This window comes from Oncorhynchus masou, chromosome 19 (assembly GCF_036934945.1).
Source record: "Oncorhynchus masou masou isolate Uvic2021 chromosome 19, UVic_Omas_1.1, whole genome shotgun sequence".
Classification (NCBI taxonomy): Eukaryota; Metazoa; Chordata; class Actinopteri; order Salmoniformes; family Salmonidae; genus Oncorhynchus; species Oncorhynchus masou.
The window spans coordinates 9445438-9517526 of NC_088230.1; the positions used below are offsets into that span (position 1 = coordinate 9445438).

At 42.6% G+C, this 72089-nt stretch overlaps 1 protein-coding gene across 3 annotated transcripts; it reads left to right on the forward strand.

The window, feature by feature from the left end:
- The first annotated feature begins 12958 nt into the window (after window positions 1–12958).
- LOC135505772 (leucine-rich repeat transmembrane protein FLRT2-like) lies at window positions 12959–46142 on the forward strand. 3 transcript variants are annotated; one of them, XM_064924896.1, is made up of 2 exons: window positions 12959–13238; window positions 40181–46142. In XM_064924896.1, exon 2 carries the CDS (start codon window positions 40692–40694, stop codon window positions 42705–42707), a length of 2016 nt encoding a protein of 671 aa, XP_064780968.1. In that variant the 5' UTR covers window positions 12959–13238; window positions 40181–40691; the 3' UTR covers window positions 42708–46142. The 3 variants fall into 3 exon arrangements, with proteins under 3 accessions (XP_064780968.1, XP_064780969.1, XP_064780970.1); XM_064924897.1 differs by lacking the exon at window positions 12959–13238 and adding an exon at window positions 37454–37503; XM_064924898.1 differs by lacking the exon at window positions 12959–13238 and adding an exon at window positions 37951–37987.
- Window positions 46143–72089: the final 25947 nt, after the last annotated feature.

Consider the following 72089-nt stretch of genomic DNA (forward strand, 5'->3'; position numbering starts at 1 on the left):
CCTGAGCCGCCAGAGTCTCCCATCTGTCCTGAGCCGCCGGACCCGCCAGTCTGTCCTGAGCCACCGGAGCCGCCAGTCTGTCCTGAGCCGCCGGAGCCGCCAGTCTGTCCTGAGCCGCTGGAGCCGCCAGTCTGTCCTGAGCCGCCGGAGCCGCCAGTCTGTCCAGAGCCGCCAGTCAGCCAGGAGCCACCAGAGCTGTCAGCCAACTAGAAGCCGCCAGAACCGCCAGCCAGCCAGGAGCCGCCCTTCGGTCCGGAGCCGCCCCTCAGTCCTGAGCCACCCCTCAGTCCTCAGGGTCGCCTCTCAAAGGATGCTACTAAGGTGGAGTGGGGGCCACGTCCAGCGCCAGAGCCGCCACCGCAGACAGATCCCCATCCAGACCCTCCCCTATAGGTTCAGGTTGGGGATCTGTCACGCCCTGACCATAGTTTGCTTTGTATGTTTCTATGTTTTGTTTGGTCAGGGTGTGATCTGAGTGGGCATTCTATGCTGGATGTCGAGTTTGTCTGTTTCTGTGTTTGGCCTGATATGGTTCTCAATCAGAGGCTGGTGTTAGTCGTTGTCTCTGATTGGGAACCATATTTAGGTAGCCTGTTTTGTCATTGTGGGTTGTGGGTGATTGTCTATGTTAGTTGCTTGTGTCAGCACAGTTCTTATTATAGCTTCACGGTCGTTATTCGTTGGTATAGTTTGTTCAAGTGTTCTCTGTTCATTAAATTCACGATGAGCACATACCACGATGCATTTTGGTCCGCCGATCATTCCTACTACTCCTCCTAAGACGAGGAGGATGACGATCGTGACACATACTCAATTAGTATTTGGTAGCAATGCCTTTAAATTGTTTAAGTTGGTTCAAATGTTTTGGGTAGCATTCCACAACATTCCCACAATAAGTTGGATTTTGGCCCATTCCTCCTGACCGAGCTGGTGTTTCTGAGTCAGGTTTGTAGGCCACCCTGCTCACACACACTTTTTCAGTTGTGCCCATAAATCTTCCATGGGATTGAGGTCAAGGCTTTGTGATGGCCACTCCAATACCTTGACTTTGGAAGTATGCTTGAGGTCATTGTACATTTGGAAGACTCATTTGCAATCAAGCTTTAACTTCCTGACTGATGTCTTGAGATGTTTCTTCAATACATCCACATAAAAATGTTCCTCCCTTGAGACGCAATCTAGTTTGTGAAGTGCACCAATCCCTCCTGCAGCAAAGCAACCCCACAACATGATGCTGCCACTCCTGTGCTTCAGGGTTGGGATGGTGTTCTTCGGCTTGCAAGCATCCCCCTTTTTCCTCCAAATATAACAATGGTCATTATGGCCAAACAGTTCTATTTTTGTTTCATCAGATCAGAGAACATTTCTCCAAAAAGTATGATATTTGGCCCCTTGTGCAGTTGCAAACCATAGTCTTGCTTTTTATGGCAGTTTAAGAGCAGTGGCTTCTTCCTTGCTGAGCAGCCTTTCAAGTTATGTCGATATAGGACTCGTTTTGCTGTGGATGTGGATACATTTGGACCTGTTTCCTCCAGCATCTTCACAAGGTCCTTTGCTGTTGTTCTGTGATTGATTTGCAATTTTTGCACCAAAGTACGTTCATCTCTAGGAGACAGAACGCGTCTCCTTCCTGAGCGGTATGACTGCTGCATGGTCCAATGGTGTTTATACTTGGGTACTATTGTTTGTACTGATGAAAGTGGTACTTTCAGGGATTTGGAAATTGCTCCCAGGAATGAACCAGATTGTGGAGATCTACAAGGTCTTGGCTGATTTGATTTCCCATGATGTCAAGCAAAAAGGCACTAGGTTTGAAAGTAGGTCTTGAAATACATCCACAGGTATACCTCCAATAGAATAAGATGATGTCAATTAGCCTATCAGAAGCTTCTAAAGCCATGGCATAGTTTTCTGGATTTTTCCAAGCTGTTTCAGGCTGAGATCCCGCTAACGGGGCGGCAGTGTAGCCTAGTGGTTAGAGCATTGGACTAGTAACCGAAAGGTTGCAAGTTCAAATCCCCGAGCTGACAAGATACAAAATCTGCCGTTCTGCCACTGAACAGGCAGTTAACCCACTGTTCCTAGGCCGTCATTGAAAATAAGAATTTGTTCTTAACTGACTTGCCTAGGAAAATAAAGGTAAAAAAAAAAATGGGATTGATATGACAACAGCCAGTGAAAGTGCAGGATGCCAAATTTAAAAACAACAGAAATCCCATAATTGAAATTCCTCAAACATAGAAGTATTTCACACCATTTTAAAGACACACTTCTTGTTAATCCCACCACAGTGTCCGATTTCAAATAGGCTTTACGGCAAAAGCACTACAAACGATTATGTTAGGTCAGAGCCAAGTCACAGAAAAACACAGCCATTTCTCCAGCCAAAGAGAGGAGTCACAAAAATCAGAAATAAAGATAAAATTAATCACTAACCTTTGATGACCATCATCAGAAGAAACTTATAGGACTTCATGTTACACAATACATATGTTATGTTCGATAAAGTTCATATTTATATCAAAACATCTCAGTATACATTGGCGCGTTATGTTCAGTAGTTCCAAAAACATGCAGTGATTTTGCAGAGAGTCACATCAATTTTATGGAAATACTCTATTATTATACATATTATAAATGTTGATGAAAATACAAGTGTTTTGCATGGAACTTTAGATACACTTCTCCTAAATGCATCCGCTGTGTCAGATTTCAAAAAAGCTTTACGGAAAAAGCAAACCATGCTATAATCTGAGTACGGCGCTCAGAGACCAAAAAAGCCATAAAGATATCCGCCACATTAGCCAGAAAGGGCATTATAAATATTCACTTACCTTTGATGATCTTCATCAAAATGCACTCCCAGGAATCCCAGTTCCACAATAAATGTTTATTTTGTTCGATAATGATAATTTTGTAAACAAATCCGAAGTCATGAAGCGCGTTCACTAGGAGCAGACGAAATGGTAAACAGTTCCGTTGCAGTCCGTAGAAACATGGAAAAACTATGTATATAATCAATCTTTAGGATGTTTTTAACATAAATAATGTTCAATAATGTTCAAACCGAATTCATTTTTCTGTAGAAAAGCTATGGAACGTGTGCTACCTCACGTGAATGAGCGTCACGAGCTCAAAGCATTCTGCCAGACCTCTGACTCATTCCCCTCTCATTCGCCCCCACTTTACAGTAGAAGCATCAAACTAGGTTCTAAAGACTGTTGACATCTAGTGGAAGCCTTAGGAACATGACCAATATCCCACTGTATCTTCAATAGGGAATGAGTTGAAAAACAACCAACCTCAGGTTTTTGCCTGCCATATTTGTTATGTTATACTCAGACATCATTCAAACCGTTTTAGATCTAAATATACTAATAATATGCATATATTAGCAACTGGACTGAGTATCAGGCAGTTTACTCTGGGCACCTAATTCAACACAGCTACTCAATACTGCCCCCAGCCATAAGAAGTTAAAGGCACAGTTAATTTAGCATATGTAAACTTCTGACCCACTGGAATTATAAGTGAAATAATCTGTCTGTATGTCACGACTTCCACCGAAGGTGGCTCCTCTCCCTGTTCGGCGGTGCTCGTCGTCGCCAGTCTACTAGCTGCCACTGATCCTTTTTCCTTTTCTTTTGGTTTTGTCTGTTTTGTGATTCACCTGGTTTATTAGGGGGTGTATTTAAATCTCGCCATTTCCTCTGGGTTTTGTGCGGGATTATTTAGGTTGCATTTTCTTGGGTTTTGTTTAACTTCTTGACGCTACCCATCCCTGTCGCAGGATCATTTTCGTCAGCAACCGCTGAATAGTATAGCGCCACAGTCAAATAATATTACTAAAAAATATTCATATTCATGAAATCACAAGTGTAATATTGCAAAACACAGTTTAGCCTTTTGTTAATCCACCTGTCGTCTCAGATTTTGAAATTATGCTTTACAGCGAAAGCAATCCACGAGTTTGTGTAAGTTTATCGATAGCCAGCATAGCATTATGTACACTTAGCATCAAGAAGCTTGGTCACAAAAATCAGAAAAGCAATCAAATTAACCGTTTACCTTTGATGATCTTCAGATGTTTTCACTCACGAGACTCCAAGTTACACAACAAATGTTCCTTTTGTTCCATAAAGATTATTTTATACCCAAAATACCTCTGTTTGTTTGTCGCGTTATGTTCAGAAATCCACAGGAAAGAGCGGTCACGACAACGCAGGCGGAAATTCCAAATATTCTCCATAGTGTCCACAGAAACATGTCAAACGTTTTTTTTATAGTCATTTCTCAGGTTGTTTTTAAAATATATGTTTGATAATATATCAACCGAGTGTTTTTTATTGCCAACTTTGAATCGGTAGTCAACTTCGTTCTTAAGTTATCAGAGGTTACAGGGAGACAGATAAACATATTGTTTCTACGTTTAGCAGATATCTTCTGTGTATAAAGTGACATGCAGGGCAAACAAAAAAAGCATCTAACATCACACTCAGCTGTTCTGCGAGTGTGAGGCAGTCTGTAAATAACAAGTGTTTTCAAGTGCAACTTTACTAATGATGGTTTTGGGAAAAAGCTCAGAGATTTAACAATGTTCCTACAAAGGGTCTAACGGTGAGCTTAGCCTTAAGATGCCAGTTGTGTTTACCAGAACCCAGTTGTGTTTACATAGGATTAGCCAGAGTGGTGTCAGGTAGCTGAAAAATATGCCTGTCTCTGTCTGTTTCTAGTGTTTATGGACACAGAATTAAGGAAATGGGTGAAAGAGAGAGCGATGCAGAGTGAGAGAGAGAGAGATGTGAGAATTAGAGGGAGCATGCTTAAGTTCACACAGGTCACGAGGTCGATAACATTTTCGGCAATCTCAAAACTTTCACTTCTCCATCGCAACGCAATCACCTCTCTACCAATGCTCTTCAGCAGCTGTTTGCAAGGTGCCCAATTTCAACAAGTGAGGTTGTAGATACTATGTAAGTTATAAAGTGGGTGCATGCCTCATGAAGGTGTGGCTACGGAAAATATTTGACAAATGCAAGTAAATCACCCAGGGTGCTTCTGAACAGGAACAGGAACAGTGGGGACAACCTCTGTATCACTGTCAGCTAGCATTCAACTCAGTGTGAGAGAGAGAGAGAGAGAGAGAGAGAGAGAGAGAGAGAGAGAGAGAATGGGAGGGAGTGAGAAAGAGAGATAGGTGAGAAGGAGAGAGAGACTAGGTGGAGGGAGAGAGAGAGGGAAATAGAAACAGATTGGTGTGAGGGAGAGAGAGAGATGGGGTGAACAGGGGAAAACAGAAAGAGAGAGAGGAATAGAGGTAGACAGAGAGGGAGACAGAAGGGGGGAGGTACAGATGGGTGGCTAGCCAGAGGTGATGGTTATTCATATCTCAGGCCTCCATCTTTTCATATTTCTAATTTTTCCTTCTCTCTCTCTCACTTTGTCTCTCTCTGGTCTGCAGACTACAGGCAATCTCAAAAGTTTATGTATTAAATCTATTCCAGCCACTCACATATCATTTAAGATTTCCCATAGTAATGACGTGTAGAGTAGCCCTCAGATTAAATTGCAAATACACGTTTATTGAACTGGTTACTGTCAGGGCAGGGCTGTTGTATATTGTCTATTATCAGGACCTTCCTGTAAGCTCATCTCCGTCGTATGCTTTGTTATTGTTTCAACTGCTGATTGCCACTTTAAAAGGGACGCATTCAGTCATATCCTCCATATATATATTTGACTCCCTGCTGATTGGAAGAAAAAGGTAAAAGATTGAGCTCAGGGAACGAGAGCCAAGTCAGCATTTACTCACTCACTCAAGAAATCATGGAACTCATTTAATCAAAGTGTAAGATCGAATTCTGGAATGAGCACGACTGCAACTCCTTTTAGGTTATTTTCTGCTGCATCCCAAAACAAGAAATGAATATGTTCCACTTTGATAATACCTTGCATTGATTATGCACATGCTCCTCCAGTAAGTTTATTTTTTCAAATAGATGGATTTTTTCTGTTATATGTCTGGTTTTTCTAGGAGGGGGGGTAAAAGAGCAGCGCTGCGCTGTCACATCCCTTTTGTGAGACGCACACGCACACACATGAACACACACACACACTCCCACCCTGCCACAGACACGCACAGACACGCATGCACACACACATAACCTCCGGCTGCCCCGGGTGCATCTATGAATATTTTAGTGAGTCAAATGGATATCATATCTGACTGAGTGGACCTGGTACAGGCAGTAACACCACAGGTGGGGCATAAGCAAGAACCAGTACACAATGGCCAGGCCTTGCTGCAGGGTTCAAACAGTATTTGAGTCCTTAAATACTATTTGAACCCAGGAATGCTGTCCATATTAACATAACACAATGGCTATGTATCAGATTATTCTCTGGCCTCGCTCACACGGAGGAACACATCTAGAACAGGATTGGCCCTAAAGCCTTTACAGTACAGGCAGTTTCACACAAACCATGCATTAAAGATTGTACTTTTTGCAATAGAGAAATGCATAAGGAGGGAATGTGATACTTTATTTGACAATAGTTTTCTTAATTTTAGGCAAACGGGAAAACTACACTTTGTAAACTGTAGACCATACCTTAAACTTGAGGTCGTACAAAAGTGCAGCGTCAATTATTTGGATATGAGAGGTCCATTATTCTTGGCGGAGGACGCTGAATCTGTTCATGGTTCTTAACTACAGTGACACAACAGAGTTGACAATGCAGCACTACTCGTACTTCTAAGACATCCTCATCTCCCTTCTCATGAAAATTAGCATCTTTTCTCAGAGAATTCACCACGTTTCATCACACTGGCTCGCTCACACACACAAAGACACTGCAACGCAAAAACTAATATGAGTGACATTCCAGACGCATACAGTATATGCCTTGCGGCCCTGCTGAATTTCCAGGGAGCATGTACTGTCTGTCTGCCGTTAGTGTAATAACTCGTAAAAACCTCTCACCACTGCTGGTAAAGACATTTCTAAAGTAAATGTGGCTCTGGTTGACACCGCAATGTGTGTGTAGTAGGACCGTTGTCAACATGGCACCGCCTGTCAACGTACTGTAGTCATCCTCAGTGTCGCCACGGCACCGCGGTGTATTCTAATCTCTTCTGCAGCTTCGACACAGCAATGAAAACGGTGTGACGCGGAGAACGACGTGTCAGTGTGCTACTGTTGAACATGATGAGGCCTGATGAGGAAATGTCTGGACCCAGTTTTAGAATGCTAGTTTGTGTGTGTATACTCTGTGCATAGCCACAGGAAGTAGGGGTGCTGAGGGTGCTGCAGCAACTCTTTAAAAAGAATCAAATTTTTTATTTATTTATTTATATATATATATATATATAAAGTAGTACACTGGGCCTTTACAACTCCTGCTGCAGACCGATATAGCCGGGAAAACCATTTTCTATCACAAAAGTAGCACACTGTGCCTTTCCTACCCCTGTATTCAGGGCTGGTCCGGGCCATTCTGAGACAAAAAAATAACTAGAATAAAACTAGAATAGTTCCAGTAAGTAAAATTATGTTGAAAACATGTCTAAAATATGTATTTCCTAGACGTGTAAGTTGGGTTCAATTTAGGTTCTGAGTAAAAAGTGAAAAGACGTTTTTTTCCGGACGTTGAAACCAGGTTCATTTTCGGTTCTGAATGAAAGACCAGCCCAAAAACCAACATCCGTGGACGTGGAAATGGAAATGGAGGCTGGTCTGGACTGCACCAAGAAAAGACGTCCAAAAGACATGCACCGTCGGTCCGTGCATGTTTACTTGGGTGTAGCCTATAATGGAATTTTATGAATGCACATCTGTGTTAAGGCTGTTGCTTTGGCTTTATTAGCCCTAATCCCTGTAATCAATTTGGCTATTTAAGATTTAAATACCAGCTAACCAACTTTATCACAAGTTATCCAGAGCCTATTTGAAATGTGTTTACACACTGGGAAATGCATGATAATTATTTTATTTTTTTGGTATGATCAGCTCATCAAAAATATACAGACACAAACGTGAAATCACTGATCATGACAATTTATCCCATGATGTGAAACTCCAGGACTGCAGTTGTGAGTAGCCTGATTTTGCTTTCCATATTGTCCATTTTACATTGGCCTGTCCTGTTTTTAGCATATATTGTTTGTTAACAGGTCAGCACATTTTGCACTTGATTGTGTGCCATTTATATTAGGCTTTTTGACCAGAGAAACCTGCGTGATGAAAAAGTGTCTGACCGTCTCATTGCATTGTCATCCATTTCTCCAGGCTGTAGGCTGCAGAAAAAGTGACATACTCTTTCTTCCATATACTATATCTGCAACATGATTTATGATAGATCATTTTTTTGACGGAAGGTTGGTGGAGTGTGGCAGCGATGCGTCTCTCCCACAGCTTGTCCACTGGGAATGGACAAGCGAAAATATTTTGCGCCCTTGCCTTTTACAATGAGGGCACTGCTTATCATCGGGGCGGCATCAGAGAAATTTTCATAGTTTTTCAGCAGAATTCTGGGAGATTTTCTGTGTGGTTGGAGATGCGTCTTGGTCAGTTTAGCTCCGAAAAATGGCACCATGATCAATCTACCACCGTAGAGGCGGTCACCTAATCCTGCCTAATAATATATATAATATATCCCATTTAGCAGACGCTTTGTCCAAAGCGACTTACAAGTCGGCTGGGGCCACTACTTTTACATATGGGTGGTCCCAGCGGGAATCGAACCCACGACGCTTGGCGTTGCAAGCGCCATGCTCTACCGACTGAGCCACACAGGACCCATTCTGATGCCTGTGTTAGCAGACCAATATATGCCTCTGCAGCACGGGAAATATTTATCTGCTTCACAAAAGTAGTTCACTGGGCCTTTACTACTCCTGTATTAGGGGATACAGACGTCTGCAGTGCGGGAAGAAATCCCCACCCCCCCCATTCCCATTACCCCCAACCCCAAAGATCTTCCCGCGGCTATGTATGTGTGTTGCGTGTGTGTATTCAGACTAAGGTGGGGGGTAGTGTTAAATTGATGAGGGATAGGGCTTAGGCATGGGTGTTGTGTGCTGACTAGAGAATCAGGAGGGTTTTCTTTTTCAGTAGCGTGCCACAAACAAGTTTACGACGTATCCATTCCATATGGTTCGTCCAGGAAACAGCCTTTATTAATACCGTTAAGAGCACGTCAAAGAGTGACTTATGGGCCAATGGGAGCGAATGTGAAGGTACATTGTCCAGGCAGATCGCTCAAGGATTGCTTCAAAATTGGACGTCTGCCTATCTCCTGAGCCGCGAGGGGCAACAGTCGGCGCTATTACCATCAAGTAGCCTTGGGTTTTGCTGGGGCTTTGTGGATAGGTGTGGTGGATGAGCATAATTCCTTGAATCTGAATCAGAAGGTTGTGTGTTTCATTCCAGTGGTAGACACTCCTTTTTTTAAATATATATTATTTTAACCCTATCCCAAACCTTCACGCTTACCTTAAACAGTCAGAATGAGTGCCTAAACGTCATGTTTTAAACCTATCCAAACCCTTTACCCTTAACCTTCAAATTTGACATTTGGAGAAACGTCTAATTCTGCAGTGAGACTGTGAGAGGTTGTTGACATTGTTGGTGATGTTTAACAACTAAAAGAGGGAGTAAAAAAAAGATGGAAAGAAAAACATTCTCAGGGGGCCCCGTTGGCTTTCGTACGAAGACCATATGCCTCCTCGGCCTGTCAGGAGAGAATCGAGATGGCGGTGGGCCCCTTTGGGGTTCCTACGAAGACCCAATGCCTCCTCAGCATAGCAGGGAGACGGTGGCCATGTTAGCGGCCATGTGTCCAGTTGTTGTCTTTTAATTGGCATTTCCACAAGTAATAAAGATTTTAATTTGCTCTTGCTTTTAAAGTGCTTTCATGCTGTCTCCAAAATGATGTAATTTGCCAGGCGTCCTGGGCAGGGTAGCAGCGACCTCAACCCTGCTTGCATTGGTGGAGAGGTGCGCACACACACACATGCACATGCGCACACACACTCTCTCTTTACTTAAAGGTTTTGAGCTCCCGGCGAGAGGCCACTGTCGGGGATTTCCAGAAATATGTTTTCACTTAAGACTCAAAACACCATAAAGAGAGGTAGAAGTTTGCACAATAAACGTACACTTTCATTTCATTTTGAGCCCTTCCACTGCGGTTTCAGCTGGTGGCTTATGTTTGTAATGTATAAGAGAGCTGGGGGGCAGTGTATAAAACAAACGTTTGATAATTTGAGGTTATGGAATTTCCTTTGATGTGTGCAGTGGGGTTTGTTTCTAGTTGTTGGACAGAGATAGGGAATGTGTTTGTTTACCCAACATCAAACCTTTGCTGCTTCCTATAAACCAAGACAAAACACTTTTGTTTTCATCCCAGTTTAATAATTATAATTTAAAACACCTTTAGTGTAAGCAATTTAAACGGGAATCAGGCCCACAACATGTTTACGACTTCACACCATAGCAACCTGCCATATCTAATCTTAGTTAGTTTGAAAGCTCCCTCTCTCTCACCCTTCTAATCAAGATTCAGGAAGGAGATAGGTCTCCAATTACTTATATGCTAATGACCTGAGAGTAAATATACAGGGATGTTATTATTTAGGGGGGGGGGGGGGGCATTTTAGTTATTTAGTTATTTTCCTGTTTATGTAGTGCGGATGCCTAGGGGACATGACCAGAGCCAAGTGTTAGTAAGCTGGGCGTGTCGGGACTTGTAACACTGACCTGACTCATTTGGCTGAGACAGATCAGGTGATTCACCAGAGGATTAAACTCAACCTCAAGTTCAACCTGTCAGGCTGTGACAAGGAATTAACATAGAGTACAAACTACATTAGATCAACACATAGCTAGGTACTGAAAATGGACTCAAAACTAAGTTGACACTCAAACAAAGGTTTTTAGCATCAAAACTATATTCTGAGAAACATACAGTTCAAATATGGCAGCAATTAGACAAAACATGGATTGAAAAGTAAGAAGAAACTTTAAGTGAAAAAAAATAAAAAGCTTTTCATGACTTGTTTTAATCTTTTTTATGCCTGGCACTGTTTTTAAATGTTAGACCTCCCCTGTGCCTATCGGAATTCCAGGAGCAGCAGCATCGCCAAAGAACACAAAAACAAGCTGTTCGCTATCACCGCATTCCCATGGGATTGGACCCACCAGGGTGTGCCCATCCCGCACAAACATACACATACACACTGCACGCCACACACACATACACACACACTTCCATCCTGTAATGAGGTGGGAGTTTACAGTCCCAAAAGGCCTCAGAAAGGAGGCTATCTGTGTGAGCGATTAGCCAGTCCCGCTCTTGAATCAGCCACAAGAGAAAAAGGGATGTGGGGCCTGCAGTGTTCATTCACACACTTCCTGTGAAGTTCCCAGAGGCTCTGAAGCAACGCTGATCTGGCAGTTCGAAGCTGAAACAGCAACAGCAGGCAGGGAGAGTAAACAAAGCCCTGAAAAAGAAACAAATAAATGCTCCAAACCCCTGTTATCAGCCCAGTAAGTTATGATTGTTTTGGAACTGATATGGGATGATGAGTTAGTTCATTTAAGTTTTTTCAGAAACCAGTTTGTTCCTTTCCTAATTGGCAAGTTTTGTATGGATTTAGCCTGAAGAAAATATGACTAACACCAACAATCTCACACCTCTGTCCTCTCTCCTCAGGTGGAACGGAGGAACATAAAATAACTATAGAAATCATCTAGTTAGACAGGATAGGCCCCAGTTCCAACAAAGCAGGCACCTGTCATTTCCCCCCTCGAGCATTAGACAGTAAAACACACACCTCGGCTGCTGTCTCTGTTCAAAGCACAGAGCCTGTGCAGTTTCTGAGCGAGGGGTAAATCGACAGTGGGTTTGAGTGCTAAATGCGCTTGCTAAATGCGCTCTGTCCTCATGTTCATAGCCTACAGCTCTCAATCCACCTGGGCGCTCCTCTAGCCCTGCGGCATGTCTGACTCCTGACCCTTCTAAGGAACTGTACGTTATGGATGGCCCTCCCTTCAGTGAAATATATTTTTACCCAACCCTCCCTGCACACGCAAAAAAAGCCAATAACATGTCTACCATTTACACTCTCTTCTTGTACAGACCAGAGCCTTAGGTATGCACTTTTAGAAGCTGTTCTTCTTCATGTCAGCGTAGCAATTTTGATTGTGCACAGGGCTGTGGGCTAGTAGGTTGTGGGTTTCGACGACCGCCTCGGACAAGAGCAGAGGGGAGAGATCTTCTTTGTAGGAGAAAAAATATACGATTCATGCAATTCGATGTAATTTCACATGAGCAGGTTGACGACTATTGGGATGAATCTTGTCCTGGAGGCAGAACTGAGCGATTTCAGCATTGTAAAAATTACCTGAGCATGCACTTTGTATTGTATGACTATAGGCATTCTTTCATTTTATGGAGCACCAGATTCTTCGCAACCAGCAGATAATCAGGGATGAGGGGCATAATTGAGCAATTTAGAAATGTAATCGATTACAAATTACATGACCCTCTACTAGACTAGATTAAAAAATACTAAACCCTTCCCCTGACTGAAATTGGAAAAACATGGCCCTCCCCCATTTTTCTCCAGGTCCCAGTTCCAGAAATCTCAAATAGTCCCTGACTCCTCTTTTTTTTCTCAGTGAATCTCTTGGAACTCCCCCCCATCATTCCCCTGATAACTCCCCCAGGTGCCCTCTGGTGCCCTCTGACCTCTCCATCGCATCTGCCTCTCCGTGAGCCTGCTCTCACATTCCTCCAAGACACCCCAGCCCTGAAACACGAGACCACGGTGAGCTCATCGCCACTCTCAGGAGTTAAACAACATAACAAAAAAAGACAACCATTGTTGGACGGGTTCGAACTGGTTGTGTGTGTCGGTGCTTGAAGGTTCAGGCTGCTCAGGGGTTAAGTTACATACACTCCTCACACAAGAGGAGGAAGCAAAACGACTGCCGGCGTCCTGCTCTGTCTCTCTCTCTTTCAGCTCTTTCTCTCCTCTCTGACTGGTGCCCGTAGTTTCCTCCCGACACACGCCTGCCGCTTGCTACATGCTGCCCGACAGTCACTGCGCTCTTTTAAGATAACGAGCCCTCACTACCCTGCCGTCCGGGAGCTGTCCTGGGATGCATGTGTAACTCTGGGAGGTCGCCGCTCTCTCACTGACCCTGATTTGACCACCAGCTGCCTCAAAAACGGTAAGAGCCCCTCTTCTAATGAGTGTCTGACAACATGTGAGAGAAAGTGAGAGAGAGAGAGAGAGAGCGTGAGAGACTAACAACACCCCACAGCACTTAAAGCAAAGCTCCAAACTCAAACTCCCTGGATCTTTGTGATTCAGGCTGAGATAGCTGGGAGAGCAGAGAAGACACACTTAATCGGTGCAATCATAATTAAACCAATCAGTGCGTCTGCATAAAGAGGGAGAGTTTGAGCGAAGGAAGAAAGTACTCCCGAAAGGGAGCCACTGGATCTGAATACAAGGAAGCTATTTCTAAAATGTAAATGGTGCTATTAGATACAGTAGTCTATGCATTTTAAGGCATTGAAGAAAAAAAATCCAGTTCATTGACTGTTGCACAATTTGAGCTATGTATTTTTGGCCAGTGAAACTTGTTTGTGTAGTGTTTACTACGATCATTCCCTTGTGAAACGTTTCAGAAAGATTGTAATGCGTTCAGACAGAGCAAACCTAGAATGACTTATGGTATTTTTATAGCCTGATAAAGTAGGGTATTATTCTGGGAAGCTGAGAAAGACAGGCTCTTAGGAGTAGCCTGGAAATTGTGAAGATAATGGTACATCGTAAAAGCTGGTACACACTTTTGATATCTTGTTTAAATATTTTTGAATCACTTTCCAAATGAATATTATAAAATATTTGGTGAGGCGTAGCAATAATTCACTGCTACTTATCAGTGAGAGGTGTTGTTCATTTAATGGGCTTTTATCTGACTGCTGTATACTCTTACGTTAAAATCAAAATTATCAAGAAAAACATTTAGACGCAACCGTGGAAGAGCTCTGGTTGTGAATTAATTAAAAAGGGCTAAAAAAGAGGATATGATTTGATTTTAGATACCTTCTTTTCACACTTTGTTTGCACTGGGGGTTCTCATACAGTTTTAATTTCAGTGAAAAAGCAGGAACTCATAAGGCCCTTGCCAAAACTGTTTGATTATTGAACAATTATTGATCAAACCCCACAATATTTTTGTAATACTACCATGTAAAATTGTGTTATCCCTCCATTCAAATAACACATTTCTTCAGAAACCAGAACTCTATTCACATACTATTTAATCATGATGTAACTATGACTTCAGAACAACATATTGCTACTTGCTACGTGATAGGAGCATCACGTTTGGTAGCAGGTTTGATACCACTACAAAAAACAGTTACAGGTCTCCACATAGAATACGTCATACCAACCCTCGCTTTAGGTGCCTCGGTAGTGCATGACCTAAATCTCCATCAGTGTCTTGAGTCATATGACTGTCGGGAAACTCAGTCATGAATCAAGCATTGTCTAGAGCAGCAACTTGGACTCAGGGCACAGCCCAGAAATGCGGGTAGGGAGGCCAGGGAGAGCAGAGCATACATGGCAAACTGAGAGCCTGGCATAAGGAACCGTACTGAGTTATAACCTACTGCCTTCAACACTCACCTTCTTCTGGGCATCAGAAAAAGGGGGAGAGAGAAATGGCCTCCCGCAGATGATAGAAAAATAGAACCAAATACCAGCGGGTAATGTCATTAGTGCTAAAGGAATGGATCATGTGTAATTGACCTAAAAAGTCTATATGTGGAAAAATATACTGTACTAGAATTTGTGAGCTAACTTTTCCTTGGAACTTGATGACAGATTAATGTAAATAAAATACAAATATTGTGTGTCTGAATAATTGAAAAGTATTATCCTAAAATAGTGCATAAGCATAGTACGATATATCAAATAGTTTGATTATTTACATTTTCACCATCAGCCACATTTAATTAGTTCCCACTGGGCACAGACATCAATTCAATAGCTAGTTTTGATTTACATTTGGTTGAGTTGTCAATTAATGTGAATTCAATGTGAAATAAACAAAAAATGTCACGTGTCATTGGATTTAGGTTCAAAGTGGGTGAAAAAAAGACAACTCCCATATGTTGATGACTTTCTTCAAATCCAATCGGTTATCCACATTGATTTCATATCATTACATTGCATTTTTTGTTTGGAATGACATAGACGCATTAGCATCTTTGATTCCACCAGTTTTTGCCCACTGGGTTGTTTCAAAATTGAGCCCGATACCAGATTTAAAAAATATGATTTTTATTTATTTAGAAGTCAATGATTTTTATTTATTGATAGGATTATAAAAAAAATAAAGATGAATCTATAACACAAAAACATTATTTTATCTGATTCTAACCCACTTTCAGATGAATCACTTAAAATGGTTTAGCCTTCTCGTGATAACTGCGCTGTGTGCGTCCTCTCTTGGCTGGAGCATGGATATCCAGAGAGCAAAGTAGTTTGTGACTGACTGAATTCTGAGAGTCATTTTATTGGCTGTGAGCAGCAAGTCTGGAAGGGCCATTGTTGTTTGTTTTGGAACGTTCAGAAGGCGGCCAAGAGAGCACTCCGGAGCTCCGAGCTGCCAGCAGTCAAGGCTTCCCGCGCAGTCTCTCTCGCTCTCGCTCTCTCTCGCTCGCTCTCTCGCTCTCGCTCTCTCTCTGTCTCTCGCTCGCTCTCTCTCTCGCGCTCTCTCTCTGTCTCTCTCTCTGCCTCTCGCTCGCTGTCTCTCTATTTTCTCCTCTGTCCAGCCACCGTCACAGTGGACTCATTTAACAGGCATCACGTCTCTGACCACTGCCCACCGACTCCCCCTTCATGCCTTAGTGCCTCTTCCACTCTCAATCAGACACTAAACCATCAGTCATTATTCATGTTGCTGTTGCAACATCTATTCCATTCCATATCATTCATCGCGGATATAGTCTGAATTCATTGAGGTTCAGTCAACAAATACATTAGCACATATCCAAGATAAACTTTGTGGACCTTGTGCAAGCCTGGCAGGCAGATCTCTTATCCATGTGGCCCATGATGTGGGGGTGGAGTGTGTGTGTGTGTGTGTGTGTGTGTGTGTGTGTGTGTGTGTGTGTGTGTGTGTGTGTGTGTGTGTGTGTGTGTGTGTGTGTGTGTGTGTGTGTGTGTGTGTGTGTGTGTGTGTGTGTATTGCTTTGGCAGTAGCCCGACAGAGGGCTGTAGGCCTGGGCAGCAGTGTGATCACCTCTCTGCCTTTTATCAGCCAGAGGGAGAAAGTACTCTCCCCTCTCCCTGCCTATCTTTCAGCAGCCAGTAATACCAGCCAAGCCACTCACATTTTCACATGACCCACAGACCTGGCCTGCAGCAAAGCAAAGCTAAACTATCATATCCCACGACACACCTTATTTTTGATTGTCAAAAAAATTGACAGTCCTCCAGCTAAACATCTGAGAGAAAGCTTTTGACAAGCCAACTTATCTCAGGCTTAAAAATCAGGTCCACAAAACTGGTTGACTGGCTGGCCTCATTCATATTCTGTCAGAGCTGTTCAACTTAATGAGTCAGATGTGTTTTTGCACCGAGAACGGAGAGAAAGTGCATGTGTTTGAATAATCCACATCAAACGAGGCGCTATGTCAGGGGAGGGTTACGCATATATTTTCCTAGTTATTCCTATCCAACACCAGTAAGCAGGACAGGAGCAGCGATGACAGGAAGAGGTATTGTTTTGATCAGGCAGTAGGAGAGGCAGCCAGGACCAGGATGTTGTTTTCCTGCATGGGGCAGCTAGGACATATGGAGGATATTAGGCTCTGTTATTTTTCTCTCTCAGCCTGACACTGCAGCCATAGTGAAACATGACTCAGGATGAATGGGTCTTTTAGACCAGTGTCTGTCTTCCCACACATTGTACTGTGATTTTTTTTTAAAGAAACACATGCCCACACGCACACACAGAGAGCTATCAGATACCCCACGCTGACCCAGCTCTGCCTCTCTCCCCTCCCCAATCCTTTTTTGGTGGTTTCTATTCCCATAATGTTATCCCTGATAGAAGAGAAGAAGAAAAAACATCCTTCTGTCTGAATACAGATAAACAAGACATTGACTGACTGTGGTTATCTATATTCCTAAAGTAGGCTACCATCCCGAATCGGCTAGTTGGACTCAATGAAACAAAATGCGGCCACTAGGGGGCCCACAACCATTTATTTACGAACTCAATCAGGAAAGTGGAATACACAAGGTGTAATTTCAAAAATCTCGGGTGCATCAGCAGTTTCCCATTTGTTTATGTCAATCACTCAGTTATCCCATGCCAGCAGTGCTCTGCTATACGCAGAGGGGGTCCAGATTTAGAGGGAGGGGCCAATACGCAGAGGGGGCCTATACGCAGAAGGCGCTCCCAATCCAAATCGCTCTTAGGGCCCCACACGGGCTAGAGGCGGCACTGGTTTAGGCCCAGAAGGGCCCCCTTTGTTTTGATTCTGTCTGAATCGCTGCGGGTTGGACCTCCTTATTAGATTCTGTCTGCGTTTCCACTTGCGGTGCAGACAAGCCTCTGACAGCCTTTATCCAGTTACATCTGAGCCCAACAGAGCTGGGGCTCACTTTTATTCTGCCATTATGAGTGCAGAGGGCTCCTAATGCATATCGCTAATGCCACCTGGAGTTAGAGCAAACAGGGCTGACTGCCACACAGCGGGGCTCCAACGCCACGGCAACAACCCACCGTTTAAACTCAAACAAACTGCAGCCAACCAATCAGAGGGAGTGTCTCAGCCTTGGGCTGACCAGGGTGATTTTAGCCAGTGAGAGTTATAGAGACATATTTAATGGGCTTACTCGCATCTCTCTTGGAGGGTACAGCAGATCAGGGCTGTCATTTGCTGGAATGTTCTTGTTCCTGGGAGTTTTTTTTTGCTGCATCGCATGATGAAGTAGCTAGACTACACATGTCGAGGTTCATCTATTCCTGTGTGTGTGTGTGTGTGTGTGTGTGTGTGTGTGTGTGTCTACGTCTGTGTGTATGTTCAGTCAGACAGTACAGAGACCTGTAGTTCTGAAATCTGTATCGTGTCCATTAATTCAGCTCATTCGAGGTGGGATCGGATGGCCTTCCCAGAATCCCCCAGGGACCCCGGCGTTTCTCTTTGAGGGTGCCTTGTCGTCCCCACATGATACAGGATTCAATTTCAAACCCCTCAGCATATCACCCACCCAATTGCTTTCTACTGCAATTTATTATGGCACATTAAAAGATTCCAAGAAGTGAGTGAGTTTGTGTTGGCACTAAAACAACGTCGGTCAGTTACATCTCCTTCACACTCAGTGTAGCTAGAAGTGTCACCCTTTTTTGTTTCTGCTGAGCTCTAGCTGTTGCAACATCAAGCCCCTAAAAAAATCTGTCTGTTGCCACTTTTCCATAACAATATCAAAGAAGAGGAGATGGCTGTGGGCCCATTGGTTGACCTGGTCTCCTGGGGCATATAGGCTTACCGGCTCAGAATATGCACTGAGCAGCATCAAAGCCCAGAGCGCTAAGGCTGATAGCTTGTGGTGACATTGCACTGTGGGACTGAGGCAGTCTCGGCCACCATTACACGTATGCCCTGGATCAGCCAGTTAGAATCAATTTTCCACCCAAGATGTCTCCCTGCCTCCCACATGTTGTTGAAGCATATGGCCCATTGAAGCGAGAGGAAAGACAGACAGAGGGAAAAATAAGTCCAGTGGCACTGCTGAAAAAATACAGACCGACAGACACTAGCCTACAGGAAAAGTGCACTAAACTGAGAAAAAAAAAACGATACAAAAAGGCAAGAAACAGAAGCAGTTTTTACTAAGAACATTTCGTGCAAAACCAGTGAATTCCTACTGGATTAAAACTTAAAGTTGTCCTCTTACTGTGTAAAGCCACATCATGATCTACTAAACCCTTCTCTCATCTCCATACAACCACAGGCTGTGAATTTCAACACTACTTCTGCTGTAGCTATTTTCAGAACATAGGACTGTATCAATTCAAGATTTCTCATCGGTAGGTCTTTGCAAGTCGACATGACATTCCTGGGTGCGTCTGTTTTGTGCCGCGCTATTTCAAATGCACTCATGACTGGAATTTGTTTTGCTTCACTTGAATGTTGCAAGTCAAATGCCATGAAAAAGAATGTCTTTAAATCACGCTCATCCTGGGTGTGGTACGTCAATGAAAACTTTGTGTGTGTGTGTGTGTGTGTGTGTGTGTGTGTGTGTGTGTGTGTGTGTGTGTGTGTGTGTGTGTGTGTGTGTGTGTGTGTGTGTGTGTGTGTGTGTGTGTGTGTGTGTGTGTGTGTGTGTGTGTGTGTGTGTGTGTGTGTGTGCGTGTGTGTGCGCATCTCTATAATATGGCTTGGGTTGGTGGATGCACTCCCGCGTATGTGCATGATGGTGTGTGTGTGTGTGTGTGTGTGTGTGTGTGTGTCTGTGTGTGTGTGTGTGTGTGTGTGTGTGTGTGTGCGTGTGTGTGCGCATCTCTATAATATGGCTTGGGTTGGTGGATGCACTCCCGTGTGTGTGTGTGTGTGTGTGTGTGTGTGTGTGTGTGTGTGTGTGTGTGTGTGTGTGTGTGTGTGTGTGTGTGTGTGTGTGTGTGTGTGTGTGTGTGTGTGTGTGTGTGTGTGTGTGTGTGTGTGTGTGTGTGTGTGTGTGCGCATCTCTGTAATATGGCTTGGGTTTGTGGATGCACTCCCGCGTATGTGCATGCTGATGTGCCTATGTGTGCGTGTGTGTGTGTGTGTGTGTGTGTGTGTCTTGACATCTATATGTAAAAGCCCATTACGCAGGGGAATATGTCTATACATGGAGACAATAGGGGTCAAGTGTTCTCATTTTACACAGAGCAAACGCTCACTCAGGGAGAGGAGATGAAGTGAGGGCCCTGAGAAAATAGTCCCCCAGTGTCTACTGTCTATATAGGCTACAATACCAAATCTGTCACTGGAACCAGATTAGAAAATGATGAAGCTTGAAACGCCCGTTGACATTTTTAGTCGATATTCTTCAAGAATCAATGGGTATATATCATTAAATTATCAAAACATTTGCCTTTGACCATCCCCCTTTGTCACTTTTTTTAACTCCCTTATATAAAAAACAGTATCTCTAGAATTATAAAAGTATTAGGATGATCGGAACATTTTACTGTAGATATACAGTAGCTGCCTGTACATTAATGTACTTGATTAATAAACAATAAAAGGAGTTAAGCAATCTAGACACACTACACAGAGAGACGTCTGAATCCAAATTAGACTGAAACTCCACATACTATATAAAACAAATATAGTTGACATTTCCCTTATAACTAAGGAAATAAAACAACAAAAAAAGCATGTACAAAACTGTCTAGCCCTTAACTAGGGACAAAGGTGTTATTTTTTAAATCCTTGAACAAGAAACAGATTATGAGGTTTGGACGTTATTCAACAAACACACCGCTAATTACTTCATCAATTAAAATCATTAGCGTTTTTGACACTACACATTTAAGTGCTTATTACTCGTGCTTTAAGTTAGCATGAACAAATGTACCAGTACACTGGAGTATGCATGGTAGTGTGTTTTTCTTCTCCGATGCATCCAACACCACCACAGTTTTTCTCTGCAGATGTTCACGGCCCCTAAAAAAGAAGCCATATCAACAACCTGAACATTCTCCTGCTGTCACAACAGAAATCTCCATAATGAGATATAATAAGCTTTAGGGTTTTGGCCGCGTACGCCACGTATTTTTCTGTTACAGACTCGCATTAAGTCTCTCCATCTGCTAACAGTCGTAGAGTACAGCGAGCAGCTCGGTTTCCCTTCCATTCTCCGGTATTCTACTATGGCCTGGTGGAGAGTAGGGAGAGTTATGTGGCTGTTGATGAGTTGTGCTGAGTTAGAGCTCCGTAGTGAGCGGCCTTGGACCCTGTTCCGTTGGAAGACTATCAGAGTGCACAGTCATTAGAAATCCCTCATTTTCACTCCACAGTGTAAAAGCCAGAGTGGCATCCGCCTCAATATGCCCAGCAAAAAGAATCGCCTCCATTGGAGGAAATTGGCTGTGGGTAAAGAGGGAGAGTTTGAGGGTGAAGTTATTCTTTGGTATTTATCGGCTCTGGCTGACTCGGTAAACAACGCTAGGGAAGAATCAAGTCAGGCTTTTTTCCCCAGTAAGTACTGTGAGTATTAAGGAGGTGACAAGTAGCTTTTATAAAATCCCTTAATGACCACAGAAAGGATCCCTGTTGAAATGTATATTTTCATTCATCAGGCCCTATGCTGTTGCACTATTCTATAGGCCTACTGTGTATCCTCGACTGTAGACATACTTTACTGTGCAATTTACTGTAAACGGCTGAATGACAGCTATATCAAACTAATTGTTGTGTTGTTTGAAAAGCTGATTGTCTAGTGACAGGAAATGCTTTTATTAATCTAGGCTTTATAGTTTTTTTTTACAACTTCTTTATCTGGTAAGAAAACAGGTGTTGTTTGCATTCAGAATGTATCTTCTCTGAAACCAGAGAAAACACTGCTGATTGATCTCAGTTAAATGAATTCCTGTTCACCTGATACTAATCCAGTAGATGATTTCATGGTCTTCCCGAGGGCGTTTTTCCGCAAAAGAGCGTATTCTCAATCAACATGCCTTGAGACACTGATCAGCTTGTGACACAGAAGGTCAATTATGTGCTTTAAACCTTAATAGACCAATGAACTACTTGTGAAAGGGAACCTGATCCTAGATCTATCAACTTCTCGGTGTAGAATTACTGTATTATGTTAGCTTCAACAGAGCCAATACTATAGGCTCTCATTGTTGAGTTAAACTGAACAAGTGAGTAATGGAGCAGTTGGCCTTTGTTCTACTTGGGGGGGGGGGGTGACAGAGGAGGGAGGGTAGGGGTAGATGTTTGGCTACACAGAGCAGGGAAAAAAATGCTGCTGCATTGACAAGAGCGAAAGGGTGTAATTGCTGCCTGGGAAGGGGAAGTGTGAGAGAGGGAGAGCAAGGAATTACCTGACACTCGGTGTGTGTGTGTGTGCCTGACACTAGGCTGTTTGTAATTAAATGCTGTCAGTGGGCCGGATAGGTCGGAGTGCGTTGTGAGATTAGTAGGCTCAACTGGGCACGCTCAGTGGCGGTTCTGTTTGCTCTACCTCACCCTGTCTTGTATCCAGTGTAGAAGCCAAGAAAAACTCCAGCAAGAGAAGTGACAGGTCTCTCCTCCTCCCTATCACCATTGTGATCTCTCTCTCTCCCCCCACCTCTCCCTATTCTTGGCATAGTTCAGCTTGGATTCCTCTCTGTAAGAGTAATAACAATGACTTTCTGACTGTGTTACTGAAGTGCTCTGATGAATGCTGGGGAGTCGAAAGCACTACTTTCTCTGACACCTGTAGGCAGTGGTGTGTGTGCGTGTGTGTGTGCGTGTGCGTGCAAGTGTGTGTCTTAGCACTCATCTGTGTGTGTGTCTGTACGCGTGCATGTGAATGAGTGATTACCTGTGTGCACGCATGCGTGCCTGCGTTTGTGAGCTTATGACCCATACCCAAACTGACACAATTCAGTTGGCCATACTTCCTTTTCACGTAATCTCATTCCTCTACTGGTCGGATGAGCATAGGGTTTCATAACGCAAGATGGAAGAGAGTCTGTCTCTTGTCAGAGATAGCACTCACCTGAAACAATGTTTCAGGTGATAATAAAACAGGTTTAATTGGGTTACTTTTCCCTCAACTTCTTTCTCTTAGTTTCTAGCAAGTCAAGCTAGTTCACACAGAGCAGCTAATGATAGCTAACTAATTAAAAGCTAGGCTAGGTTGAAGATGGTGTAGCTACACCTCATAAACAAATGTCATTACCATCACAAGAAACTTTTCCGAATTAAAACGTGAGGCTACAGTCATATAATATAATTGGCTTAACATCCAATGTTGTACGCAACGGACTGCAAATTTGGGATGTGACTGGGGGGTTACATTCTTACATGCGTGTGTATGTGCAGACAGCATAAAGGGCTCCATTTATAAGCAATTCTTGTTAGCCAATCAGTTGAACTGGACCGAAGCCAACGCTCAAGTCCTGAGGTGGGTTTTCTAACACAACCCCTGTGCCACACGACAGTTACCGTTCCCCCAACAAAGTCCAGACATGCACAGATAGCTAGAGAGGAATGTGCTAACACTCTCCTTCCAAAAGATACATTTAAGAGGACATTGTTTGATCCTACATCTTGCTGGCAAACTGCCTCCCCCACAAAATATCTCTAAAACACTTCCATGTGCACATCTAGAGCATTCCCCTGTTCTGACTACCAATCTCAGGCTTTTCACCTCAAAGTCACTGGACGCCCAGGAGAAAACAGATACTCATGAGAAATACCTGCTCACTCTAATTGGGGAAAGGGGGATGTATTCAACTGACATGTGTCTTCAGTGCCTCGCTCAGGGCAGAACGACAGATTTGTACCTTGTCAACTCAGGGATTGATTCGATCCAGCAACCTTTCGGTTCCTGGCCCAACACTCCTACCTGCCATAACAGTTTCGAATAACTCCGGGGCGAATTTTTGACATGCCTCACACGTGTTGACTATTGTTTTTGATTTCCCAGGGAAACAGAGCCAAGGTTGTTTTATTACAGTCATAATCTCACACTGCAGACATATCTGTGTGTTAAGGGGACTTTAGATGCTTTAACAACAGTTGTTGGGCAGGACAGACCTCAATGTCAAATAAAAGTGTCGGATCTATAAGGTCGTGGAGAGAACAAAGGGGTTCACTGTTTGTGGGAATACCACTTCACCGTTTCGCGGATGCAAACCTACCTACCTGCGGTTTAAATAAGTTTGTCTTTGCCCTTTTTTTCAGTTTGTTTTCCTCGTGCCTGCTGTTAATGTGAATGTGGTTAAGCAAAACTGCGGCATGCACAGTGAAATTACACACACTGCTTTGACAGTGCAGTGATCACGCTAAAGCCACCCTAAACCACCACATTAATCACAACAACAATCTCAACAAGTAGTTCGGCATGACAAATGTGTGTGGGCAGTGTGTGCACACGCACAGCAGGGAGGACATGGCGCTTAGTATATGCACTACACACATCAAGATTGTGTTTAATCAGAACCAGGCTTGCTTGCTGTGGCGAAACATTGCATAGAACACATGGGCTGAATGGCACGTCCATACAACAAAATCTGATTCGGTTCTCAGGGTTCTAAGAATGTTTTTTTTTCTTTCTGACAGATCACAATAGTACACAGTACTAGCAGTAAATACACCACGCAGAACAAGGATGCTGCTGCATCTAAATATAACACAACATAGTCTCCACTCCTTTTGGTGTATAAGAACATGGAATTGATGCATGAATTTCTTAGCATCGTACTCCTAGATATAGGATTCAATAGGGAAATCATTTCAAGGCACAAACTAGAAACATCTGTTTAGAAAGCAAAAAATTCCTTGGCAAATGTCAATATGCAGAAATTGCTCCACAATTTCCTGTTTGCTAAAATTCTAATAATTCGCCTAATTTCAGTTTGTGACAAAACAAGCATACGTGTAGAGAATCATTGTATAATCTAAAACACTTGGAAATATCAAAATTATATTACAATATAAAAAATATTGTATTTCCAGCTGTTTGAAGCTGGTGTACAAAACGGAAGAACGGGAAGCATAGAAATAGCGAAAACATAGAACAAATCTCCCGCTTCTTAGACTTGCTTTCAATAAGAATGACCGATATAGAACTCAAAGTTCTATGTGAATTTGGTCTGGTTGTCCAAAAAGTTACATATTGCAGCTTTAAGTTCGCAAAGAAAATGAAATGTGACAAAGCTAAAGAGTTCAGTCTTGCTTCAGACAGATGGAAAATCTAACTAATGGAACTGCCCCCATGGGCAAAACCACGTAACATTCATATCAAAGCCAATACATCTACCACATGAATTTCTAACCATGCAATCAGGGCCTTTGGCAAGTCAATGAATACTGTTGATCAGCCAGACGATAAGGGGAACCAACAGTGCACTGGAACTTTGTATGAAAGCAATGTTCTTATGAGTTATAAGACTGTTGATATCAGACCTTAGTTATAGGAATATTGTCCTATCGCAAATCTCTGCAATTTAATCTAGGAGCAACAAATCAAACCCATGACTGGAAGAAAAAAAAGGAGAGAGTTTAAACCTCCAACGAGTTGACAGTCCGTATCATTGACAAGATTACATTGAGTATCTGAGAGGAAAATCAGTACATTGTTGCTTTGTGTTTACCTTAACCCTACACAACTGTAAAAACATACTAATGGTATTATCATTGCCGCCACTGCATTGCAAAGTTCCTTGTGTTGCTTAGTCTTCGATCATCTCTTATTGCACTTTCATGAACATATTTCACTTCATTGAGGTCCATTAGACCATGATTACCATTAACCCTTAATGATGACCAGTTGTCCAGCCGTCTTCCACTTCCTCAGTAAAGTGTTGTTTTGGGCAGTGGCCCTTAAAAATAACTCATGACACTAAAACTATGATCACTCAATTTATCTTAATGCAATCGGACAGGTTTCCCCACTGTTTTTTACTTAGCTGGAACAAGGAAATTAATCTGGAGTTTTGCATTATGAACGGCGAGAGAGAGTTTGGACCGGAGGTCCGGAATAATACAACATGAAGTCCTGAATTATATAGCGGGACTCCAGCTACTGAACTTTGCTACAATACCATTTTTGATTTATTTTGTCTTTTTTTTGAGTGGCCTGAGAGTCACCGCTGACTGACTCCCGGAAGAATAGAGCGAGGTGATTCTGGCCCGCTCCCTGCAAACCTGAGAGGAGAGATATTAGCCATATGTGATTAATTTACAGCGCTATGCTTCAATTAATCTGCGCAGGGTGGCAGTCGCCAGGGTTGGGCCCTGTTCCACCTGCGAGAGAGGGATGAGAAATGGGAGATGAGAGAAAGAGAGAGGTGGGAGTAGAGAGAAAGAAAGTTTAAAGAGTTATCTTTTGGGGCACCGCAGCCCTGTGAAGGATGAGGGACGAACGGGGATCCTTTTAATCGATAGATCTTACATAATCACTCACACAAACCCCATTCCTCCCTTCTCTCCCTACTCCTCTTCAGTTACTCTCCATCTCTCACTCTGCCCTCTTCCTCTCCCTCTTTCCCTCTGGAAAGAGTACACTAATACAGAAATATAATAACAGAAGGTCACACTTTATTTGGATAGTCCTGCTGATAAGCAGCTGAGGTTATGTTTAGAATACATTTTAGGGTTAGGATAAACGGTTAGGGCTAGAGCTAAGGTTAGTAGATAGTTAGTTGAAATGTTACTTGATTGTCTGTAGCTAGTCTGTAGGATATCTACTATCCCAAAATCTACGATATCCAAAAAAGTGTTACCTAATATAAACCTGGAAGAGGGAAGCACATGTTCTAAAGGCGCTGTGTGATTCACCAGCCTCGTCCCAACAGCAACTGGGTAGTGTAGTGCTTCTAATCTTCTGATGCTAGAGATCCATAGGAGACCGCCTGAGGATGTTTGCGAGACTATTTTCAAATGGGAAGACTCACTGTGGCAGTAAGTGAAAGCTAAGGGGTAGAAAATGGTGAATGCGAAAACCACAGTGACCAGATGGTACAGATTGGTATGTGAGGGCTATTGCCTTAGCCAAAGCTATATGGGGTAAATATTTTCTTTGCACATCTCGGTAATCTTGTTCAGTAGGGAGTTGGGAGTAGGTGGTAAAGGTCTCGCGAACAAAGAATTAGATATTACATATCATTAACTCATCTAGGAAGTACCAGCTACTAAACAAGTTCTAGGGAGGTAAACGTATAGAATGTAACTATCCTAATTTCACAAATACTGTGGATTACGTTTGTGTTGTATCAAAATCCTGCACAATGAGATTTAAAAAAATATATATTCTCATCCAATGCCCCACATTTTTAGCAAAAAATAAAAAATAAATAAACAATGAATAAATGTTGTGGAGGCTTGCCTGTTTTACTTGTTATGTTGTTATGTTACGTGTTAAATATCAGTTTGCAAACAATATAAAAAATATATGTATCATTGAGTTAATAAAGCCGCATACAAACATGATCTCTTTTATGTTTTCTTGAGTAAGCCAGCTCAGTGCTTTCTGTGGTGGTGCAGCAAGCCAGCAGAAAATACAGAGCGTTAGCCGTGAATGGCTCAGTGTTCTGTCACTCATGGGGAATCTACGTCACCACGAAGTCGAAGGGGAGACTTCAAAAATTCAGGCTCTTTGGGTGCGGACATAGCGATTCATTAGAAGTGCCCATCCAAGAAGGCTCAAGGTCATTGGCCACAGATAAAATGATGTCAAATCACGTTATATGTACAGTAGCTTTGATTGGACTGATCATGTCAACGTCATACATTCAAAATCTTAGCTAGCACTCATCATTTTGAATCAAGTCACTAGCAAATCTTTGTCATATGAAGAGAAATTATTGATAAATTGTATTGGTGCTCATCGGCCATTGGACATAAACATTACACAACCATTTGAAAATCGCAAATTCAGCAATGAGTGGTTTGGAAGGAAGTGAGCACAGCACAAGGTGAGTTCAAAAATGTATTGAATGCTGCTGCATAAACTATGTAATATGCCAGGGAGATATGTGCACTGCAGCTAAGAAAGTAATATGAAGTGTATGTTGGGTAGTAAGATGTTAGTAGACCACATGCCTCACGCTAATAATTTGGTCCATTTTACCGCTCTTAATTTTTTCTACTCTTCTTACTTGGTGGTGCATGTGCACATGTAGCCTATAGCCTGTTTTAGAGAAATGTAGTCATTGAATATTGTAAGAGCTTTCATTGTCTGCTCATATGACCCTGATATTTATCCTACGGTTCTGACTTGGTGTACAGGGAGAATACTGTCACTGTACATTTCAAAACTGCTGAACAAATAGTTATATTGACAACGTCCGTCTTAGCGCGTTCATTAATGTCTTAATCAAAATTACGGATTGCCTCTTATCCGCTCGTCGTCCCCTTATGTCAATTGTCAGTAGAAATCACATTTGTTTCAACAAGTCAGCCCTATCAGCTATATTTTTAAAAAAGTAGTAAATGAGGCGGAATGAACTGTTTCGCTACCAGACAAGACTCCGCTGATAGCCAGGTGTAGCAGTGGTAAAGTGTTGGGACAGCCTCTTGTAGGCCCTAACAGTTTGTGGGCACCGTTACAGTGCAATTAATGTATTGTTAAGTGTTGTGTAGTGGCTTTGCTGGAATGCATACATTTATTATTATTATTATTATAATACATTATTTTCACCACAAAGATGTAACTACTGAAATCACCACTGTTCTAATCAAAAGAAAATATGTAATCTGCAAAAAATAATTTGCATCCCAATATTACACTTTGTATACATAACGAAACACTGGACTTTCAGCGTCTTAATTTAAACTGTTAATTCATTCTGAAATTATGACAAATATTAATAATATTCCACCCATGAGGGCATCAGGTAATTTGACTGCAGGAAAGGGCTATCCAAAGTCATGTATTGTTGGAGGGAAGATTTAGATTGAGAGGAACAATAAGAAGCCCCACAATGCAGCCCCCCATACTGTATCCTGAGAAATGTACTTTATCTTTTCAATCAGTCTTAGAACAGTTACAACCCTACACAAGCGAATTAGCACATTAAAAATCGGGCAACTAATCCACTGTTACTGGGTCATGCTGAGTAGAAGACCCAAGACACAGAAGACTAGAACTATAATTAGGATGTGCACACAGACACACGTGCACACGCATGCACACACACGCACACACTCCATGCTACAGACATCCTCTGGGGATACTCTCGGGAGATAAGCAAGCAGTGATTTTGGCCATACAAATTAAATCACTAGTTTAATTGATGTCACAGGGTCTTTCTCCACCCTCCCCTAATTGGGAGTCAATGCAATAATGAATCAACTCATCACGAGAATGGAAACACATTAAAATCTAAATATGGAGAACAGACCTGGGTTCAAATACATTAGTATTTAAGTATTTGTCTATTAAATATTTTCAAATGATGTGGTTCCGAATCAATACTTTTTATTTGAAGTATTTGAATACATTTCCAAATACTTTCCTATAAATAGCCTACTTTTTGACCTGTACTTGTTTCTAAATGCATGGGAGTGTTTAAATATTTGAATATTTGGACATTAAAATATACCTGTCTGCATATTTTCAAATACCTTTAAATACTTTCATAGGGTATTTCCAAATACATTACAATATTGAAGTAATGTCATTTCTTTTATATATATCCAAATACTTACTTTGAAATCTATGTGAAGTGAAAGTAAATAAAATTGAAATAGTTTGAACATAGGTCTGATGGGGAAATGTATTAATATAGAGGTAAACTCTGGCTTGGGAATTAGTGAATAAATCTTTGGACAGGTAAGGCAATCCAAAAATAAACACTATTTGTCAAAGATACGTTCTATTTCCAGACTATAGCCTATCTTGTTTGACCATGCCAGGGCAACTGGCTTTTTGGGTCCAGAGTTTTGTTATGGTCAGATCACAAAGCAGGGAGATTGTTCAAGGTTGATGTCGAAATTATACTAGGGGAAACAGTGAGTGCGATTCCTATCAAGTAGGCTTGGGTTTTGATAGAGCACTAAGGACGGGGATGCAGGATCGTTGGAATCCCATGGCTGAGGATCAGAAGGTTGCGTTTTCAATCCCGGTCGTGGACACATTTCTTTTAAGCTCATCCCAAACCATAACCCTTACCGTAACCATTCAGAAGGAGTGGCTAAACTTAACCTTTATCTTAAAAAGTTGACCTTTGTAGAAATGGAGTGATACAAAGCAGCAGAAGTCAACTCAGGGTGTCAAAAACACTTCAAAATTCGACATTTGGAGAATGTGGCTGAACGTCTAATTCTGCAGTGAGACTGTGAGAGCTTGTTGCACAAAGACAGTAACAACTCCTGGCCCTATGAGAGCTGAGCCATATGATGTCAGCAGATCTTTCAGGCAGTAGTAGCCAGCCATGTGTCCATCATGCAGACATACTGAGAGGTGAGGTCTGGACAACAGCAGGCAGGCAGAGACTCAGAGAGAGAGCTATAGCCTGGGAGGTAGGCGCTAGCTCAAATCCACATCCAGGCTATGAACAGCTAGACTAAGACTTCCTCTCCATTCAGCTCAGGAGGGGAAATTCACCCCAGATGTGACTTCAAACAGAAAGAAATCCGGAGGGATTGGAGGTGGGATAAGGCCCATCCTTTGCGTGACCCAAAGACCTGTTCCTGGCATCGCTCTTTCTCTCCATCTTTCTTTCTATATCATTCTCTCTTTCAATCTGTTTATTCTCTATCTCTAGAGAATATATATTTCTCTCCCTATCGTTCCATTTCACTCTCTCTCTCTCTCTCCCTCTGTCTGTCTGTCTACCCCCACTCTCCCTCCCTTTCTGCCCTATCTCTTTCCCCTCTCTCTGCAGTAGGCTACTACAGGGACCAGCTTGTTATCAGTCAGTCTGTTTCTCCGGTGTGACATTATCACAGGGAAGCCTTCAATAAGGGTCTACGGCTACCATTTATACACCCCCATAATTCACATCATGTCCATGTGAGAGCTGAGCTCCTGATGAATTGACTACCAGGTTGTTTGAGCCCTGCCTCCTCCTTCCCCCATCCTTCCTCCCGCTCAACAGTTTGACAAGCAGCTTTATTCTCTTAAAAGGAACTGTAAGAGGTAAACAGGTTTCTCTTTATTTCATTTAATGGAGCGCCTATATAACACCTGCAGTACATCGACGGAAACACAGTCAACAACTGATATGGCGGTTGACTGTTGAAAATGGGGCTTTTTCTTTGGTGGGAGTTGTGCCGTAAAAATGTAACAATGGTAGATTTATAATTGACATGCATAAAAATGATTAAGGAAAAATGTAATTCATCAACTGTAAGCTTAGAAACAGTGTTTGGCGTTTCTCCCAGTGTTGAGATTATAACGTGTGGTCAACATGACCCACAACCCAGTTAGGCTCTATGCTATTCTGTCACTGAGAGATGCACAGTGGTATTGAAGACAATTCCAGAGAGGAGTGTGTAAAGATGAAGGAGGAGACCTGAGAGGGATGAAGTTTTGTCACACAGTTTGTTTTTCTGCCTATTATGGTAAATATTCTCCATCTTCTGCATTGTTTGTCTTAAATCTTCTGCATTTCAAATGGAACAGAAACCTTCAGTCGAATATCAGGAAGTTTGCTGTTAGGTTTTGTGGACGAGCAACTTGATATTAGTACCTGTGTAAGGGTACCAGTCTGGTACACAGAGTGACGGGAATTGAAAGTATCAAAGTTCAAGTGAAACACAATATCAGCAGGTTCAGGTAGTCAATGATGATTAGCCTATAAAGAACAATAAAGGGATGTGTGTGGGGGTTCACTGGACCTCCTCCATCTGTCTTCAAGAACTAAAAGCTGCCAAGAGGAATGGAAATACTTTAGGTTTAGGAGATTTCCCCAGATTAGAGATGTTTTCTCCCTGTGAAGGGTACTGTGTTGCATTGGAAATTGAAATTACGATCTGTCAAAAATTGAACTTTGAAAGTAATAATGATTGGACCAACACACTGCAACAATAAATCCTACTCATCAAACCCACACAAATTAAACAGGCCTATTTATATGAATTTGGAGGGAAGTAATTCTTAACTATTAAGAGGTTAATGCATTAGAACTTCAGTCATACAAAAGCTATAGTCAAATCAAACTGGTTTTCTAGCAGATTAGCAAGAATGGATCACCCCGTGTTCAAGAATGGCCATTTTTTTCCTTTATTCAGATTACAACCTCTCACTTTCGGATATTTTGAAATGAAATAATCTCCAAAACATCTCTATTTTTAGAAAGTTGCTTGCAATTTCAGTTTATTCCTCCAGAAAAGACAGAACAAACATTACTTCAAATATTATGGTTAAAGTCAAATATAAGATTACGGTATAATCTTTTGTAAACTATATCATAAATAGGACTGGAGGAGTTATGTTGCACATGCAGCTAACAAAAATATACTGAAATGTCTGCTCTATCCAAAATGACAAAAAATGAATTGCAGCAAAAATGGAAGAGGTAAGTGTAAGGGTGAGAAAGTAAGAAACTAATCTGTCTGTAAAGTGATGGGTGAGTGATGGGTGTGGAGTCAGATGCAGAGAGCAAAAGTAAACGAGGAAAAATGCTTTAATGTCCTCAACAAAGTAACAGGTCCAAACATGGGTAAAGCCCTAAACACAGGTGCAAAACAAACCCAAAAACTTAGTTCCAAAACCCGGACAGCAAAAACCCAAATGACAACAATAACCACAAACTTAACAATAACAACAAGCCCGCACAAACACCATCGGGCTAAACAAACTTAAATAACACCCATCCCAAAACCCCAACAAGGAACAGGTGAAAACAATTAGACAAAAACAAACTAAAAGGAAAAAGGGATCAGTGGCAGCTAGTAGACCGGCGACGACGACCTCCGAGCGCCACCCGAACAGGAAGGGGAGCCACCTTCGGTGGTATTCGTGACACTGTCAGCTCTGCAAAAAAATACCAAAATTGGTTAAAGAAAATTGTGATAAATAAAAAAGTTTGCCAGTTTAATTAAGGACCAAAAATTGACAGCTGTGCCACACAGATTGCAAAAGATTTACAATGTACCTATTCCATGGCACATGGTTTATGAACTGACACACAAAACCACTCCGGATTCAAAACTTAAAGTTTTTCAATTTAAGTGATTATACAAAACTCTTAAAAAACAACCAAAAGCAACCAAAAACAAACAAAAAAATATATGGGGGATACAACCATCCCAACTCTGCAGATGTTGCTTAAAAGAGACAGAATCATTAGATCATTTGTTTTGCTACTGTCCATGTGTAGCTTGTTTTTGGTCGCAGGTTCAGGAATGGCTGAAGAATTGCAACATTCAAATGGAGTTAACTCTGCAAATAGCACTGCTGAGTGATCTAAAAAGTTGATCAATCAATAATATACTGTAATAATACTCTTAGCAAAAATGTTTATCTTTCATTTCTAATCTGTAAAACCTATGAGAAGAGAAAGGTTCAAAACTTTTGTGAAACTTCAAAGCACAGTGAAAAATATATGGCAAATAGAGATAGAAATGAAGATAGATGGCAGGGGTTGAGGATAGCTGAAGGACCGGACTAAAAACAAACATAAGTTAACTATTGTAAAATATACTGTCCATAAAATGTATATAGTATGTATAAGATTGAAGTAGAAACCTACTGTAAGTGCTGTTGTCCATTAGTTTACTCCAATTAGGGTAGGGATGGTAGGGTTAGAGGAAAAAATATAAATACATACACTACTGTTCACAAGTTTGGGGCCACTTAGAAATGACCTTGTTTTTGAAAGAAATGCTATATTTTGTCCCTTAACATCACATCAAATTGATCAGACATTGTTAATGTTGTAAATGACTGTTGTAGCTGGAAACGGCTGATTTTTCATGAAATATCTACATAGGCGTACAGAGGCCCATTATCAGCAACCATCACTCCTGTGTTCAAATGGCACGTTGTGTTAGTTAATCCATGTTTATCAATTTTAAAGGCAAATTAATCATTATGAAACCATTTTGCAATTATGTTAGCACAGCTGAAAACATTTGAGCTGATTAAAGAAGCAATAAAACTGGCCTTCTTTTGATCAGTTGAGTATCTGGAGCATCAGCATTTGTGGGTTCGATTACAGAATCAAAATGGCCAGAAACAAATAACTTTCTTGAGAAATGAAGGCTATTCCATGTGAGAAATTGCCAAGAAACTGAAGATCTCGTACAACGCTGTGTACTACTCCCTTCACAGAAAGGCGCAAACTGGTTCTATCCAGAATAGAGAGAGGAGTGGGAGGGCCCGGAGCACAACTGAGCAAGAAGACAAGTACATTAGAGTGTCTAGTTTGAGAAACAGACGCCTCACAAGTCCTCAACTGGCAGCTTCATTAAAAAGTATCCGCAAACCACCAGTCTCAACGTCAACAGTGAAGAGGCGACTCCTGTATGCTGGCCTTCTAGACAGACTTGCAAAGAAAAAACCTTCTCAGACTGCCCAAGAAAAAGAAAAGATTAAGATGGGCAAAAGAACACAGACACTGGACAGACGAACTCTGCCTAGCATCCCGGAGGCCAGCATCCCGGAGTCGCCTATTCACTGTTGATGTTGAGACTGGTGTTTTGCGGGTACTATTTAATGAAGCTGCCAGTTGAGGACTTGTGTGGCATCTGTTTCTCAAACTAGTCACTCTAATGTACTTGTCCTCTTGCTCAGTTGTGCACCATGGTCTCCCACTCCTCTTTCTGTTCTGGTTAGGCCAGTTTGCGCTGTTCTATTAAGGAAGCTTTACACGGTAGTGTGTATATATATATATATATTGGGGATTGGAAATGATGCAGACAATGACATTGATAGGGGCCAGAATCTAGTTGCAATATTAAAGCTGATCCACGCCTTAATACACACAGATGGGCATGGTAGCTCAAAAGTAGCTAAAGGTAAACTGGTATTAACACTGGCATACACATACATATATTAAACATTATATCAAACAACTGTAAAAACTTTACTTGAGAGAAATATTTTACAACTCCATCATGCCAATTTCCATCCACTGGAATTATGCTGCAAAACATGCAAATTAAAATGGTCTATTTTCCCCTGCATTCTTCATGTCTTATATATAATTCATGCTGTGTACAGTTGTGTGATTTATGGATAAATAACATTTTGTGGACAGGACATGGCAAAGCAGTCCATCTTTGGGATGTTGCTGACAAAATGAAACATGAAAGGCAGAATGAATCTCACAAAATTGTCTCATGGAGAGTCGATAATACAGAAAACCAATGGAATCGCCATCTGCTGGCTTCGAGTTGACTTTTCTTGCTTGGGCGGAGCTCCAAAGGTGCACATCGCATTAGTGCCGTAGGCGCAACATTGCGTTAGGACTAAAAATGTCAGAAAGCACTGGTGACAAAACACAGCAGCATTCTGGTTTCCATGGCATGTCTGTGCTAAATCTGCAGCAAGGGCAGAGAAATGGCCATATAAATATTTTTTATTTTTTACATTTCAGAAGTGATATTTAGCTGTAAGGCTAGCATGAGGGACAAGAAGTAGCTAGCCGCAAACAGGTTTGTTTTGAGACATGTCTGCTAAGTTCAATTTCTCTCACAATTCTAAAGCCAACAATTTTTTTTATAAAAACAGCATATTATTGACCTGAAAGGTTAGTTGTGCTAGCTTATCCAAGGTCAGTGACACATAGAGAAATGATATACTGTCTACCATTGAACAACTGCAACCTTTTTGCAAGTAACATTGCAAATATTATTGAAATAAAATAAAATTAACCTCATTTTTTTATTTTCAAACTAAATTACAAGGTTGGATTTGCACTAAATGATTGTATATGTCAGCACTTTAAAAGCATGTACAAAATCTGGTGTAAGGTTTGCCTTACATACATTGTCTACTGGTATCATTTTACATTAAGAACATGTACATTCTCTACATGTAAATGTGTGAGTTTAGCTATTCTCTGCCTCAGCTGATGGGTGCCCATAGGCTAGTAACAACATAGCATGACAGCAACACAACAGCACAAAACATGGTACAAATATTATTGGGCATAGACAACAGCACGAAGTGCAAGAAGTTAGAGACAACAATACATCAAGTAAAGAAGCCACAACTGTCAGTAAGAATTTAGATTACAAAAAATATATACAGAGAGAGCGTAAAAATTAAATAAAACGATTGGACATCTTACAGCTAGACAAAAATAAAATGTTAATTTGAGAAAACAACACAGCGACAGAACCCCTTTTATTGCAGGGTTGTGATTAGTGATTAATCAACACTGACACTAGTTCATTTTGAATAATAGCTTAAGAAATAAAACAAGTTTAAACACTTCATATTTAAAGAATCAATACTTCAAAATGTACAAAAAAAGATAACTCATATGTAAAGATTAGATATCTTAGTCTAAACAACAAAAGATAATTGAGTAGTAACAAGTAAGCAATTATTACTGAAGCATCTTTTCAGGTGGAAAAATAAAAGTCCACAACAGCGGTGGCCAAACGATCCGTGATCTACTGGGTGAGCAGACTTCTATTCCAGCCCAGCATCAACTCGTTGAATCAGGTGTGTTATTGCTGGGTTGAAACAGAACCCTGCACACCCAGTAGATCAACAGCAGGCCTGCTCCAATTGTAATAGATTTATACATTTTATGTGATGTTTAACCATATGTTTGTATACAATGTTTGCTAACAAGGCTAAACCTACACATATTACCCATGGCATATAGGATCCAACCATAAGGCGCTACAGAGGGTAGTGCATACGGCCCAGTACATCTCTGGGACCAAGCTTCCCACCATCCAGGGCCTATATAATAGGCTGTGTCAGAAGAAGGCCCAAAACATTGTCATAGTCGCTGTTACTGCACAGAAAGTGGTACCAGGGCGCCAAGTCCAGGACCAAAAGGCTCCTACTCCCAAGCCATAAGACTGCTGAACACCCGGTACATTTTTTCATAATGTCCTCTCACAAAATGACTTGCCCAATCCAGTAGCCTACACTTTCCCTTTACTGACAACCAGAGCTGCAATTGTTGTTTTTAATTTACAATCATTTGTCAAGAACTCTAGCTAAACAGGTGTAAAGTCAGCTACCTAGTTAGCTAAATAGCTGCTCAGTTGAGTTAGCCTACAAAGTGGCCCACTGTAGCCAGCAATCTAGTTGGCTAGTGAGCAAATAATACATCGTTTTTTAACATTTTATAAATTCATTTATTGACTTGAATAGGTTTTTGGGCATCCAACAGCCATGTGGATGAATGGAGATGAGGCAAAAAGTGTTTGTAACTGTCACTGTAAATGTAGACAGAATTAAGCATAGAGGTCTGCCGTCCTGAAAACCGAATAGAAATGTGAAATGAGCATGGAAATGTAGGCTACTTTATCCAGGTCAGTCTAGTCGTTGCGTTTTGGACCATTGCTAATAAACTATTGTGTATAGGAAAAATATATAGTGACAAATGCGTAGGCTGAATATAAAGTTCTCCAGAAAAACAAGAAAGTTGAAATTCCCTGATAACAGAGGAAGTATGAGGGCAGCAGTGTTGGGAGGAGCAGTACATGGCTCCAAGCCATCTCTCTCCGAGCTGCACCGGGAGACGCATTCTTTATTCAGGGAAGGGTAGGGTAGGAGGGACCAGAGCGACGATGGGAGAGGGAGAGAAGAGAGCGAGAGAGAGAGAGCGCAAGACAGAGGTGAGCGGTGCACTGCACACACATCACTATCAACGGAATTCATTTTAGCAAACATCTCTCTGGGATTCCGAGCATAGAAGGCACGTTTATCGTCCCCAAAACAACCCGGATACCTTGGCAAGTGCATGTTCACTGTTTCGAGAGAAGTCGGTGCTGCCTCTGGTCCATATAGTCCCACTCTCCCGCTCGAATGCATTGCCCAAGGTTTTGAGGCGGGCTGAGCTGAGTGTAGTCATAGGTTGAGCTGCATGCCCCGGAATTGCAGAAAAGTGCGGACAGAGCAGAAGATTGTTCCCCGACTCAGGCAGCATGCTGTCCGATAGACCCACGGGTGGCATGGCGCTTGGGAGCGATTCGCACAAACAATACCGAATGGCGCTGGATCATTGCGCACGGTCATATTCTAGGATTGCATGAAGGATAAAGAAAATAGTTGAACATGGTAAAGGGGCATACAATGAATATGGATAAATCCTCGTCTAAGGTAGGCTACAGTATCCCAAATGTTTAATAGCAGCATAAAGGCTATATAAACAACTATACTACAACTTATTTAAATAGTTTATATAGAGTTCTAGGCTGTATGAGTAGATTGAACTAGATGTGATATATTATGGATATATATACATAGATGCACTGCGAGTGTTAAGAGCTATGGTGCTAATTTTATTCCCAGCCAAACTGCTGCCTAATATATTATATTCTCCTCACAACCCTCTGCTATCTCTAAAGGAAATATGGTCAATTTGTAAATTCTCAGTTCGGTTTCTATCGTTTATTTATCAATCCATTATTAGATGTCAAAGATCAATGCTTAGCTACAAAGCGCATTGCTTTAGATTTGTGTTTTTCTTCAGAGAAAACCAAAGCCTCCGTTTGCATTTGCAATCTCAATGCTCAGCACGGCTCTCAACCCCTTTTGTAATAATTCATTCAATTGAACACCACTCGCTGGGCTGCCTTTGAAGTAGCCTGCACCTGATCCGCTTCTTATCGCCTTTTAAATAGCCTATCCTTTTAAAAACTTTTAATTGCGTTTCTGTCGTTTAATCCAGTCCTAATCGGATTGAACCTGGCCTCAACCGAAAAACGTTATTTTATCTGTTCACACATACACCTTGCTCTCTGTCCATGTCGTTTTTGGATTTGGATACATGCAAGGCCAACTTTATTGTCTCCATAGGATCATTTTGTTTAGCCTTGCTGAGATGTATTTTTACTCCACAATTCATTCCAATGTCCACAGTCTTTATTTATGCAGCTATAATCATTTGAGATGTTTTTGCTGTGGCAGCACATTTATTGCAGCTTGTGGTATCTCCTTATTTCCCCTGAAGCTTATTTGATTAAATGTAGCTCTTTTCAATTTAGAAATGTAGATCACAGATCTATTTCATATTGTTTTGCTTCATCCTTATAAGTAGCAGTGGTGCCACATCTCACCACTCATCAGGCTACAGAGCAACCTATAATTGCAGATAACCTTAATCTCCTCCTATGCCCTTACCTCCTATCCTATATGACCTACGCCCTCTATATAAAATTCAGACCATCAAACCCATTATTTATTAAATGTATGGGCCTCTTGAGCATTGACATGTGCAGTGTTCCTGTTAAGTTAAAAGCACTGGTGACAAGCAGTATGTTTCAATCTTCTGGATAGAACATGTGTGATGGGCAACTCGAATACTGGGATGTGGGGAGCTGAGGCCTTAGTGTAACTGGGTGGCCTTGTGCCCACGCTAAACCTCTAAACCATTTTGAGAAATAGTCCAGTATCGATCATTTATCACAGGTGGAGGAGCTAAATTATTTTCCAATCCCATTCCATTTGACAGGCTGTGTTTGTCACTCTGGGATTGGTATAAAGTCCCACCATACATCCCCCACCCCACACACTCCCCTCTCATTTCATTGTTGCGGTGCCTTATATCATGTATGTGTGCTGGAGATGGTTGGTGGTTTGTCTGGCCTACTTATGTAATGTGCATGGTGCACCTTTAAGAGGCAAAACAACACCTCTCTCTGTCTACTGTAAGCACAATGTGTTTATCAGCTCTAACTTCAAAGCACTGTCTGCTCTAACAAAGGCAGAGAAAAAAAGAGACTATTTTCACACAAGTCAAAGGGCTACCCAATAAGTCTTTCAGGCAGTATTTTTATCTCCCCGTTATGTCTAATTTATGTTTCAGACAGTTCAAAATAGTTGCAATGTGTGTATTAGCGTGTAGTTCAGCACTGAGGCATTAACTTGTTGTTGTAGAAAGCGCAGAATGTCCATGCTGTTCGAGCAGCTATTATATTCTCTCCTCTATGACTGAGAGGAAGGAATGAAAGCCCCTTTATGTCTGCTAAACCGGATGTGCTAGAGCGCTCCTGCATTTTTATCAGATGGTTTGAAATTTTGAAAGAAATAGCCTGTGCATAAATTTCAAAGGTAGAACATGTGTGTGGATCTGTGTGCGGGTTAAGTATGATTGTGTGTGTGAGAGTGTGTGTCTTCGATCTATGTGTTTATGGGTCTGAATATGTATGTGAAACAGAGTAATTTTTTCAGCCTTTGTGTGCACGTGAGTTATAGACAGCTCTTTTTTTTCTCACAGGGAGAAACAGACCACCCCTGACCCGAACCCCCCCCCCCCCATTTATCTCACCTTTCTTTTGTCTTGTGGAACAGGTCTCTGGATCCAAATGTCACACCACCTGGACGCTGCCCCGGGCGGGGACCAGCAGTGTGTGACGTTGACGGGCGTGTGGCGAGGAGAGGAGAGAAGGAGGCCCCGGACACGATAGCTCTCAGCTGCGACTTGGCATTAAATTGGCCCAGGCTTGGCCCTGTGCTTTGAGGAGGAGCTGAGATTGTGGAGCCCTGCCATGGTCTAATATATCAGCATGGATGGAGTCCGAGTCAGCTTCAGTCAGAGGACCTGCTCTTCCTAATGAGACACTCTTTCCTCTTAAAGCTGAGGACTAACCAATTACAGGGGGATTAAGCCTAACCCTATGGCTTCCTGTTCTACCACCCCGCGAAGAAGTGAACTGAGCATTATCAAACTATTTTAGAGGACTTTCGTTTTTGTCTACTATTTTGGGGGATTTACTTCATCACCTTCAATCCTTTTCCCTTTTTAATACATTTTATTGTGTGTTGCTTTTTGAGGCCGTTCCCCTCCTTCTGTTTTTCCACTATGGAGTTTCAGGTCAGGCTGTGGAATAAAAATTGGGGTTCATTTTTGCGTTTCTGGTTGACAGTCCTCCTGAGCCTCAACTTGCACTTCAGCCGCCCCGCAGCCTCGTGCCCGGAGGAGTGCCGCTGCGACAAAACATTTGTTTATTGCAACGAGCGGAGCCTGACATCGGTACCTCTGGGGGTGACAGAGGGCTACAAGATCCTCTACCTCCACAACAACCAGATCAACAACGCTGGGTTCCCATGGGAACTACACAATGTGGCCTCCGTGGAGACAGTGTTTCTCTACGGCAACCAGCTGGATGAGTTTCCTCTCAACCTGCCCAAGAACATCCGGGTGCTACACCTGCAGGAGAACAACATCCAGACCATCTCCAGGGCTGCCTTGGCCCAGCTTCCCCGCCTAGAGGAGCTCCACCTAGATGATAACTCCATCTCTACCGTGGGGGTGGAGGAGGGGGCGTTCCGGGAGGCCGTCAGCCTCAAGCTGCTCTTCCTCACCAAGAACCACCTGAGCAGTGTCCCCATTGGTCTTCCGGAGGACCTCAAGGAGCTCCGATTGGACGAGAACCGCATCGCCATCATCGCTGAGGAAGCGTTTCAGAACGTGACGCGGCTCCAACGCCTATTGCTGGATGGGAACTTGTTGACGGACGAGGGCGTGGCCCCGGGGACGTTCCAGGAGCTGTCCACCCTCCGGGAGCTGGCGCTGGCTCGTAACTCTCTGACGTTCCCCCCACCCCTCCTCCCGACCGAGTCCCTGGTCAAGCTCAGCTTGCAAGATAATCAGATGGACCATATTCCAGTGATGGCCTTCTCCGACCTTCAGAGGCTCGAGAGACTGGATATATCCAACAACCAGTTGCAGACACTGACACAGGGGGTCTTTGACGGCCTCATCAGCCTCAGACAGCTCACCGTTCGGAACAACCCGTGGCGCTGTGACTGCACTGTCAAATGGGTGGTGGTGTGGCTCAAGTCACTGCCAGGCTCCATCAACGTGCGCGGGTTCATGTGCCAGAGCCCCGAGAGGGTGCGCGGCATGGCAATCAGAGAACTAACCCTGGATGCTATCCAGTGCTCAGGCGGGACAGACCTCCAGCCTGACCTCTGGCCCACCCTGCGCTCTACGCCCCCACACCCCCAACTCCCCACCACCGCCTCCACCACCTTCCTTACCACCGCCATGACCACTTCCATCCCCATCTCCACATCCTCTTCTTACCTCACATCGCCCTCCCTTCCCCCTGCCCTGGCTCCCCACCCCGCTGGACCCCTGCCCCCTTATGAGGATCCCCTACAGATATCCTTCCACGTGGTCAACGCCTCCTGCATCGATGTGAGCTGGGCTTCCTACTTCACCGTTACGGCCTACAAGGTGACCTGGGTCAAGATGGGCAAGAGCCTAATGAGCGACGTCAGCCGCGAGAGGACGCTGAGTGGGGACAGGCGAAAGCTAAGCTTGACCAACCTGGAGCCCAAGTCAGTGTACCGGATCTGTGTGTATGTACTGGACACCCTCAACTCCTACCGCCCAGGTGAGGATACAATATGCTCAGAGGCCAGGACCAAGTCAGCCTCATCCAACTCCAATAACAACAAGGCCACAGGGTCAGAGCAAGCCCAACAGGACGCCCACTCCACCCTCCTTTTGGCCGGGGTGATCGGTGGGGCCGTCCTGGTCGTCCTGGTAATACTGCTGAGCCTGTTTTGTTGGCACATGCACAAGAAGAGCCGCTCGGAGTCGTCCAAGTGGAAATACAACCGGGGCAGGAGAAAAGACGACTACTGCGAGGCGGGGACCAAAAAGGATAACTCTATACTGGAAATGACTGAGACCAGCTTTCAGATAGTCTCGCTGAACAATGAGCAACTTTTGAAAGGGGATTTCAGGATTCAGCCCATCTATACACCCAATGGAGGCATTGGCTTCAGAGACTGCCACCTCAGTGACAATAGCTTAGCCTACTGCAAGAGCAGCAATGTTCCCAGCACCGAGTTCTGTCACACGTGATGCTTCTCACAGGATATTCCCACACTGGTTGTCTGACAGAAAGAAACAACAAAGTAGTTAAATATACTGTACCATATATATTTCCAAGTTCTGTCTACGATGTAATTTATACTGTGGACAATAATGTGGAATTCTATCTGCAATCTTTTTTATTCTTAGTAAAAAAAGGAATACATATGTTTTTTTTAATCAGCGGGATTTAAATACAGTAAGTGGTTTTTGCTCAAGTATTGTCTGTACATAGAAATGTGTACAATATGGCACGCTGGGTTGGTTCTGACGAACGGTGTCCTGTCTGTCAGGTTTTTGGGTTGTTGGGCGCTATGAGGGCTGGGATTCTTTGCTAAACACAGAAGCAAAAATATGGCCTTTGTGCAGAGCCACCCCCTCACAGAAACACTAGTTAAGATAACACAGTGGTCTGGGAAAACTAACACTGCTGATTAGACTGCAGTGGAAAATAAGCACTGGTGGTATTTTTTTTTAAGAATCAAAGTGCACTTCCTAATGCAACAGAGAGTGTAAGCAGCCATTCAAATGAGCTTTTTGTGGAAATCCCATCAGAGGAATGGGCACACTTTTCAACACCCCCTTTTGCCCTCACAAGACTAAGTGAACACGTTTGAATGTGGAAGGGATGGGAGGAAGACTACCTTAACAGGACTAAGTGAACACTTTTCAATGTGGTAGGGATAAGAGGGATAATGCCGTCGCTGTTGGATATAGATTTGCCTCCAATGATACAGGAGTTTTTTTTTCCAGTTGTGGCCACTAGGGGGCATGTTTTCTCAGTCAGTGTAGAGTAGAGCGAGGTATAGGTAGTCTAAGAGATCCCTTACCTCCAGCATCCCATGAGTCCATTACCTCAGATGCATTACATTACTCATTCTCAAATGGCATTGTTTAGAGTATTAATGGTTGCGGAGCTACTTATGGAATCATTTAAAATGAACAGTGCTCAGCTCTGTTGTTCAGCGGCTTAATGATACAGATATTATCATGGCGGAGGTCCATGAGGTTGCGTTGCGTGTCTTGTCTTTGCCGGGTGGTGTCTGCCGTGATGATGAATGTGGAGGAGATACACTCACAGTTATACATTCCTCTGCCTTTCTTAAGTCCTTTATTGATAAGAACTCAAATGAAAATTGAGTGAATCAGAATAAACAATCAAGGCGTTTATCTGTTTATCTGCTTTACAATGTGTTGATAGAAGGACTTTCCTACTGTAGCATGTGATGTGTTTTATTGTCTACATGGGATTGACTACTCTATTGATTAATTGATTGATTGGTTCGAGCTACACATTCATCATCAATTCCAAACTATGTTGGCTCCCAGTTAGGAATGCCTGGTGCCACTGAGGAGTCTTTGTTATGCACTTCTTACTCAGACTTTATTTGCTTTGACAAGATTTTATTTTGCAGACCGAGTTCAAAGAATCCACCCCACCCCCTCCCCTCTGCCCCTCTCATAATCCTTATCCGAAAAAGGGAGAAAATATGCAGACGTTATTTTTCACTTGGCCGTTCGAATCACAAGCTGGGAGAGGGAGAAGAGTGTGAGAGAGAGAGAGAGAGAGAGAGAGGGGAAGGTAAAATGACAAGAGTTAACCATTCACAGGGCACCAAGTCACTGGATTAAATACAGCGTAAAACCACTGCATTGCATTGGTTTGGCCAGAATTTGAAATTATCAATAGGAAACACCATTTTAAGGGTGGAACTCTCGTTTTTTGCTCGGGTGTTAATGGACGTTGTCTCTCTTTGAAGAATTGCCATGCCAGTGCACATCTGCCATTAGTAATAACTCCTTTAGTAGTCCCAGAAATAGTAGGTAGGGAACTTATGACGCAATAGACACTATAATACCATTATTCACGTTGATGCTTAAGCTTTCATGTGTGCTTTCATAGGGTTTTGAGTCAAATTTAGATTCATACATCAGAAATACATTTGTGTCATTTAGGAATAACAGTTGCTCTTCTGTGGTTATCAAAGTGTCTCCACTTTGTCTACGAACGTACACATATCTGTTTATCAGCCTGTGTTAAAGCCCCACCAGCGGAAGCTGACCTGAAGTCAGTTTGATACACATTAGAAGTTACGTCCAATAAACCCCACTGGCGTAAACTAACCTAAGGTCAGTTTGACACTGCTACATGACAAGTTATGTAGAACATCCCACCAACATTTACTGACCTAAGGTCACACTGCTACATGGCCGTAGTGCTTTAACAGGTTATGTATCCACTGAACACTTCATTCTACCTGCCTGTGGCAAAGTCGTCCTGTCTGACAATAATCCCATACAGCAAAGTATCTCTATTTTCATTAGTGATTAGGATTTAAATGTAATGTTAGTCTTTCAGGCCAACCTGTTGCAACACTTTTCCCCAAATTAAAGAATGTTCCAAGAAGTGATAGAGGTCCATTTATTGCCTTACTTTTATGCAGTACTGTACCGGCTAACTGCACTTAGTTTGTTCAAGGACTTTTTCAGAGAAGAAGCAATTTATAAACTGTGAAAGAGACAATGACAGTAATTGAATAGTTACTGTATGGAAAGCACATATTTTCATATTGGTGAAAAAACTACGAGTGACAGACAGCAATAGACCCAACACATAATTAATGAAAGCCTGTTCATTCGTAACGACGCCCTCGAGTGGTGCTGGGTAATGATACAAAGTGACTGAGAAGCCTTGTTGTTTGTTTGTGGCAGTACATTACTCTAAATTCCCTCCCTCATTTGAAGAAAGTACACAAACGCAATGGCGTGACCAATGGAATTAGACCGAACACATTAGAGAAAGAGGGAGAAAGAGTGAAAAAAAAGAGAGACTACAACCTCTGTTTGTTACTGTTTCAGGCTTTGATAGTAACTTCCTTTAAGCTCATTCATTCTCATTGGAATAATTATGTTAAATCACTGAGAGGTCAAATCAAAATAAGCACCCAAGTGAATAAAATTGAAAACATTTTAAGTCGTCTTTACACCTTGTAGACCAACATAAAAGTCTTCAGAAAACTAGAAGTCTTTAGCAAACAATTCATGGGTGTTTGAAGTAATTACATTTTCTCTTACAGCTGCTGGGTCGAATTAATGGAAATAATATGAACAACGACAGGTTATTTGTTCATGTATCATTTGACAGAAGAAAGTATGCTGAAAATGAACAATGCATGTCATTTGGCTTGGGGTTCTCGGCTATTATGGCTTTTCATTTCGACATTGAGTTGTTTTGACTTTAACAACATAAACTAATATGCTACTTAGGAACCAAAGTTACATTTCTTTTCTCATTATAAAATATTGTTGTTGTCCCATGTATGTGCCTTGAGGTTAACTTACGATGTAAAGTCCTTGAAACCTTTAAATGTTTTTGCACAAAATGTAAATATAGAAGTTAAGCTTTTTGCAAATAAAAGAGCCATTATGTGATATGTGATTTGATATCATTCATTGTCATTTCCGTCAGAAGATTATAGGCCCATTGAAACATATCATTAACACTCGCCTCCATATTTATTTGGACAGTGAAGCATTTTTATTTGTTTGGCTCTGTACTTAATGTGACAGGATTACCTTTTGTTTGAGGGTATTTTCATAAATATCTGTTTTACCATTTAGAAAAGAACACACTTTATGTATTTGGACAAATTGACTTAAGGTGTATTAAAGTAGTCACCAGTTTAGTATTGTAGTCGCATATTCGAGTACACATCAAGCTTGTGACTACAAACGTGTTGAGTCGCAAAGATCATACTCCCCAAAAAATGCTAACATCCCATGTTATTGGTAATGGTGAGAGGTTAGCGTGTTTTGTTGTAACCTCTGTAACTTTCTCACTCATCATTATTCACGATTTTTCTTAGTCATGGCATTGTCAGGACTAATTTAAAGTTCAGAAACATCCTATTTACAGTACTCCAGTCATCAATCACCAATCAGTTCCTTATTGAGCAAAATATAACCCGAATCAACCAAAACAAGATATAAATGTATCCAACAAGTTTGTAGAGTCACAAGCGTGATGTAGTCATTGCGTGCTATAAATATGGGATCAAATACTACAATTTTTACTACTTTAATACACTATAAGTGAATTTGTCCAAATATTTATGATTTCTTCAAATGGGGGTTTTAGATATGGGCTGGCAGGTAAGCCTAGCGGCTAGAGCGTTTGTGCCCGTAACCGAAAGTTTGCTGGATTGAATCACCTGGCTGACAAGGTAAAAATCTGTCGTTCTGCTCCTGAACAAGGCTGTTAACCCACTGTTCCGTAGTAGGCTGTCATTGAAAATAAGAATTTATTCTTAACTGACTTGCCTAGTTAACATATGTTTATGAAAATACCCTCAAATTAAAAGGTGACATCATCTACTGTCACCTCATATGAAACATTTGATTTCAAATCCAAAATGCTGGAGTATAAAGCAAAAAAATAACAAATCATCAAAAGTCGAAATAAATAGGGAGAAGAGTGTATTTTAGATGTCAATCGATGTACTGAAGAGGTACTTTTCCTGGACTTGTACCTCTAACCTTGTTATCCTGCATGGGGCTGTGTGTGTGTGTGTGTTCTGGGTCAAACACTGGGCCTTTTTACCTATCTACAGAGATATATACTTATTCTTATTTGACCTTTCCATCCACTTATTCCTACAGTGTGTTACCAATAGTTATCAATCACACGTCACAGTATACTGCTTAGCTTTCAGTTCAACACAGTACTGTTCAACACAAGTGCATCCCTATTTAAATGCTATATTCCTATCCACAATGTAATGTTTTTTTTCCCAACAGAAATCTAACATTCCTGCCCACTTCTCCACAATGCCTTTACAACACATTAGCCTCATCTTAATTCACTCTGACAATTAACCACACACACCAAACGTTATTGCTAATGACTCGGATATCCGTAATATCACTGAATTAGCACACAATGTGCTGGCAATGGACACCACGTTCGATAGGCCTAGATCTCATGAAATATAAATACGGCATTCTGAATCATATGTATTCTCATATTCCTTCATCAGAAAAATTACATTTTGTTCTGGTCTGTATCACTCCTCATGATTGGTGGTAACATGATCTCATTAGAATAATGTAAAAAATGACATTTAACCATTGTAGTTACAGTACATGTCACCTCAGATTACATTGCATATTACATATTAATCAGTATACACTTGAAGTCGGAAGTTTACCAACACCTTAGCCAAATATGTTTAAACTCAGTTTTTCACAATTCCTGACATTTAATCCTCGTAATAATTCCCTGTTTAAGGTCAATTACGATCACCATTTTATTTTAAGGATGTGAAATGTCAGAATAATAGTAGAGAATGATTTATTTCAGCTTTTATTTCTTTCATCACATTCCCAGTGGGTCAGAAGTTCACATGGAAGTTCACACACTCAATTAGTATATGGTAGCATTGCCTTTAAATTGTTTAACTTGGGTCAAACGTTTCGGGTAGCCTTCCACAAGCTTCCCACAATAACTTGGGTGAATTTTGTCCCATTCCTCCTGACAGAGCTGGTTAGTAGGCCTCCTTGCACGCACACGCTTTTTCAGTTCTGCACACACATTTTCTATAGGATTGAGGTCAGAGCTTTGTGATGGCCACTCCAATACCTTGACTTTGTTGTCACAACATGATGATGCCACCCCTGTGATTCACGGTTGGGATGGTGTTCTATGGCTTGCAAGCCTCTCCCTTTTCCTCCAAACACAACGATGGTCATTAGGGCCAAGCAGTTCTACTTTTGTTTCATCAGACCAGAGGACTATCTTTTTCCCCATGTACAGTTGCAAACCGTAGTATGTTTTTTTTTAAAGGGGGTTTTGGAGCAGTGGTTTCTTCCTTGCTTAGCGGCCTTTCAGGCTATGCCGATATAGGACTCTTTTTACTGTGGATAAAGATACTTTTGTACTGGTTTCATCCAGCATCTTCACAAGGTCCTTTGTTGTTGTTATGGGATGGATTTGCACTTTTCGCACTAAAGTACATTCATCTCTAAGAGACAGAACATACCTCCTTCCTGAGCAGTATAACGGCTGTGTGGTCCCATGGTGTTTATACTTACGTGGTACATTCAGGCGTTTGGAAATTTCTCCCAAGGATGAACCAGACTTGTGGAGGTCTACAATGTTTTTTTCTGAGGTCTTGGCTGATTTATTTTGAATTTCCCATGATGTCAAACAAAGAGGCACTGAGTTTGAAGGTAGGCCTTGAAATACATCCACAGGTACACCTCCAATTGCATCAAATTATGTCAATTAGCCAATCAGAAGCTTCTAAAGCCATGACATAATTTTCTGGAATTTTCCAAGCTGTTTAAAGGCACAGTCAACTCAGGGTATGTAAACTTCAGACTAACAGGAATTGTGAAACAGTGAATTATAAGTGAAATAATCTGCCTCTAAACAATTGTTGGAAATATTACTTGTGTCATGCACAAAGTAGATGTCCTAACCAACTTGCCAAAACTATAGTTTGTTAACAAGAAATTTGTGGAGTGGGTGAAAAATGAGTTTTAATGACTCCAACCTAAGTGTATGTAAACTTCCGACTTCAACTGTATATCTCTCAAGCCCTTAAAATTACTCGTAACAGCAAACTGGAAATAGTTGAACCAGTCAATGGACTCATTAAATGTAACATTGATGTCCAGTAAGTGTAGTCAACTGGGATTCCACTTGAGCAGTTTGCCTGCCAAAAGCACTAATTCTGACTCAATTCCCCTGATTCCATCCCCTTCAATAGGCTTTAATTACGGCCTGCGTGGAGGTGAGGCCTTGCCCTCTGTTCCTGTTCTGTAGGGTTAATTTGAGTCACAATGGGTCACTGAATTTCTGCCCGTCTTCTTCCACTGAAGAGGGTCATCATCATTAGGTACAGGGAGAGAGCAAATCCACTGAAGATCATTGCCTTGGCATCCCGCTCTGGGTGAAATCATATGAAAACACAAATGAGTGGAGACATTTTTAAGTAGGCTACCGCTTAGTGAGTAAAATGTTTTGGCCTAGGGGTTGATAGGAACATGGTGTTTTACTTTATTTTGTACTACTTTTCCTAAATCTCGGCACTGGTTTTCCTAAAAGCTTGCTTTGCACAAAATAAGTTGCTGGTAGCTGTAACCACAAACTTTACCTTCATGGCCAAAACATTGGATTCCATTGAAATCCCAAGGCTACCTATTTCTGAAGTTTACACAGTAAAATAAATGTTTAAGAACAAGTGTACACATCTTTATGCAACCTTGTGCTTTGAGGTGTGAGGTACTAGTAAACAAATGTATATAGACCGTTCCTTCCAAGGTTTCTACAACTGGATTGAAAATATAAGCAATGTAACTCGATGGAGATTACCGACTAATATACCCTATTTACCAGAAACGAACACTCGTGTGAAAACATGACAGGTTTACAGCCACCAAAGAGACTTGCTTTCAGAACCCAGTAAAAATTATCTTCCCTACTTTTCCAAACATACCGTCCTCAAAATACATCCTGTTTCGCCTCTCAGAACTTCCACAAGCAGACGCATCCCAGCTACTCCCGGACCTAATTGGCGACAAAATGTTTTTCTGAATAAAATAACCGTCGAAAATCTGCTCCAAGCAGTAGTTCCCCAGAGACCCAGCTATGGCAGTGCTGAGGCTGTCAACATCTCATGGATGTCTCTCCAGTCCCTACACTCCCAATAACAACCACAGGCTGTCGTGCTCCATCCATACTCCCCATCTCATGAACGGCTGTCTTTACCCCACTAAAATCAACAATTTTACTATGATGTTTTTGGTTGCGGTAGAAAATGTAGAATTGTCCCTTTTGGAATCCAGAAGTGGATTATAAGAGAACATTAAAAAGCACTGGCCTAAATTCATGTTATGCTTGTCTTGAACTAGATCAAACCTCACTATTATGTATGTCTCTAGATCAATCGTCAGAATACTGTATGTCTCAGAGTCCCTGAGTTACATATTTTTCCAGTGCTGCTAAAATAGGTCTCAAGTATGTTAATTACCTCTGTGCTAAATAATTGAATAACACAGTTGGTAAACAATTAGCATATTCCATTCATTCAGTTGATTAATCTATAACCCGTTTAGCATCAGTTAGCATACTGACATCAGAATAGTATCAATGTCATCTACGCATTTCTTATTGGTGCAAAATGTATCTTTCCATCTCAGGTGTTGGATTACAAGAATGTAATTGTTTTTTGGCCATTACCTGCTATAGCTTATTATAATCAGGTAATAAGCACTCTGTACTTGGAAAGATCACAGGGAAATTGATTATTTAAGCAATAAGGCCCGAGGGGGTGTGGTAAATGGCCAATATACCACAGCTAAGGGGTTGTGTCATGTATAAGAACAGCCCTTAGTCGTTGTATATTGGCCATATACCACAAACCCCCGAGGTGCCTTTATTGCTATTATAAACTGGTTGCCAATGTAATTAGAGCAGTAAAAAATACATGTTTTGTCATACCCATGGTATACGGTCTGATATACCATGGCTTTCAGCCAATCAGTATTCAAGGCTCGAACCACACAGTGTAACGATGTGCACTGAGAGTCGGGAAGCAAGTTCAGGGAGTGAATGTTTTAATAAATAAACGCAACATAATACAAAACAAGAAACACGAACAACGCACAGACATGACACTGAAACAGAAACAAGAACGCCTTGGTAAGGAACCAACGGGAGTAACATATATAGGGAAGGTAATCAGGGAAGTGATGGAGTCCAGGTGAGTCTGATGACACGCAGGTGCGCGCAACGTTGGTGACAGGTGTGAGCCATAACGAGCAGCCTGGTGACCTCGAGGCCGGAGAGGGAGCACATGTGACACCCCGTTGATAATGAACTATATGGAACAGAAGAATTAATCAAATGCATTGATATAATAGAATAGAACAAGATGATACATATAATACAATAATAGAATAGGAGAATGATTGGAGTGTGTTGTTTAAATGTTCCATTTGACTGTCGTTCTGTATGTGTTGAGGGAGAGAAAAAAACATTAATGTCAACTGCCTCTTGAGTTTTCAATGGAATACACTACTGAAATGCAACAGCAGAAGATGCTCATTTCCGGGAAGCTTTATGCATGCAGAGCCAAAATGAAGCACACTGGAAATAAGGAAATTCAAATGCCCAAATTGCCTCTGCAATAAACACATTTACATTTAAGGCTGCAAAAACGTAAAGGACTGCTAAATGTGTACCAAGCATCTAAATAAATAATTAAAACACCACCTGCCAGGATAAACTTAGAGCAAATTCCCTGACAGACTCCTAGATTAAACTTTTAACTCTCTTTTTCCCCGGGACAGCATGGAGCATGGTAGGAACTCCATATGCGCTGGGCTACAGGGTCAAGGGGGGGGGTCACAATTCCAGGTGGGACAGAGCAGCTGTGACCTTGACGCACCATTTGGGAAAACCTGTAATGAAGGAAGACGTTGATGATTAGTAAGAGGCGAAAGGTCTCTCATCGCTTTCAGAACGACAAACCAAGAGGTGAACTCTAAAATGTTGCTCTTGTTTTAATGTTCTAAAAAGAACCGTTTGTTTACAGTGAGTGCCAGATCAATTAATCGTCAAAATTAAACTATACTGTACTTTTTAGCATTGTTACAGAGAATCAACAAACTGCTAGAAACACCATGGAAATGAATGGGTGTTACAGTACCTTCAGTCAGACCTCAAAATGTGCAGCTCCTGTTGGATGTTTTCTGCAACAGCTTTGAAAATCTCCCCCTCATAAAACTACCTTTTCTCTCATTTGATTTTTCACAAGAAAACATTCCTTAGAGACTACAGGCCAACAAGCTAAAAAAACAACAACCAGTCAAAAACAATCTTGATCCAAATTGGAGCCACTGATGATTGCACTGTACTGAGAAGACTGGGAAATACAATGGAGCTACCGTGTATTGGTGTATCTATCCCTTAAAATAATATGGAGGAGATTAATGTTACATTAGAGCAGTGCGGAAGGGCTTTGGATTAAACATTCACATTAAACAAGCTGTTATCATCTCTCTCTCTGTCCCTCTGTTCCTCTCTCTATATATAAATTTGCCTCTCAATCACACTCTCTCTCTTTCTCTCTCACTGTTAGCACTAGAAGTAGCTGAGACAAAAACCAGCCTAGTGTGAACATTATCCCATGAGAAAACTACAAGAACATGGCTTGGGGTGGAAAGGTGGCGTTAGATCACAGCGAAAAAAAGAGTCCACTCCTCCTCATACAAAACCCAGACTCTTGTCTCACAGCTGGGGAAAACCCATGGTCTCACGGCTGCTTAAATGTAACGACATGCACACTCGTTGGTAGACTTCTGGTCCAGAGTGCACATTACATGTTAATGAGTTGGAACACGGACAGCGAAGCAAGAGGCTCAAACTGCCAATTAGGCATATGCTGCAGACGCTACTCGTGTTTCAGATAGGACCATCTGATAGCGATTGAGCTTGGCGCACGGATCTGACTCCCTCCATGAGACGTGGAGACGCTCCAATGGTGAGTCATTAACCACAGACATCCCTTGAAACCACTTAAGAAAAAAAGAGGCCCACTGATTGGACGCCACTCATTCAAAACCTTTCTCTCTCATTCATGCAGGCCCCTCTCCTCTTCTTACTGTAAGCACTTTAACCCAGTGCTTATCTTAGATTTAGTGACGCAAAATGTATTTTTCTCCCATCACTGTTTTGCTTTAACTCTGTAACCCATTATTTGAAAAGTTTCATATGAACAAATGTTAATTCAATGTTAATGTTAATTTTGGCTTGTGTCAAACATCAGGTTTAAAAAATGCCCTGAAGTCTTTGCAAATCAAGAGACTTTATACAACTAACTCAAATATACATCGGTCATGTTCCGCTGTGCTCCAACAGTATACCTACTTTCTCAACAGTGGTATGACTACCTCTCAGACCGAGGTTGTTTTCCTTGACCATGAGGCCAGTGAACCAGCATCCAAACCCTATAGGGGCTCTGTGTCATACAAGCTCAGACTAGGACCTCATATCACTCCCTGCATTGTTAGAAGTTCATTTTCTCCCGATATGCACACAGTAAAATTGATAGTGACAACTCAATTTTCCACATTCCAGGCCCCTGCACGGAGCGGCGTCCCCTCAGTCCAAACCGCACATATCTGCAGACAACCGACCGGCCGCCTTGCCTTGCATGGAGAGAGAGGAGAAAGTTGGTGCCAAAAGCAGTTTGCTCGGCATCCCTTTAACCTTGGCATGATTACCTGTGAGGCAGTTTAATTTAATCAGTCTCCCCCTCGTTCGGCTTGGAGCGAGCAGTGGCTCATTGTGAAAACAGAGTGAGAGAGGCAGAGAGAGCTATGCCGGGTGTGTGCGGCAGTATAGCAGTAGGCTATAGCACACCTCGCTGTCTCTGTAACAGAGACAAGGTTAGCGATTGAACAGATCTCCAGGGACCCTCTGCCTCCTCCTTCGCCTCTTATCCACACAATGGGCTGACAGACAGAGGAATTAGCCCCACGCCAGGCATCTCCATCAAACAGGCCCGTCATTAATTATGCCATCAATCATGGCCTGCATGACATGCAGGTTCACAATTAGCGGCTATTGGAGTGTAGCTCGGAGTCTTTGGGCATCGTGCCACACCTCCAGCTCCTTGGGGAAAGAAAGGCCATAGATAGCCTATACACTCCGGAAAAAGGTTCCAAACGGGTTCTGCGGCTGTCCCCATAGGAGAACCATTTTTAGTTCCAGGTAGAACCCTCTGTGGAAAGGGTTATACATGGGAACCAAAAGGGGTTTAATCAAATGCATTTATATAGCCCTTCGTATGTCACGGCTTTCGTCTTTTGAAGGAGGAGCGGACCAAAATGCAGCGTGGTTGTTATTCATTTTATTTAAATAAAGAAACTGTACACTAATAAACTAACAAAACAACAAACGTGCGAAAGCCTAAAACAGTCCTATCTGGTGCAAAACACAGAGACAGGAACAATCACCCACAAACACACAGTGAAACCCAGGCTACCTAAATATGGTTCCAATCAGAGACAATGACTACCTCTGATTGAGAACCATATCAGGCCAGACATAGAAATAGACATCCAACATAGAATGCCCACTCAGATCACACCCTGACCAACCAAAACATAGAAACATACAAAGTAAACTATGGTAAGGGTGTGACAGTACCCCCCCCCCCCCAAGGTGCGGACTCCGGCCGCAAAACCTGAACCTATCGGGGAGGGTCTGGGTGGGCATCTGTCCGCGGTGGCGGCTCTGGTGCTAGACGTGGCCCCCACTTCACCGTAGTCTTCCCCCACCTTGTCCGCTTCCGTGACCTCCTAGCCATGGAAACCCTACTTAATAACACGGGACAGAGGGGCAGCTCGGGACAGAGGGGCAGCTCGGGACAGAGGGGCAGCTCGGGACAGAGGGGCAGCTCGGGACAGAGGGGCTCTTCAGACTCCGGCAGCAGCGCCGGACAGGCAGGAGACTCCGGCAGCAGCGCTGGACAGGCAGGAGACTCCGGCAGCACAGGAGAGGAGGAAGGCTCTGGCAGATCCTGGCTGGCTGGCGGATCTGGAAGAGTCTGGCTGACTGGCGGATCTGTAAGAGTCTGGCAGACTGGCGGATCTCGAAGAGTCTGGCTGACTGGCGGTTCCGGCAGATCCGATCCTGGCTGACTGGCGGATCTGGAAGAGTCTGGCTGACTGGCGGATCTGGAAGAGTCTGGCAGACTGGCAGATCTGGAAGAGTCTGGCTGAGTGGCGGATCTGGAAGAGTCTGGTTGACTGGCAGATTTGGAAGAGTCTGGCTGACTGGCAGATCTGGAAGAGTCTGGCTGACTGGCAGATCTGGAAGAGTCTGGTTGACTGGCAGATCTGGAAGAGTCTGGTTGACTGGCAGATCTGGAAGAGTCTGGCTGACTGGCGGATCTGGAAGAGTCTGGCTGACTGGCGGATCTGGAAGAGTCTGGCTGACTGGCAGATCTGGAAGAGTCTGGCTGACTGGCAGATCCTGGCAGCCTGACGGCTCTGGCTGCTCCATGCTGACTGGCAGCTCTGGCGGCTTCTTGCAGACTGACAGCTCTGGCGGCTTCTTGCAGACTGGCGGATCTGGCTGCTCCATGCAGACTGGCAGCTCTGGCAGCTCCTTGCAGACTGGCAGCTCCTTGCAGACTGACAGCTCCTTGCAGACTGACAGCTCCTTGCAGACTGGCAGCTCCTTGCAGACTGGCAGCTCCTTGCAGACTGGTAGCTCTGGCTGCTCCATGCAGACTGACAGCTCTGGCTGTTCCATGCAGACTGACAGCTCTGGCTGTTCCATGAAGACTGACAGCTCTGGCTGCTCCATGCAGACTGGCAGCTCCATGCAGACTGACTTCTCTGGCTGCTCCATGCAGACTGACAGCTCTGGCTGCTCCATGCAGACTGGCAGCTCTGGCTGCTCCATGCAGACTGGCAGCTCTGGCTGCTCCATGCAGACTGGCAGCTCTGGCTGCGCTAAACAGGCAGGAGACTCCGGCAACGCTGTAGAGGCGGAAGGCTCTGGCAGCGCTAAACAGGCGGGAGACTCCAGCAGCGCAGGAGAGGAGGAAGGCTCTGGCTGTGCTGAATAGGCGGGAGACTCCGGCAGCGCAGGAGAGGAGAAAGGCTCGGGCAGCGGCAAGGTGGAATAGCCCGCACTGGGCTATGCAGGCGAACCAGGGACACCATGCGTAAGGCTGGTGCCATGTCAGCCGGCCCAAGGAGACGCACTAGGGACCAGATGAGTAGAGCCGGCTTCATGGCATTTGGCTCAACGCTCAATCTAGCCCGGCCGATACGCGAAACTGGAATATACCGCACCGGGCTATGCACCCGCACTGGAGACACCGTGCGCACCACAGCGTAACACAGTGCCTGCCCGGTCTCTCTAGCCCCCCGGTAACCACAGGAAGTTGGCGTAGGTCTCCTACCTAGCGTCGCCATACTCCCTGTGAGCCCCCCCAAGAAATTTTTGGGACTGACTCTCAGGCTTTCATCCGCGTCGCCGCACTGCCTCCTCATACCAGTGCCTCTCAGCTCTCGCCGCCTCCAGTTCTTCTTTGGGGCGGCGATATTCTCCAGGCTGAGACCAGGGTCCTTCACCGTCCAGTTCGTCCTCCCATGTCCATTCCTTCTCTTGCTGTACCTTGGGGCGGCTACACTCCCCTGGTTTAGCCCAGGGTCCTCTCCCGTTGAGGATTTCCTCCCAAGTCCAGAAAGTCTTGTCACGCTGCTCCTGCTGCTGTTGCCTGTTACCACGCCGCTTGGTCCTGTTGTGGTGTGTGATTCTGTCACGGCTTTCGTCTTTTGAAGGAGGAGCGGACCAAAATGCAGCGTGGTTGTTATTCATTTTATTTAAATAAAGAAAATGTACACTAATAAACTAACAAAACAACAAACGTGCGAAAACCTAAAACAGTCCTATCTGGTGCAAAACACAGAGACAGGAACAATCACCCACAAACACACAGTGAAACCCAGGCTACCTAAATATGGTTCCCAATCAGAGACAATGACTAACACCTGCCTCTGATTGAGAACCATATCAGGCCAGACATAGAAATAGACAAACAAGACATCCAACATAGAATGCCCACTCAGATCACACCCTGACCAACCAAAACATAGAAACATACAAAGTAAACTATGGTCAGGGTGTGACATCGTACATCAGCTGATATCTCAAAGTGCTGTACACAAACCCAGCCTAAAACCCCAAACTGAAAGCAAAGCAGGTGTAGAAGCACAGTGGCTAGAAAAAACTCCCTAGAGAGGCCAAAACCTAGGAAGAGACCTACTAGAGAGGAACCAGGCTATGAGGAGTGGCCAGTCCTCTTCTGGCTGTGCCGGTCGGAGATTATAACGGAACATGGCCAAGATGTTCAAATGTTCATAAATGACCAGCATGGTCAAATAATAATAATCACAGTAGTTGTCAAGGGTGCAGCAAGTCAGCACCTCAGGAGTAAATGTCAGTTGGCTTTTCATAGCCGATCATTAAGAGTATCTCTACCACTCCTGCTGTCTCTAGAGAGTTGAAAACAGCAGGTCTGGGACAGGTAGCACGTCTGGTGAACAGGTCAGGATTCCATAGCCGCAGTCAGAACAGTTGAAACTGGAGCAGCAGCACGGCCAGGTGAACTGAGGACAGCAAGGAGTCATCATGCCAGGTAGTCCTGAGGCATGGTCCTAGGGCTCAGGTCCTCCGAGAGAGAGAGAGAATTAGAGAGAGCATACTTAAATACACAAAACACTGGATAAGACAGGATAAGTACTCCAGATAACAAACTGACCCTAGCCCGCGACACATAAACTAGGGCAGCATAAATACTGGAGGCTGAGACAGAAGGGGTCAGGAGACACTGTGGCCCCATCCGATGATACCCCGGACAGGGCCAAACAGGAAGGATATAACCCCACCCACTTTGCCAAAGCACAGACCCCACACCACCAGAGGGATATCTTCAACCACCAACTTACCATCCTGAGACAAGGCCGAGTATAGCCCACAAAGATCTCCGCCACGGCACAACCCAAGGGGGGGCGCCAACCCAGACAGGAAGATCACATCAGTGACTCAACCCACTCAAGTGACGCACCCCTCATATGGACGGCATGAAAGAGCACCAGTAAGCCAGTGACTCAGCCCCTGTAATAGGGTTAGAGGCAGAGAATCCCAGTGGAAAGAGGGGAACCGGCCAGGTAGAGACAGCAAGGGCGGTTCATTGCTCCAGAGGTTTTCCGTTCACCTTCACACTCCTGGGCCAGACTACACTCAATCATATGACCCACTGAAGAGATGAGTCTTCAGGAAAGAGTTAAAGGTTGAGACCGAGATTGCATCTCCCACATGGGTAGGCAGACCATTCCGTAAAAATGAAGCTCTATAGGAGAAAGCTCTGCCTCCAGCTGTTTGCTTAGAAATTCTAGGGACAATTAGGAGGCCTGCATCTTGTGACCATAGCGTACGTGTAGGTATGTACGGCAGGACCAAATCAGAGAGATAGGTAGGAGCAAGCCCATGTAATGCTTTGTAGGTTAGCAGTAAAACCTTGAAATCGGCACTTGCCTTGACAGGAAGCCAGTTTAGGGAGGCTGGCACTGGAATAATATGATCTAATTTCATGGTTCTAGTCAGGATTCTAGCAGCCGTATTTAGCACTAACTGAAGTTTATTTAGTGCTTTATCCGAGTAGTCGGAAAGTAGAGAATTGCAGTAGTCTAACATAGAAGTAACAAAAGCATGGATTATGGAGCATGGTGTTTTCTACATCATTTTTGGACAGAATGTTTCTGATTTTTGCAATGTTACGTAGATGGAAAAAGCTGTCCTTGAAACAGTCTTGACATGTTCGTCAAAAGAGAGATCAGGGTCCAAAGTAACGCCGAGGTCCTCCACAGTTTTATTTGAAACGACTATGCAGCCATTAAGATTAATTGTCAGATTCAACAGAAGATCTCTTTGTTTCTTGGGACCTAGAACAAGCATCGCTGTTTTGTCCGAGTTTAAAAGTAGAACGTTTGCAGCCATCCAATTCCTTATGTCTGAAACACAGGCTTCTAGCGAGGGCAATTTTGGGGCTTCACCATGTTTCATTGAAATGTACAGCTGTGTGTCATCTGCATAGCAGTGAAAGTTAACATTATGTTTTCGAATGACATCCCCAAAAGGTAAAATATATAGTGAAAACAATAATGGTCCTAAAACAAAACCTTGAGGAACACCGGCATTTACAGTTGATTTGTCAGAGGACAAACCATTCACAGAGACAAACTGATATCTTTCCGAGAGATAAGATCTAAACCAGGCCAGAACTTGTCCGAGTAGACCAATTTGGGTTTCCAATCTCTCCAAAAGAATGTGGTGATCGATGGTATCAAAAGCAGCACTAAGGTCTAGGAGCACGAGGTCAAATGCAGAGCCTCGGTCTGATGCCATTAAAAGGTAATTTACCACCTTCACAAGTGCAGTCTCAGTGCTATGATGGGGGTCTAAAACCAACTGAAGCATTTTGTATACATTGTTTGTCTTCAGGAAGGCAGTGATTTGCTGAGCAACAACCTTTTCTAAAATGTTTGAGAGGAATGGAAGATTCGATATAGGCCGATAGTTTTTTTTAATATATTCTGGGTCAAGGTTTGACTTTTTCAAGAGAGGCTTTATTACTGCCACTTTTAGTGAGTTTGCTACACATCTGGTGGATAGAGAGCCATTTATTGTGTTCAACATAGGAGGGCCAAGCACAGAAAGCAGATCTTTCAGTAGTTTAGTTGGAATAGGGTCCAGTATGCAGCTTGAAAGTTAAGAAGCCATGATTATTTTAATCATTGTGTCAAGAGATATAGTACTAAAACACTTGAGTGTCTCTCTTGATCCTAGGTCCTGGCAGAGTTGTGCAGACTCAGGACAACTGAGCTTTGAAGGAATACGCAGATTTAAAGAGGAGTCCATAATTTGCTTTATAATAATCATTGTCTTTTCATCAAAGAAATGTAGGATTGTTCTCATTTTCCTCAATTAAGTTGGAAAAATAGGATGATCGAGGAGCAGTAAGGGCTCTTCGATACTGCACGGTAGTGTCCTTCCAAGCTAGTCGGAAGACTTCCAGTTCAGTGTGGCACCATTTCCGTTCCAATTTTCTGGAAGCTTGCTTCAGAGCTCGGGTATTTTCTGTATGCCAGTTAGCTAGTTTCTTATAATATTTTTTTTTTAGTTTTTAGGGGTGCAACTGCATCTAGGGTATTGCGCAAGGTTACATTTTTTTATTTTACCTTTATTTTACTAGGCAAGTCAGTTTAAGAACAAATTCTTATTTTCAATGACTGCCTAGGAACAGTGGGTTAACTGCCTGTTCAGGGGCAGAACGACAGATTTGTACCTTGTCAGCTCGGGGATTTGAACTTGCAACCTTTCGGTTACTAGTCCAACACTCTAACCACTAGGCTAAATTGAGTTTCTCAGTTAGGAGGTTAACTGATTTTTGTCCTCTGACGTCCTTGGGTAGACAGAGGGAGTCTGGAAGGGCATCAAGGAATCTTTCTGTTGTCTGTGAATTTATAGCTCAACTTTTGATGCTCCTTGGTTGGGGTTTGAGCAGATTATTTGTTGCAAATGCAAACGTAATAAAATTGTGATCCGATAGTCCAGGATTATGAGGAAAAACATTAAGATCCACAACATTTATTCCATGGGACAAAACTAGGACCAGAGTATGACTGTGACAGTGAGTAGGTCCAGAGACATGTTGGACAAAACTGACTGAGTCGGTGATGGCTGTGAAAGCCTTTTGGAGTGGGTCTTTGGACTGTGAATATTAACCTGTTAAATCTATGGGGACGCTATTTCATTTTTGGATAAAAAGACGTGCCCTTTTTAAGCGCAATATTTTGTCACAAAAAGATGCTCGACTATGCATATAATTGATAGCTTTGGAAAGAAAACACTCTGAGGTTTCCAGAAATGCAAAGATATTGTCTGTGAGTGCCCCAGAACAGGAGCTACAGGCAAAACCAAGATGAAACTGCATCCAGGAAATGAGCAGGATTTTTGAGGCTCTGTTTTTCATTGTCTCCTTATATGGCTGTGAATGCGACAGGAATGAGCCTGCCCTATCAATCGTTTCCCCAAGGTGTCTGCAGCATTGTGACGTATTTGTAGGCATATCATTGGAAGATTGACCATAAGCGACTACATTTGCCAGGTGTCCGCCCGGTGTCCTCCGTCGAAATTGTTGCGTCATTTTCAGCTGCTGGTATTTTTCCATGGGATTCTGAGACAAAAGCAGGCTTCCACGAACGGCATATCAATGAAGAGATATGTGAAAAAACACCTTGAGGATTGATTCTAAACGTTTGCCATGTTTCGGTCGATATTATGGAGTTAATTTGGAAAAAGTTTGACGTTTTGGTGACTGAATTTTCGGTTCGTTTCGGTAGCCAAATGTGATGTACAAAACGGAGCGATTTCTCCTACACAAAGATTCTTTCAGAAAAAACTGAACATTTGCTATGTAACAGAGTCTCCTCATTGAAAACATCCAAAGTTCATTTGGTTTTCTGCTTTTTATGAAAATGTTGCGTGCTAAATGCTACGCTAAATGCTAAGCTAGCTAGCAATACTCTTACACAAATGCTTGATTTGCTATGGTTCAAAAGCATATTTTGAAAATCTGAGATGACAGTGTTGTTAAGAAAAGGCTAAGCTTGAGAGCAGGCATATTAGTTTCATTTCATTTGCGATTTTCAGAAATCGTTAACGTTGCGTTATGCTAAGGCTGTATTCACGATCCCGGATACGGGATGGGTAGTATCAAGAAGTTAAAGTCACCAAAAATTAGAATATTATCTGCTATGACTACAAGGTCCGATAGGAATTCAGGGAACTCAATGAGGAATGCTGTATATGGCCCAGGAGGCCTGTAAACAGTAGCTATAAAAAAGGTGATTGAGTAGGCCGCATATATTTCGTGACTAGAAGCTCAAAAGAGGAAAACGTCATTTTGTTTTTTGTGAATTGAAATTTGCTATTGTAAATGTTAGCAACACCTCCGCCTTTGCGGGATGCATGGGGGATATGGTCACTAGTGTAAACAGGAGGTGAGGCCTCATTTAACACAGTAAATTCATCAGGCTTAAGACATGTTTCAGTCAGGCCAAGCACATCAAGATTATGATCAGTGATTAGTTCATTGACTATAATTGCCTTTGAAGTGAGTTATCACAATCTCTTTCAATAATAACAGGTATGGAGGAGGTCTTTATCCTAGTGAGATTGCAAAGGCGAACACCGCCATGTTTAATTTTGCCCAACCCAGGTCGAGGCACAGACACGGTCTCAATGGGGATAGCTGAGCTGGCTACACCGCTGTGCTAGACTCCACTAAGCTGGCAGGCTGGCTAACAGCCTGCTGCCTGGCTTGCACCCTATTTCATTGTGGAGCTAGAGGAGTTAGAGCCCTGTCTATGATGGTAGATAAGATGAGAACACCCCTCCAGCTAGGATGGAGTCCGTCACTCCTCAGCAGGCCAGGCTTGGTCCTGTTTGTGGGTGAGTCCCAGAAAGAGGGCCAATTATCTACAAATTCTATCATTTGGGAGTAGCAAAAAAACAGTTTTCAACCAGCGATTGAGTTGTGAGACTCTGCTGTAGAGCTCATCACCCCCTAACTGGGAGGGGGCCAGAGACAATCACTCGATGCCGACACATCTTTTTAGCTGATTTCCACCCTGAAGCTATGTTGCGCTTGGTGACCTCTGACTGTTTCATCCTAACATTGTTGGTGCCGACGTGGATAACAATATCTCTGTACTCTCTACACTCGCCAGTTTTAGCCAGCACCATCTTCAGATATGCCTTAACTTCGGTAGCCCTGCACCCTGGTAAACAGTGTATGATCGCTGGGTGATTTGTTTTAAGTCTAATACTGCGGGTAATGGAGTCACCATTGACTAGGGTTTTCAATTTGTCAGAGCTAATGGTGGGAAGCTTCGGCGTCTCAGACCCCGTAACGGGAGGAGTAGAGACAAGAGAAGGCTCGGCCTCAGACTCTGACTCGCTGCTTAATGGGGAAAACTGGTTGAAGGTTTCTGTCGGCTGAATGAGCGACCCCGGTTGAGCATTCCTACAGCATTTCCCTCCAGAAACCATGAGAAAGTTGTCCGGCTGCGGGGACCGTGTGAGGGGATTTATACTAACATTACTATCTGTACTTACTGGTGGCACAGATGCTGTTTCATCCTTTCCTACACTGAAATTACCCTTGCCTAACGATTGCGTCTGAAGCTGGGCTTGCAGCACAGCTATCCTCGCCGTACGGCGATTGTTCTCCTGTATATTATGAGTACAGCGACTGCAATTAGAAGGCATCATGTTAATGTTACTACTTAGCTTCGGCTGTTGGAGGTCCTGACGAACCATGTCCAGATAAAGCGTCCGGAGTGAAAAAGTTGAATGAGCGAGGGGAAAAACTAAAATATAAACGGTAATTAAAAAGTAAAAACCGTAAAGTTGTCAGGTAGCGAAGTAAGGTTGGCAACAAAACGCACAGCAACACGTAAACAAGTCTGCAAGTTGTGACCGGGTTCTTCAGACAGTTCTCCTAAGGGGACAGCCAAAGAACAATTTAGATAGCACCTTTCTTTATAAGAGTTGTACACCACTGAGGAATGAGAGGAGAGTGAATGGAAATGGAGTGGGGAATGTATTGTATAGTGGTGGGTCTAGTGGATCTTCATGCATTGATATTATGTGTATTGTGGAAATACTGTATGTTTGCTGAATAATAAAGAAATAAATTATATAGAAATGGAAACCATATAACTGATGCTGGAAACTTGACATTTAAGAAATGTCAAAATAATGGTATCAATGATGTTTTGTAGATTGATAGCGTTTTGATAATTTCTTCTTTCAATACACCAAATAAAAACCCAAATAACATTAGCTTTGATCAGGTATTTGGAAAACAAAATTAATCCAATACCTGCATAAATGAAATAGCGTTCGATAACATAGCCTTCCGGGTCACATTCTCATAGCTCTTAAACTGTGCACGGTGTGAGATGGCTGCTCGCCGTGTGTCGATGGCTCTGCCTCTGTCTCAGTAGATACTGCAGCTGTATAGACAAACCTAGCTGATAAATTGGTGGGCAGAACTGAACACAAACTGATCCATTAGATTAGTAATGAATGTGTTTTCTCTCAGCAGCACATCACTCAGTGTGTGTGTGTGTGTGTTCATTGAGATGACTGCTCATTGAGTCACTGATACCTCCCACACAGGAAATAATATAGAGCCAATATGGGTTCTCACCCAGATCTTAATTCCTACGAGCTGCTCTAACATCTTCAAAAACAATGGACTCTTTTTAGTTGAATCTGGGCAATACTTTAGCTGTAGTGTTGGCTATATGCCTAAAACAAATAAACTCAGCAAAAGAAGAAACGTCCCATTTTCAGGACCCTGTCTTTCAAAGGTAATTCCTAAAAATCCAAGTACCTTCACAGATCTTCGTTGTAAAGGGTATAAGCACTGTTCATTGCTTGTTCAATGAATCATAAACAATTAATGAACATGCACCTCTGGAACAGTCGTTAAGACCAACAGCTTACGGTAGATAATTAAGGTCACAGTTATGAAAACATAGGACACTAAAGAGGCCTTTCTACTGACTCTGAAAAACACCAAAAGAAAGATGCCCAGGGTCCCTGCTCATCTGCGTGAACGTACCTTAGTCATGCTGCAAGGATGCATGAGGACTGCAGATGTGGCAAGGGCCTATACATTCCAATGTCCGTACAGTGAAATGCCTCAGACAGTGCTACAGGGAGACAGGACGGACAGCTGATCATCCTCGCAGTGGCAGACCACGTGTAACAACATCTGCACAGGATCGGTACATCCGAACATGACACCTGCTGGACAGGTATAGGATGACAACAACAACTGCCTGAGTTACACCAGGAATGCACAACCCCTCCATCAGTGCTCAGATTGTCCACAATAGGCTAACAGAAGCTGGACTGAGGGTTTGCAGGCCTGTTGTAAGGCAGGTCCTTACAAGACATCACTGGCAACAACGTCGCCCATGGGCATAAACCCACCGTCGCTGGACCAGACAGGACTGGCAAAAGGTGCCCTTCACTGACGAGTCACGGTTTTGTCTCACCATGTGATGGTGGGATTCGCGTTAATCGTCAAAGGAAGGGGCGTTACACCGAGGCCTGTACTCTGGAGTGGGATCGATTTGGAGGTGGAGGGTCCGTCATGGTGTGTCACAGCATCATCAGACTGAGCTTGTTGTCATTGCAGGCAATTTCAATGCTGTGCGTTACAGGGAAGACATCCTCCTCCTTCATGCAGGTTCATCCTGATATGACCCTCCAGCATGACAATGCCACCAGCCATACTGCTCATGATTTCCTTCAAGACAGGAATGTCAGTGTTCTGCCATGGCCAGCGAAGAGCCCGGATCTCAATGACCCCCCCCCCCCCCTTTGTTCAGGGACACATTATTCAATTTCTCTTAGTCACATGTCTGTGGAACTTGTTCAGTTTATGTCTCAGTTGTTGAATCTTGTTGTGTTCATACAAATATTTACACATGTTCAGTTTGCTGAAAATAAACACAGATGACAGTGAGAGGATGTTTCTTTTTTTGCAGAGTTTAGTATTGATGCTAGGGGGTAAAGATGACTATTGATTTGGTAAGATCTCACTCAGTGCTCAAATTTAATAAATGGGACATTCAAGGATAGGACTGCGTGATACTCTGTTAAAATGACAGCAGGGACGAAAGCAGACCTTACTGGGGCAGGTGTTATTTTTTTATAGGACTACCTGTGCTGCTGCTGCCTGACACACGTGTAACTCCCGACTGAAGAAGGGATGCAGTTGAGTCGGAGGGCCATTGATGCAGCACCTCCTCTCTATGTCTTTCTACCTCTCTCTGCTCAGAGTATCAGCCAACCAGAATTAATATTATTGATTATAATGTCGGCTAACTCAAGCGTTAACAAGTGTTAATCAAATCTTATGCTGCTGTGGCAGTACTGTTGATATTTAAACTAGGTAGCTAGCTACACACATTCGACTGCATCTCTCAAGCCATGCACGTTTCGACACCCGCCACGCACAATCCCCGTACAGGGCAGACTGGGAAAAAGGTGTAATCGGCGTGCGCAAGCTCCTTACAGCGCAGATCAACAGGTGCAACCAACCCAGGGTGAAAGGTGGCGAACTTGGCCACATTACAATGACTTGCAGTGGGTTCCAGAAAATATTTTGGGGGGATAGTATACCACCACCTACAAGGGCACTTTGGAGACCGGAAGGACAAAGGGGCATCTGCTCTGCATAGATAGAGCCCTATCTGTGCACGTGCCTAATTGACAGCAGTTGTCCAACTATTCAGCCATTAGACAACATTTTATGAAATGAGCCGGATAGGATGCCAGAAAGCAAAATATGAATATTGTATGCAATCTTAGCATTGAACTCAGGGACGCAACTTTCACTGCAGATGGGAAGGGTCATGTTCCCTTCACATTCCGAAATTGTACTTTTACTAATGACTGATCATTATCAGTGATATAGCTGGCAAGGTAACTGCTTTTTAACTTAATAGAAAATAAATAAACAAGTGTTTATTCCCAGTGCTGAGCAATTAGCTTGTGTAACTGACATGCAACATCAGCTAATGTTTCATCCCCTCTCGACTGAGGTGAACAATTTAGCTAGCTAGTAGCTAACTTATAACAGCCAGTTCAGCTCTAGCCTCTAGCTATCTGTCAGATAGTAATAATAGCCACCTCATATTGCTATCTAATAGCTATTGTTTGTATGGAAATACTTTGTTGTTGTTTTGTCTCGTTTCAACAGAAGTAAATTAACTTGGCTAGCTTTCAGCAGTTGACGTATAGTTATAGAGTGAGCTGGCCAAAAGTTAGCTAACGTTAGCTATTATTTTTGCCTCAATCACACTAGAACTGAATTAAGCCATGAAACCAGCAACCAAACAATTGAATACCGATATTCTAAAGTGTTTTCAGTGCAAGGTTAGTTTTTATTAATCAGTATAGCAATGCAAAGTTTTTGATCTGTCATTTTCCTTAGCTAGTTCCCTACTTTTCACACTAACACAGTAATATAGAGCTCTACAGGCTTCACTGTCATGGTGCACATTCAGTACACAACACTATGCTCATCATGTCTTAGCAGGATCAGATGGTGACATCTGTCCCAGCAGGTTCAGATAGCCAGGGAAGACCAGTCTCAGGTGACTTTTGCAGCATATTAACAATATCAGTGAATGATACAAAGTTCCATCTTGAGTTGATGGGTAGACCTACAGTAGCCACATGACAGCAGCTAAGCGTAAAGCCACAGTCTGGGATCTGGGAATGATGGTAATTTCATTTATTGAACCATTGATTCTATAATGTACACCAAGGTACTTCTAATGTCGTGCCTCATCTTAGGAGGATCAGATGGTGACAGGGGTCTGACAGGGGTCTCAGCAGGGTCATGCAGCCAGGGAAGACCAGTCTGTAATGGTGAATTTTTGCAGATACAACCCTTTACTCTCTCTGTGCATCAAACAGTGGAAGAGCCAGATGCTTCAAAGATTGAAAATATTCTAAGGCCGCCTGAAAAACCTCCAGAGTTGATTTCCAAACTGTATCAAGGGTTGATAGATGCTTTTCTCAACGACACAAGACATGTAAAACACAAATGTGAGGAAGACTTGGTAAAAGCTATTGATGATGATGAATGTATACAGATAACTGTATGTTTGAATGCCCAGTCATGTTCATATAATCTCAGACATATATTACTGCATTTTAAGACCATCCATAGAACAAACTATATGAAAAACTGAATTACATGTTCTTGTGAAGGCTGGCTAAATTCTAGCAAAGGGTATGTTCTCCCTGTTTTTGTTTGTTTGGAAATGTTGATACTGGAGACTGTTATCAGAAGAAACTGTGTAACCAAGTATTTATAGCGGCTAAGAAATGCATTGCCATTAATTGGAAGGTTGGTTATCCTCCCACAGTGTCAAAATGGATGTCAGAGATGTCAAGTTAAGTATCACTAGATTTGATTTATCACAAGAATAAGGGTAAAATGGGCAATTTTCATAAGGTCTGGATGCCTTATATGGAATACAGTATGATAAAATGAGTCGGTATTGAAAACATGCCCACGTCAGAGGAGATATCTAGTTAGGCAATCCCTAGCTGCTCAGCTGCTCAGTCCTGGCCCTGAGGGTCTGCCGTCCTGTGGTATGTCACTCTGGCCTTGAACTAACACACCCAAAACCAATAATGAATGTTTCAGTAAGATCCTAAAGCTGAGTGGGTTGGGGCGCCGCAGGGCGGGGGACCCCTGGGGACAGGACCGGGCGATCCAGCTATATTCTGTGCAAGTAAAAAGAGCTCTACAGTACTATTAGGTCTATGGTATTAATACTGAACACAAATATAAACGCAACCATTCAAAAGATTTTGTTGAGTTACAGATCATAAAAGGAAATAAGTCAATTGAAATAAAGTCATTAGGCCCTAATATATGGATTTCACATGATTTGGTAGCGGTGCACAAAAGGGCTTTATTACAGACAGAAATACTCATCAGCACCCTATCCTCCCTCAGACGATCCCGTTGGTGAAGAAACCAGATGTGGAGGTCCTGGGCTGGCATGGTTACACGTGGTCTGCAGTTGTGAGCCGGTTGGACATACTGCCAAATTCTCTAAAACCATGTTAGAGGCAGATTATGGTAGATAAATGAATATTGAATTACCTGACAACAGCTCTGGTGGACATTCCTGCAATTGCACGCTCCCTCTAAACTTGAGATATCTGTGGCATTGTGTTGTGTGACAAAACGACATGTTTTAGAGTGGCCATGTATTGTCCCCAGTACAAGGTAAACCTGTGTGCTGATCATGCTGTTTAATCAGCATCTTGATAAGCCACACCTATTAGGTGGATGGACTATCTTGACAAAGGTTAAAATGCTATCTAACAGGGATGTAAACAGGCTGGTTGTGCTTATGGAACATTGCTTGGATCTTTTATTTCAGCTCAAGAAACATGGGACCAACACTTTACATGTTGCGTTTAGATATTTTTTCAGTGTATATGGAGGATTTGCTGTTTTTGTGTTTGTATTAATGTTCATTTTCTGGGTTGTTAGTTTTACTTTCTTTTCCAAACCTTTCCCTTGGAAAGTTGGAAAGGAAATTATGTTGGTATAGAGTTGAATTATATACTAGACTGTTGGGGATCGGGCTTGCTGGCGGCTCCGTCTGGCTGAAATTTGATAAAGAGGATCAAAAATCTTCTATTTTTTTAAAGAATTGTTAATTTTTTTAATCTATTGGCTAAAGGTGCAGCACAATATTGATTATGAATGACCTTTAATCTAGTTCAATCTTATCAATCACTGAAACATATTTAATCATCTCTTATCTAGCTTGATGATGTTGCCATTTTTGCTTACACAAATGCAGGATATGAGCTTTAGATGACCCAAAAAAGTCCTCCCCCAGACCCCCCGCCAAGTTATGCCCCCCCAATTCTAAAACCAAAGTTGCGCCCCTGGTTGAACTCAAACAAAAGAAGAAACTGTAATTGAGAAAACAAAAAGTGCAGAGGAGATTTTGAAGATATTCAATACAGAGAAAGAGATCAGCGAGAGGAATCGGCTTAATATAAATATTTATTGTAGGTGAAAAATATGAAAGCAAGGACAAGGAAAACAATGCAACACACTCATGCACTGAAATATGACAACACTTGAGCTAAGGGCTCATTCCAAAACTGTGCACACATTACAGAGCCTGTTATTCATTGTCCACAAAGATAATGGAAAAATAAAAAGCTCCATACTCAACTAGCAGACCGTGGACCGGATCCAGACAAAGAACGGGGTCAACTGCAGGTCCCAAAATAAAATTTAAAAAATAAAAATAGTATTTTTTTTTTTACTCCATCCAACTTCGACCCCTGGTATCATATAAACACACAGAAGTGCAAGACATTTGCTTTAATACAGAAAATAAAATCTCTGCCCTATGAAAAATGTGTAGAATTGGGGGAAATTAGTTTTAAAACTGCAACAGCTTCTTCCCGCCAACAAGAGGGGTGTGAAAGGTTTGGGGTCGCATGGATTGCGAGGTGGCATATCCCTGGAAATAATATGAATTCATGTAAACATTGCAGTTTTGAAAACATAGCTTGTCCCAAAAAATTGGTCTCTGCCACTGAACAGGGTAAGTTAAAGAGATTCTTGATTTGGTTTAGTATACTTTTTAGACAGTAGTTCTGAAATTATCAATCACGAGGCAAAAGTGCTATCTGTCCCCGAAAATGGCGTCCTACGTTACATATATTGCCATCTCTCCACTGTGTCCATTGAGCTGTTGGGTCCAGCCTGCAACCTCAATGGATAATGCTGGGAAGGCCTCTTACTAGCTGATACTCAAATACGAGGGGCGGAAGCTCAACGGCTAGGACTCAAATTGCTAGGGGGCAGGCCCTTGTGGGGGGAAATGGCGCAGCACAGCATCAAGAAAACAGTCGCTTTCAAAATATGGATTTTGTGGCTAATTGAGGTAAGACAGTAATTCTACTCATAGATTATGCACGTATGAACTACACATTGACACATCCTGTCCAAACCATGAGGTATAAAAAATACTTTCATATTCGCCAAGGTCACATGAAATATTACCACTACCCGTCTATGTTTATTTCCCAAACAAAATTAAACAAAATTAAACACAATCACAATCACTGTCTTTTAATGATTTTAAGCATATTTTAACAGAGGCTTAACACCTACCAAACACTTTGTACTTTTACGTTGTTACCTCTCCTTGCATTACGCTTGGGAAGAAAACACTTACATTTGCTCAACTTGCATATCGGCTCAACCTACCCCAAGGCAATCATTTTGACTATATTCACCCACAGCTACAAGGATGCACCTTCATGCTAGGGTTAGGACTTCACATTAAAGCTTATAGAGATTCCAACTGATTATATAGAACAATCTTAACATTATCTAGATTGGTTTAGATACAGCATCATGAAACCTCTAACACATCAATTCATTTGACTTGGTGGAAATCTGTTTTTTGACCTAACTTTCTTACCTCTTTTCCACGTGTTTTTTTCCCTTCAGAGTCCATGAAATGGTGACCTCGTCCTAAATATTTGGTCAAATTATAAATTTTCTGTATGATTTTCGAGAAAGAACAGGGGCTCAATTTACCCCACTCGCCCTAGTGGTTGAACAACAAAGACTAAGTTTCTACCCCCCACCCGTAAAGTCAAGACAGCGCTGCTATGAGACAAGCATGGGGACTGGTCTTGATATATCAATGAGATTTTTATTTTCACTGAATCTTCGTTTGGGTATTGGTTAGACTAGAATTAGGGTGTGGAAATGTTAGCCGACCGGTCACATTGCTGAGCGCCATTATGGGCTATTAGCAGGACAATAGACTCTTGCCAAGAAGGAGGGTAGGGGTGGAAATGTATTTCTTAGTTAGGTTGACTGTATCACAACCGGTCGTGATTGGGATTCCCATTGGGCGGCGCACAATTGCCGCAGAGTCGGCCAGGTTTGGTCAGTGTAGGCGATCATTGTAAAGAAGAATTTGGTCTTAACTGACTTGCCTATTAAATAAAGGTCACATTGTACAGCCCCATATTTTCCTAACAGAAACCCTGAAGGTTTAGTTTTTAGTTTTTCTTGGAATAGATACACCATAATATTTATCAAACGAATTAAGCAACATATCTTA

Excerpts from the sequence above, each read along its gene's own strand:
- LOC135505772 (XM_064924896.1), top strand. The coding sequence starts at position 40,692 with ATGGAGTTTCAGGTCAGGCTGTGGAATAAAAATTGGGGTTCATTTTTG.